Genomic DNA, 72,089 nt, shown 5'->3' on the forward strand with positions numbered 1-72,089 from the left:
ATATTAGCATTCTCTTAGCAGTCATGTAAGTTTCCTAAATACTTTTAGGAAAGTTTCCTAAATACGTTTAGGAAAGAAGAAAGAGCATACACCACAGAACAGTTAGCGAAGGAGTAAATTTTGGTGTTTAAACTAGCACAAAAGATGAGTATTTGAATCTGTTCCTACTTTCTCCTCGGTCTTTGGATGACCTTTCACCTGTTTGTTGGCTTAGAGTTCTGTGAAATAATTTCTTTGGATTGCATGAATGGAACACAGGAGCATTCACACAGAAGGGGGCGCAAATTGGAAAAGTCTGCAGTTGGTGGATCTCAGATGAAGTTGTTATCTTAGATTTTATCATGTTTTGAACATTCCATGGAAATTACTTACTTTGAAATTAAAATGAGAATTTTATAGAAGTAGACTATAACATTTTTGTTGGTACACATAACTATGAGAACTGTGTAAAATAGATTTTTTTCAGTGGCACTGGTGATTTTTGGAGACTTGGCCTTAAATAAGCAGTTATTCTCTTTCTCTTTAATAATACTTTACTTGACACTACGATCCTCTTTCAAAATTTCATTAAGAATAGGAAACAAAATTTAAAGAATTTGAAGCTTTTAACCCAGCAATACAGCTTAAAAGTAGAATGCTGAAGAAATTGGTTTGAGAAGAATAAATAAGCAAATCAACAGTTCAAATAGATATTAATCTTTAAAAATATTTTGGATTCTCACACAAGAAACAAGGATGAAATATGAACTATAACATGCAAAATTTGAAGGAGAAAAGAATCAGCATGGAAAAAATTTGCTATTGGATGAGCAGACAAGAGGGTTTGGTGCTAATTGCTTTATTGAAATACTCTCATTATTTATACAAGGATGCTGGAGTAACTGAAGAAATAATGTAAGAAATGCATAGTTAACATTTTTATCGTGATCATAATCACTTAGTAAGCTTTTAAAATCTCTTCAGTTAAGTCATATGATCAAGGCACTTAAATATAAGCAGAATGCGTTACATGCTTTGTTTTTCCACCTAAAATATCCTTTCTGATTACTAATAACTTTCATTTCTCCACACTTCAGTGATTTCCTTTATTCATAAATGACTTTTCCTGAAGTCATAAAATGTATTTCATTGTTTGGAATGGTTGCTTCTTCAGAAAACATGTTGTTTTTGCCAGTGACCACAAGAGGACACAATTTCCTAGAGAACTTTGTTTAAAAAGAAACTTATAAATGAGGAAAGCTAACACAATAGCAAAAATTCTGTATATCATCAGTGGGTATCATTTTGGAAATTTTTTTAAAAAATTTTATTCTCTTATTAATTTAAGAAAACATAAACATGAGTTAACATTCAAGCGTTAGATTTGGGAGAAGATTTTTTACCTTTTTCTTGGGAACATTTAAAAAAAGCTCATATTTATGAAAATACAGTAAAACACTACCACTGTAAGAAAAACTGGATATTTTAGACTAGCAGAATTTTGCACAAAATTATTGATGATCTGGAATTTTAATTTCCTAAATTTAGAGTCAGTTTCAAAGTGAATAGCACAGCGGTAGGGCGTTTGCCTTGCACGCAGCCAACATGGCTGATCCGAGTTCGATTCCTCCGCCCCTCTCGGAGAGCCCGGCAAGCTACTGAGAGTATCTCGCCCTCACGGCAGAGCCTGGCAAGCTCCCCGTGACATGTTCGATAAGCCAGACACAGTAACAACAAAGTCTCCAATGGAGACGTTACTGGGCCCGCTCGAGCAAATCGATGATCAACGGGAGGGCCTTTACTTACTTTACTTCAAAGTGAAAAACAGGTTATTATTCCAGCAAGTTTATTCCAAAACATTTGGGAAATTTTGAATTTTTATTTGATGTTAAGAATCTTTAGACCCTTGCTTTGCACCTTGATCCAGGTTTGATCCCTGGCACCTCATAGGATATTTGGAGCACTGGTGAGGAGTGATCTCTGACCACAAAGCCAAGAATATGCCGTGAACACTAGCGGGCATGATCCTAAAGCAACATGATATTACATGAAAATTATTTGTATATATTTTTTCAATTATATCTAAGTGCAAATGGAGGTTAAAGACCAAAATTACTTTTCAAAGATAGAAGTTAAAGTTAGGTGTTGGAGGGCTAGAGTGATAGCACAGTGGTAGGGCGTTTGCCTTACAAGCGGCCAACATGGCCGACCCGAGTTCGATTCCTCCACCCCTCTCGGAGAGCCCGGCAAGCTACCGAGAGTATTCGATATGCCAGACACAGTAACAACAAAGTCTCCAATGGAGACGTTACTGGGCCCACTCGAGCAAATCGACGATCAACGGGAGGGCCTTTCCCTTTATTCATGTACAGCCCTTGATTTTAGATTGCCTTCCTCATTTTTCTACTACTTTCTCTCTCAAAAACTGTTTCAGAGCATTTGCTTACTTTATAAATTAAAATAACTTAAAAGGAATCATGTTTTAGTGTTTTTCTGGAAAAAATGTTATAATTCTGGAGGAGTGCCATGGCAAACAGGTTGGGGGAGCCTTGCTTCAGCTGAACTTGGTGCTTTGCTTTGCATTTGTGTGTATTTGCAGATACAGTCTTGTAGCACATTATCTGAGACCCTACTGAAGGGACTGAGCAATGGTGTAATAATAGACCTGCAAGTATAAAACAATAAAAATCAAGTGGAGAGCACGAGATACAAAGCAGAATGTTGAGAGGTTTGATCTCCAGAGAGATCTGGAGCAAATGAGCAAAACTGAAAAAGAAAAGAGGTTTGCTATGTAGAGGAATAAGAGGAAAATGACAAAAACATTAATACTTAGTGGTGCATACTAAAAGTACAAGGATTATCTGCTCCCTTTTTTTTTTTTGCAAAGACATTGTTGCAAAAAGATGCCTTTCCCTGAGATTGTGATATTTTTTAAAATTTTTTTAAATCAACTTCATTTTCTCCCAAGTCATAATTGAAAGTAGGAACACGGTAGAGGTGCATGAAATGTTTAATTAAAGTTGATATTCATTGGATAAGCATGCTCTTTACAGAATTAGAGTAAACAATGTGTCATTACTCAAAATGATGGAGGGAAAGACATCTGGGAACATACTGTTGTCACTGTTCCATGAAGAATGCTACTAACCATGACAGAATGTCAAAAATCTTGAAATCTTATATGATTCCTAACTCCTAGTTCATCAGTGACTTTCCGTTTGAACTTTACAATGGAGAGATCAAATTGAGTGTTCTTCTATTTGGTTGGCCAAGATCAGTGTTTTTGTCATTTTCCCCTTCTACCTCACTTCATACTGTAGAAAATAGGGAAAGATGGAGCTATAAATGTCTTATTTTTACTTAGCCCCACTCAAAACTTCAGAGGTTGTACCGCTCTGCTGCTGATAATGCTGCATGTAAAAGGCCTGAATTCTAGTTTCAACCAGCACCAATGAATGATATCAGGTATATTGATATCTTTTGCAATTTAACAAAAATTGGGCAACGTATCTATGTGAGATACTCCAAATAAAAAAATTCGGTCGACTATCAAAGAGATGAAATTTAGTAGAAAATCAAGTATAAAAAGAGTTTGGTGAAAGGAGGGGGTGCAGAAAGCTGGGAGCTGTTTTTAAGGCGTGCTAAGGATGGGCCCAGAGCACCAGACCCCAAGTGATCTAAAGTCTTTGCAAACTGGGAAACTACTGCAGAGAAACCTGTCAGAGAAACAGAAAGGCTCATAGCCCAAATGAAGATTCACATGTTACAAATTGATTGAGTCTATTTGAAGCATGCAGCACTAAAGGGAAACATTAGAGTAGATTACAATAGTAGATTAAATTTGCAAAGAGGCCAGCAGGATGGCAGTATGCAAATCCTGGATATACACAGCCTTAATATGTTCTTTCTCACACTCACTCCATTAGCCTTCCCTCCTGATGGTGGGTTCATATGTTAAAAGGTAAGCAATAGTAGAGGTTACTGGGAAGAAGGAAATGCACAGGCCCTGCTTTTGTCCATATCTGGGGCTTTATGCTTAGCCTGCTGAGCGGGGTTGGATTTTACTTTCAGTCTTGGCCAGAAGACAAAATGATCAGCTTGGATATCACCAATAGGGAGCTACTTAATATCTTGTAGATTTGGGAGTTCCTAAGAGCCTTGAGTATTGGATAATATTTCTGTCCCTTCCTACTTTACTGATATGAAGAATGTTTTTCAAGTTACTTCCATAATCAGTGTTATCTGTCCCATTTTTTAAATTCTCTGGATAACATCCAGTGCAGTTTTTTCAATTTAGTCTTGAATGAAATGAAGTGAATTAAGTGAGATGTAGAAAAGGATGAAAGCAAAGAAAGGCACTGAGAGTGGCATGAAGACCAGAGAATGCTTGGCCATTTCCAGAGACTCTTCCCCAGGGGTTTGGCATGACTGGAAATGCAGTGAGTATGGGAATAATCAGGTAAGATGCAAAGTTCAGCTCTCAGTAACTTGCGTGCTATGCCAAGGCCCAGAGGTTTTGTTCTATATGCAGCTGGGCTCTCAGAGAGCCCCGGCAAGCTACAGAGAGTATCTCACCCGCACAGCAAAGCCTCGCAAGCTACCCGTGATGTATTCGATATGCCAAACACAGTAACAAGTATCACCATGGAGACGTTACTGGGCCCGCTCGAGCAAATCGATGAACAGTGGGAGAACAGTGCTACAGTGCAACTGGGAAAATGGGAAAACAATAAGCAGGAAAGGGGATGAGTAGAGTTATATTTTAGAAATACCATTCTTGGACAGATAGTGCAGGGAACAGATTTTTATGAGATTTGGTTTAGGAAATTCTTCTTTAGCCCACAATGAGCATAATTTAAGTACATTAATTTATCTAAGAACAGTGGCAGTAGTAGACAGTAGACAAGACAGTAGACAAGACAGTGCAAAGATGAGAGGAAATGACTATGTTGGGGAAAGTAGGGAAGCATCAATTTCTTTATCAATGAAAAATGTTAAAAAGTCAAAATATGTGTGAGATTGAGAGAATCTTATACATTTTCTAGTCAGGTTAGACAGTTTTATAGATGAAAAGTTCTCTCTAAAACTACTTATACTTATAAAACTGCAAGATTCAGCAATATCTGGACCCTGAAAGCTTTTTCCTAAGTGATGAGAGTGAGTTTCCTTCTAGTCCTGGAAACTGCTAGTGACCAACTGTGTGCCTAAACTTTGGTGCCAAAACACGAGTAAAGCAGGCAACGGAGTAGTTTAAAGTGGAGCAGAAGACAAACCCTAGGGAAATCATCTTATACTCCTGACAACAATGCCCTAAATCCTCCACTAGTAAATTATAAGTTGAGGCCTGGCATTGTTCTTTCTAGGCTATTCATTTAAATGGCAAAGAACCCAAGATGACATAACGTATTAGGTCACTAAGGCCTTTGAGTGAATTATATCGTGTGATGTTTTTCTCAAGGCAGGAGGAGCACAGGAGAGCCAAAGGATGCTGGGACATGTTAGAGAAGCCAGAATGAAAGACAGGGAAAATTGTGAAGAAAGGAAAGTATGCTGTATGATTTTTCCAAGTATGGACTTTGGTCTGAGAACATGAGTTTTTCCTGGTCTGGCATGACTGTTATTGTGTGTGCATGAAACTGTCCCCAGCCTTTGGTTCTAAAACATAGGTATTAATATAGTTAGGAAACAAGAGTGCACTAGTTTTCGCTCATCATCACAATTCCTTAGAGCATTATTCTTGTTAATTAATTTTTTATTTTAGTCTAGGTAACATGGCTACAATAGTGTTTATAGTTATGGCATTGATGTACAAAGTTGCTGTGCTATCATCACTGACCTAGTGCCCAAGAGCTTCCGCCACTGTATCACCTCTAATCCACCTCTACATTCCTCCTACTCTTCCCCTTCAATGCTTGGTAATATGAGTTTTGTAATCCAAGACCAAACATTTGTCATTGTTCCATGTTGTTTATTGTCTTATTTTGTCTCTTTCCCTATATATCTTTTAAGGATTTAGAACATGAAAGTATGCCTATCAAAGGCTACTACTTCACTATCAGATGTGTTCCTGAGAACAACTGATCATCAATTCTTCATTTAAATTAACTTAGGAGAGTTTAGATGTCAGTCTATCTATAAATAGAAATTTATCCTCAGGAAATATGAAGTGTATATAAAGACCAAGAAAAAATACCACTGATGGTCATAACCATCTTAGTAGCAATTTTTTAACTAATTATTTTATTTTAATGAATCACCATGAGATACAGTTACAGACTTACAAACTTTCATGTTTACGTTTCAGTCATATAATGATCCAGTATCCATCCCTTCACCAATGCCTGTTCTCCACGACCAATGTTACCAGTATCCCCCCCATCACCCCCCGCACCACCCCGCATTGTGGCAGGCAGATTCACTATTTACTCTCTCTCTTCTTTACGGAGTTGTGCTCTGCAATGCAGGTATTAAGTGGCTATCGTGTTCATTCTATAGACTACTCTCAGTATGCATCTCCCATCCCTAGTGGTCTTCCAAGCATCCTTTACTTGGTGGTTAGTTCTCTATCTGAACTACCTTTCTACCTTTTCCCCCTTGCATGTGAGGCTGGTTTCCAGGCTGTGGAGCAATCCTGTTCCTTGTCTCTCCTATCTTTGGATGTTTTTTTTTTACTTTATATTCCACAAATGAGTGCAATCTTCCTATGTCTTTCCCTCGCTCCCTAATTCATTTCACTTAGTGTGATACAATCCATGTTAGTCCACTTTTATGCAAATTTCATGAATTCATCTTTTCTAATGGCTGCATAGTATTCCATTGTGTAGATGTACTAAAGTTTCTTTAGCCAGTCATTTATTCTCAGGCATTTGGGGTTTTTCCAGATTCTGGCTTTTGTAAACAGTGCTGCAATGAACATATGAGTGCAGATGTCATTTATACTATATTAGTAGCAATTTTAATTCCATAGCAAAGTGGGCTGGAGCGATAGCATGGCGGTAGGGCATTTGCCTTGCGCGCAGCCAGTCCGACTGAGCCGGGTTCGATTCCTCCACCCCTCTCGGAGAGCCCAGCAAGCTACAGAAAGTATCTTACCCGCATGGCAAAGCCTGGCAAGCTACCCGTGATGTATTCAATATGCCAAACACAGTAACAACAAGTCTCAAAATGGAGACATTACTGGGCCTGCTCAAGCAAATTGATGAACAACAGGAGGTCAGCTAAGTTTTAGAACTATACAGAAATAATTATTAAAGATATCCCACAAATAGAGGCAAAAATGATAGCTTCTGAAGCATCAGCAAGCCAGGAGTAACTTAAGAGTAGATGGTGTAATAAAATATATTTAATATATGTTGGCTGTTCCCTTGCTTTTGTTAATGTTGTCACAATGAATGATTAGAAGTCACACTACAATTGTGGGGGTTTGCACTCCATAAGTTTGGTGCTTGTCCCAAGTCACACACTATTAAACTATGGTGCTCAACCAGATGCTGGTTGGAATGTTTATCCGGGGTCACTGAGATGGTCACAAACATGGTTTTTGAGATCACATTCCTGGCCAAGTGCTTTCTGAACTTCTTTAAGTTGTGGTGCTCTTTGGGGGTCATATGCTTTATGTGTGGTGCCTACATACTTGGTTGAAAAGCACTTGTGGCATCAGGGATCACAGAAGGCAGAGCTACCAGACACCACCAGCATAGCTGCCAGGATCATTCTCAGAACAGGCGGTGGTGTTGGGGATCAAACTCATCATCTCATACTGGCAAGGCTGACACTTGAGCCACTGAACCATCTCCTGGACTCTTAATTTTTTTTAATTAATTTTTAGATATATGTACCATAAAAATGTTAAGTGAAAATCAGTTCTGGACATGAGCAAAAACTTTGCTTTTATTTTTTACTTATTTTTTAAAAATTGAATCACAGTGATATACAAGTTACAAGTTTGCTCATGATCTGGTTTAAGTCATACAGAGTTCCAACACCCATCCTTCACCAGTGTACATTTCCCATCACCAATGTCCCCATGTTTTCCTCTTGCCACACAACTGACCCTGCTTCCCCCCCCCGCCCACCCCAGCCTACCTATGGCAGGCACTTGTCTCTCTCTCTCTCTCTCTCTCTCTCTCTCTCTCTCTCTCTCTCTCTCTCTCTCTCTCTCTCTCTCTCTCTCTCTCTCTCTTTCCTCTGTGCATTATGGTTTGCAATATACTGAGAGGTTATCATGTATATCCTTTTATTTTTAACACTCAGTTCTTGTCCAGAGTGATCATTTCCAACTATCATTTCCTTAATGGTCCCTTCCCTATCCTAACTTAATTGTAGGATAACATTGGTTTGTTCTCTCTGCCTTGCTATAGGGATCTTAGATTTATTGGGTTACACCCATCACAGTGCTCCCAAGGCACGCCCATTCCTCTGTGTTTATCTGTAAACTCTTTCTTTGTGTTCTGCTTCCCCACCAGTCAGTCTGATTATCTTCTAATTAGACTCTATTAACTTGTAAATGTTGCTTTTCTCTTCTTCTTTTGTCCTTTGCATAGTTAATTCAGAGCAATTTCCTTTTTGTATAGATGCAGGAAGACAGTTAATGCTGTGCTTTTGTAACTTAGGAAGTTGACTCTGAATAATATTCATTCCTGGGCATCTGTTCTCTAGACTTAAGCCTCAGTTGCCCTTAGTTCCTAGCACTCCAAAAGTTGGGTCCCGACAAGGGTCTGGATGGACCCCGGGCAAGCTGTGAGCTACTCTGACATTAAAATGGCCCATGCCAAAGTGTCATAATACTTAACTATAAGTTAAGGGCATGGTCATGGACAAATTATGTCATGATTCAAAAGTAACAACTGCATTAGTACTCTGCTAGGGTTAGAAAAGTCTAATCTAGTTTGAGCACTGTAGTCTGAAATCTATAGTCAGATGCCTTTAGGAGAACCATCCTATAAACTTAATGTATCTCTTACTGTGTCCATACAAAATGACTAATATTAAGAAATAGAATTAAGATGAATGTTTAAGTGGTTATTGGACTAAGGGAAGGAGAAAACCCCCTAGGTGGTATTTCACCCTTTAGCAGATTTTCTGCATCAGGAATGTCTTCCATATGTTGATTATGCTACCCTACCAGATCTGGCTGTGGTTGACAAGGTTTAGGGAGTTGGGAGAGACTAGAGAGACCAGGACTGTGAGTCTGGAGCACAGAGAGGCTAGCAAGAGGGGCAGGGTGAGATTGGAATGGGAGGCTTAATGAGACTGGAACAAGCCTGTGGAGAGAATGGAATAAATAGCAACTGATCACCAACCAGCCTGACTCTCATTTCCTCATTTGTCTGCCCTTGGCATTGGCCGTCCCAGGCTAGGCAGTGGCCCTAGACCAATGAACACAGGAGGGGAGAGAGAGAGAGAGAGAGAGAGAGAGAGAGAGAGAGAGAGAGAGAGAGAGCGACAGGCTTTCATTTTATGAATACACAATTATTTTTTACCGTGGTCATTCAGTAAAATAGACCCTTTGGCATCAATGAGATCGATAGAACAGAGATTTGGTCCATATCTTGCATATTACTGACTCCCATTTAAATCCCAGTTGTGACATATTGTTCCCTGAGCACTGCCAAGGGTCACTAGTGAACACAGAACCCAGAACAGCCTCTCAGCTCCTCATGTTGTACCCCCATAGAAACCAAAAATACATTCATTTTATATTACTTATGGGTTTCACGATGTTCACAATGGGTCTTTCATAAATCCTTGTTAATTGAGTCTCTTCTGAAAAGTACTAACATTCCAATACTCTCATAAATCAAGAATTCATTTTACCTGTTACCCTAAACTTGCATTTTGGTTAAGATACTACACTTGTAACAGACTATTCCCTATTACTCAAAAAATCAGAATTACAAAAAAATATTTTAAAAATACAATTTGGACAAGTTTCTTCCTACAAATACTTGATCAAATATTGTCACTGACAATCAAATGCTTTTCCTTGTTTTATTTTTGTTTTTATTTTTTATTGATTGAGGTTCTGTAATTTACAATACTGTCATTGATGGTTTCCCCTGTATATAATTCCAACACCAAACCCACCTCCAGTGTGCCCATCTACCTCCCCTGAGGACCTCAATGCCCCTCCCTTTCAAAAAACTGAATATTTTGAAAGTATTCGATAACCATACCTGACCTTGATTACCCAATGATATATATTTAATAATTAGAATAGTATCCTGCCCGCACAGCAGAGTCTGGCAAACTTCTCGTGTCATACTCAATATGACAAATACCAGTAACAATGATGGGTCTCATTCTCCGAACCCTGAAAAAGCATTGAATATGGCTCTTTTAAAATCTCAGGGCTAGGAAAACATTACTGGTGCCTGCTCGAGGCAGTCAATGAACAACAGGATGATCGTGATCGTGAATTAGAATAATTTTTAAGAGAGACAGGGCATAACAAAAATATTGGTAAAGATAAAACTAAAGATTGGTAAAAATAAAACTACTATGAAGTATAAATTTATGTGTAAGTTCATTTTATTTACTTTTCAAGGAAATAAAGCTCTTTTTTTTTGACTTTGAGAGGAAGGTCTGTGTCATTTCAAAGAACAGGCTATTTGTATAATAAACCCATCTGTTAAAAATATAAAGGGAAGACTCCAATCTGCAGCTGTGACAATTTGAATAGAAAAGGCAGTTACTTTTTAGACAGCTAAAATGTTAACTCTGTTATTTTCTGGCTCCTTATGCCACAAAGAATTTTCTATTATACTTATATAAAGATGTAACTCCACCACAAGTGTAAGAACTTAAGAGTGTCCACCTGACAATCTTGTGCAACCAACCCAGTCATATGCCACATTCTCAGCATCTATTGGCATTTTTAGGTGGAACAGAGAGACTAATCATGCAATCACTGCAACAATTTAGAGGAGATTGTGACCTGAACTGGGTGGGAGCTGTAGAGTTGGAATCTGAAAGAAGTGTTCAGATTTTAGATTAATTTTGAGAGTAGAGCCACAAAATTCACCACAGATAAGATATGAGTTGCATGAGAAAGAAATAAAGACGCTAAGTCCTTATAATTGAGGGAATAAAAGAGGAGTGGAGTTGACAATCACTAAGTTGGAGGAGGCTATGGGTAGAACATATTTCAAGAGAGATAAAGAGCTGACATATGTTATGTTTGAGTTGTCTGTTAGAAAGTCAAGTGGAATTATTGGGCATGCATAGTATACAGAACCCTAGAATTTGTGGAGAACTGGGTTGGTGATATAGTTTGTAATATATCAGCATATAGATAGCCTTTTAAAATATATAACTGGAGCATATTATTATGGGAGTAAGTCCATGTGAGGAAGAAATGAGTACTGAAACAAAAATATGTGATTACTGCTATGTTGAAAAGTAATTCAGAGAAGGGATTTAAGGATATAATAAGGAATATACAATTTTTGGTAAGATAGTACCTAAAAAATTATATGTAATTAATTTTTGTTTTATTTTTACTTTTGTTTTGAGGCCACGCCCATGATGGTGCTCATGTCTTACTCCTGGCTCTGTGCACAGGAATCACTTCTGGAAGGGCTCAGGAGACCAAATGGGATATCAGGGATGGAACCCGGGTCAGTGGAAATTAGGCTACTAGGTATTCTTTTACTAACATATGCCAAAAGAATGTTGTAATCTAAGAAGTTTTTATATGCAGCAAAGTTAATTTTACAAAGTTAATTTTACAAAGTTAATTTTAAAGTTAATATGAATAAGTATAGAAATACCCAGAAAATACCATTATATATACATATATATATATATATATATCTGATTATCTGATTTATAGTGTATACATAGGACTTGGGATTCTAGAAATCGATTGTCTTTTCTTAGGTATTTTTATTGGTGGATCAACACTTAGTTCGAAGAGTGTATACAAAGTGAAGAGCTATCACAATCAGTTTGTAGATCCCTTTGCTCTGTGAGGAAACCCACTTCCCCCCTACAACACATAGAATCCGTAAATCCAACTATTCCTATTTCTATGACAAAAAATAAGTTTTATTCACTTATGTTTATTACAGAAAAAAATGTGAATTACAGAGAGGACAGTATCTTTGACAACATCTGTATATTAATTTACTTGAGTGTCATAGAGATGTTATTTTTAAAAAATGTCACTTAGTGGCTGGAGAGATAGTACAACAGTTAAGGTGCTTGCCTTGCACATGAATCTAACTTAGGTTGGATTTAAACACAACACAGAATCTCTTAACCCTGCCAGGAGTAAGCCCTGAGCACAACTGGGTGTGGCTGAAAGACATAAAAACCCTCCCTACCAGGAGTGATCCATCAGCACAGAGCCAAGAGTATGGCCACAGAAGCAAACTAAGTAAATATAATGAAGATACCTTGAAGTTTGTGTATTGTCATCGTAGTAAAAATTCCATAATAGGATAGAAATAATTTAAAAATATTTGAAAATTTGTTAGTAAATCACTTTTTCTACCACAATATTATAAATCTGGGCCCGCTCGAGACGGGAGGGCCAATAAACCGAAACAAATTAACAGCACTGCTGGAGCGATAGCACAGTGGTAGGGCGTTCGCCTTACAAGCGGCCAAGATGGCCGACCTGAGTTCTATTCCTCCGCCCCTCTCGGAGAGCTGATGGATCACTCCTGGTAGTGTTCTTTGTAGTACTTTGTGCATTGTCTGTCATTGAACCTGGGTTGGCTGCCTACAAGGATGGTGACTTACCTGCTGTAGCATCTCTCTAGCCGCTTTCATTTTATGTAGACTGTTTTTCCCTTATAAAATATCATAATGGTACCATGTGAGATGAGCCTATTTATGAGGAGTTGAGGTGTATTATAAATTGGAGTAAGGAATAGGTGTGGTACATAGAACCCCTTCTTTCTTCTTAACAGTAAAACTTGTTAAGAACAATTTTAGCTTAGCCATTACCTGTTTGTACACTGGCATAAAAACTTTAGGTGTAATCTGAGGATGCTTTTCCCCTCTGTGGCCCACAATATTAATAAGACCTTAAATGTTGCACCACCTAATGGCACCTGGGAGAAATAGCTCTATTAGATAGCTTATGGCACTATATCAAATAGACCCAAACATATAATTTATCTAATTGAAGCAATTTGTTTATCTTATGAAGATTTTTTTGTTATATTAATGGATTGATTCAGTGATTCAGTCATAGTGGATATTAGTGGATATTTACTATCCTAAAAGTATCATCTTCATTTAATGGACCAATTTTTCCATTTCAGATTCGATTTTAATATCTCATTTCAACAAGGAGAAAAGCAAAAGGAAAAATGTTTCTCTTTTGAGGAAATACCTAGATATAATGCATATGTAATATGCAGCATATTGTTTATAAACTTTTTATTTAATTTCACCAGTCACAACCTACTATAATTAAATCTATAAATATAGCCTTTATAGGGTTGAGTCTAGTGTCAAATTAATGGGTTCTATTGCCGTAAGTAATAGTGAAAAAAGTGCATACTGTTAGGTAACTGGAAAACTCTTTGACGTGATAAAACATGAATCAAACAGCCATGATCCTTGATTTCACTTCGCTGCTTTAGACTTGGTCCTGGTTTCCTAGGGACATGACAAGTTTACTCTGACTGTTCTTTTCTCAGTAGCTTTAACTTCAAGGGTACTTAAATATTTAGAACTTAACAAAATACTAGCTGTACTTTCATTCCATTCTAATAGCTACTGTTTATCATATTCCTGCATGTGCCATACAGTATCTGCATGAGATGGTTGTGTGCATTTCTTCCACTCTATTACATGGTCCTTTTTAATACAAATTCTTAACCAAACTGTAAAATTGTGTTGAGATCATAGCCAAGTCTATAGTAAGCATCCAATAAATATCTGATAGATTTTTGTTAAATTGGTAATGAAAGTTAGCACAAAAACTGGATGCTGAATAGAGCAAGAAAACTCAATCTGATCCAGCCCAATTTAAATGTAAATTGATCCTACATTATTGCTACTTTTCACTCTCTCCTCACTATGACATTTATGTGCTTGTTTAGTTTAGGACTGAACGTAAGAATGACCCGTGAACATTTGACTTGGGAAAGGGGAACCAGGAAATTGTTCACCTTCTTGATCATTTTGTCAACTCCTCTTTCCCAAGAGAGACATTTATGTAGCTCAGTAACTTCAACAAACCATAATCAAATGTATCTCCATGCTTTCCTTTTTTATAATTTCTGTAGGAAATAATATGCTTGCAATTTTTTACGTAAGGGAAGAATATTAGTAAATCAAACTTCTTTTTATATGCTAGCATATATAATGCCACAAATGGAGCCAACAGTGACAGTGTAAGAGGATAAAAAATTGTGAAGAAAGAGAGAATGAAAAGATGAATCAAGATGAATTATTATATCAAAATAATTTCTTGATTTCATTTTGTCAGGCACAGTCACTTCACTTGTGACATAAATGATAAAGGTACAACTAGTAAAAATACAATACAGAATAATACATTGAAAGCCAATTACTAACAATATAGGAATATTAAAAAGCACTACAACTAAATTATAGCAAATCAGTCAAAGTCTGAAGAAAAACATGAGATTTATGAGAGCATGAAGTATTGTAAAGAACATCCACAAAAATCACAGACATAATAATGGCATTATACTATAAGCTGATGAAGAAAATGTTATAAATCATATCTCCTGACTTGGAAATTCTCCCACTGCCTGGAATTTTATTTCAAGAGAACCTTTATTTCTGAATTAAATGTCATAAATCTGAGTATTTCATTCACTTTGTCACCTGATCCGTTCAGTAATAAATTCATGGTAAGCCTCCATGAAAAGTTTCCAGCTGCATTCAGGCTCCTGGTTAAGGTGAAACTGAGTACTACCCTTTACTCTTAAAGAGGTTTCCTTAAGGTTTGTCCACACAAACCTGTCAATGCTGGGGCTTTTAGAATCTCTGATCTCAGTTCTGTTCTCAACATTCGTTTAGATTCATAAACTGTGATAATTTAGCAAATTACTTATATCTAGCATTGCAGATGGAGAAGGATATAACCTAGGATTGGTTCTCAGCCCAGGAATGTTGTTGTGGAGATGAAATATACTATTCATCTTTACAACCAAATGCTCTGTGTTGATGTTAATTTTTGCATTAAAATTTATTTTAATGTCATTGCGTTAAGCAGGAAAACAAAGGGAAAAATAAAGAAAGAGTAAAGATCTGGAGACTGACCTCTTCAGACAAGGATGGTGATAATCAGTTTGATTGTACTGTGGTGTACCTGGATGAAGCACGGGACAGATTTCTATAATTGTCATATATTGCTCACCTTTTATCTGCTCTAGGCATCATTAGTATGAAAAATACCATATTTAGACAATAGGTATTATGACTATGCATCAGGACATTTCTTACAGGAGTATCCTCTTGTCTTGAGTTGGCAGTTCGTCTCCTATAGGTAGTAAAAAGCTACATATGTATGCCACTCTCATTAAAAAATTAACATTTGCATATCTCTGAAGCATTTATGAAACTAGTACAATTTATTTACATTTTAGGGGTATCCCAAGCAGTCACACAATGCTCAGAAGCTCTGTGAGGGCGGGGAGGAAACTGGGGACATTGGTGGTGGGAAATGTACACTGGTGAAGGGATAATTATTGGAGTATTGTTTGACTGAAACCCAATCATGAACAGCTTTATAACTGTGTACCTCATGGTGATTAATTTAAAAAAAAGAAAGAAAGAAAAAGAAAAAAGGAAAAGAAGGTCTTGGATTCTCACTTGGCAATTCTCCCTCACTGGCCAGGTTTTCAAATACAAGATTACGGCAGTGCTGGAGTTTAACTGGATCATAAAATCTTTGCTCACCCTCTCTAGGCCTGCCTGCACCCTGTTATGCTCAAGGAACCATGAGGTTCTGAAGATCAGACTCCCATCAGCAGGATTCAAGATATGTGTCTTAGCACCTGCACTGTCTCTCCAGCCCAACAACACAATTTAGACTCTGGAAACAATTTCTTTCCTATTTTCTGAACATAATAGAATAATATAGATGTTTAAAGTGGGAGGGGGCATAATACAAATTACATAAAATGGAAATAATTTCAATGGCAATAGATATGCTACTTGAAAGATAACAGAAACTGAAATCCTAGGAACTCACTGCATCTATTAAAGAAGTTCTTTATGCTTATAAAAGTGCTTTACTAATCTGGACCCCTGGAGCAGTGGTTCATCATCTATTCATGGTCTATATGTGAGTCTACAGCTATCTGGCATGGGCATAGAGCTATACTATGACAACGTTTATCACTGCTATCTTTAAAGAAGGAGGCAAGTGTATCAAACTCTGGCTCCAATACCTTCTAAGCACAGGCATTGCCATTTTAATTTGAACTGTTTCCTTAATAAGTGGAGTTATTAAATTAATTGTAGTAGATGTAAAGACTAGAGGACTTAACTTATGTACACAACTAGTGCATTGCACAGCAGTTGAACAATATACATGAAGTGCTGTTCTACTAGTATTTTTTTGTAGTTTATTTATGGGTTTTTTTTGGGGGGGGGATAAGAGCTTACTCAGTGGTATTCAGGGCTTTATTCTTGTTCTGCTCTGGTATCAAACCAGGAGGTCCTCGGCCAATCATATGGAGTACTGGGGATCCAACTCAGGTTAGCTACAAGTCTGTTGTATACTGTCGTTTCCAGCTCCCAATTTCTTTTTTTTTCCTAATTTTTATTAATGAGACACCATGAGGTACAGTTGCAGACTTACAAATTCTTGTGCTTGGGTTTCAGTTATACAATAATCAAATACCCATCCCTCCACCAGTGCCCATTTCCTACCACCAGGGATCCCAACATCCCTCCCAGCCCCCCATCCCCTCCCCCCACCCTGCCTCTGTGGCAGGGCATTCCCTTTTGTTCTCTCTCTCCTTTTGGGTGTTGTGGTTTGCAAAAGAGGCAATGGGTGGCAATCATGTTTGGTCTATAGTCTACTTTTAGCATGCTTCTCCCATCCTGGGAGGATCCTCCAAACACCCTTTATTTGGTGCTCCCTTCTCTATCTGAGCTCCCTTTCCCCTACCATGTGTGGCTGGCCTCCTAGCCATGGAGTAAAATTCCTGATACTAATCTCAGCCATTCTTGGGTGTTAGTCTCCTGTTTTGTTAATTTATGTTCCCCAGATGAATGCAATCTTTCTATGTCTATCCCTTTTCTTTCTGAGTCATTTCGCTTAACATGATACTTTCTATGTAGTACCACTTGTATATAAATTTCATGACTTTGTCTTTTCTAACAGCTACATAGTACTCCATTGTGTAAATGTAACAAAGTTTCTTTAACCAGTCATCTATTCTGGGGCACTCAGGTTTTTTCCAGATTCTGGCTATTGTAAAGAGTTCCAGCTCCTAATTTCTTACACCGCACTGGCAGCCCTGGAGGAACAAAGGACAATAACTTAAGAGAGCAGTATATAGGAGAAAAGGTATATGTGGAAACAGAGAGGGAGAGAGAAGGGCTGGTGAGAAAGAGAATGAGAGAACACAACAGAGACACAAAGACAGAGAGGCAAAGAGAAGTGAGAAGTTTGCATTGCTTAAACAAATAGACTGGATTTCATTCATTATTTCAACATTTTAAATATTTTCCCCTTTGTTTCCCTTTTAATCTATAGTGGAGAGAATGGAGTTGGGGATAATAAACACTAGTTTGGGGGGATCCTTATTGCTTTATAAGTCATTAATTTGTAAAAGTCTCCTTGACTTATTATTAGCTTTTAACAATTAAGAGAGAACACAGAATTGTACAAACTCTGTAACAAGCTCAAGTCAATGCTCAGGTTTTAGTTTTATTCAGATTAGTGCCCCAGAGATTAATAGGACCATATTCTATGTATTGATTTGCTTAAATGTTTCTCACTGAAACTACTTTGCTTTCTATAGACTTTTGCTCTGTATTACTGATATACAACTGTTTCCTCACCTTTTCATTTCCTGAAATAGCACCAAGTACAGTATCTAAATTTTGACTGATATAAATCAAAGCACAAGCTTTCCTTCCAGTAAAGCCCTCCATTTCAACACGTGTGTAGGATTTTCTTTTTTAATGCATTAGACATCTGTTATTGCTAATGGGGATAAAATGTCACATGTTAAAAACAATAAAAACTATTAAAAGCAGTGTAGGTTTTAAGTTTTTTGAAACTATGTTAGGAATTATGTTTTCTTTTGGCAGTTTTCTAATTATTAGTATGATAGTATGTAAAATTAATACGAATAGAATATGTTAATTTATCTTCAAAAGTGTCTGGGATTTTATGTATCAGGATATCATGTATCCTTTGAGAAGATAAAGTAGATGTTAAAAATGTTACGTAATCTCTATGCACTTTACCCATATGCACAGACACCTACAGAATCACGGAGAGACATATTGTAATTCCCATGGGGTTAAATAGGTGCAACACAATTGAGCTGATTTTTTAAGAAACATAAAATTCATAAGAAAAACAGTATTCCTAATCACTAAATATATTAGCATTATCAATGTATTGTAGGTACATTTCATGAACATGTGCTAATGTGTGTCCATAACATATGTAAATTAGGCAAAGTCACTTGTGTTAAAGATGGATATCTCAACATCTGAACTCTAGATTCCATTTCAGTGGCAAGGAAATTAAGATGTGTATTTGGTTGATACTTTTTCTCTTAAATTTTAACTATATTTGATGGTAGATTTCATTTTTATACTTCTTTATTCCCCCCTCAGGAATGTTTGTTGAGACACTGTGATTTACAATGATGTGTTCATCATAGGGCTAGAGCGATAGCACAGCGGGTAGGGCGATTGCCTTGCACGCAGCCAACATGGCCGACCCAAGTTCGATTCCTCCGTCCCTCTTGGAGAGCCTGGCAAGCTACCGAGAGTATCTCGCCTGAACGCACGGCATAGCCTTGCAAGCTACCCGGGATATATTCGATATGCCAAACACAGTAACAGCAAAGTCTCACAATGGAGACATTACTGGGCCCACTGGAGAAAATCGATGAACAACATCGATTGTTGGGAGGACAGTGACAGTGTTCATGATAGACTTGTTTCAGGCATACAACATTCCAACACCATCCACCACCATTATCTCCACATTCATTCCCTCCCCTCAGCCTACCTTCTTGGCAGGCATATAACAAATTTATTTCAAATTATTTGGTCAAATAACATTTAAAGAAAAGCCAAGTAGAATTATCAGAAAAAATAAAACTAATGTAAGTTAACTTGTGATGATTCATTGCTATGTTTTTTAAACTTTCTTAGTCTGGTAAAAGACAACCATGTGCACTATTAGTGAGTGCCATATTCAATGTCATTTGACTAGAAGTGTCTCCTGTTCTTTAAAGAAGCTCTTTTAATGCTTCCTGCAAAACTGGTTTCAAGACTCTAAATTCCTTAAACTGTTGCCTGTCCATGAAGTTCTGTATAGTTCCTTCAAATGTAAGTGATAACTTAGCTGGATAGAGTGCTCTCAATGAGGTGTTCATTTTATTGAGTTATACAATATTCTCCTGGCTTGTAGAGTCTCGTTTGATAGGTCTGTGGTACATCTAATGGGCTTTTCTTTGTTATATGTTCCTTTTTTTGATATTGCTGCATTAAATATTCTGTCCTAGTTTTAGATTTTACAATTTGGAGTATAATGTATCTGGGAATTTTCCTAATTGGCTATATTTTCACTGAAACACTTTGGGCCTCTTGGATCTCAGTGTCTATAATTGTCAACTCTGGGAAGTTCTTTTGGATGATTTCTTTAATTAATATTTTTCCTCACATTTTTTTTCCTGTTTTCAGAGACTCCAATGATTCTTATATTGTTCCTCTTGAATTCATCCCTTAGTTCTCTTGTTCATTTATTTTGGGGCTATTTTCCATCTTCTGCTATTTCTTAGCAGTTTCCTCCTTCTTGTCTTGGAGTTCATTGATCTTTTGTTCAACTTCTGTTATTCTGCTCTTCAGAGCTTCTATTGACTTTTAAATATTACATACCATGTTCTTCTTTTCTATCACTTCTAACTGTAGATTTTCATTTTGACTCTCATACTTCTGCTTTGCTGACTACCTGTGATACTATTTCTTGGATCTCATTGAATAGTCTCATCATAGTGTAATGAAAGTCACTGTCTGAGTATATAGTTTATGCCTTGTTTTTTTTCTTTGAAATGTACATCTTTGAGTTCTTAAGTTTATTTTATAATAGAATCAATTAATTATGGTCATGGCACAGTACAATGTTTATGTCTTTGGTGGTATTGTTTTCACTCATTGAGATTTCACTCAAGGTGAGCTTCTGTTTTCCCCACTGGTTTTCTACTGTTCTTATTGTGCTGGAGGTGAGTCTTGGTAGTTACTCCCCCTAGAAGATTCTGGAGATTATATTGGAGATCGCTTTCTGTCTTCTCTGCCATCGTCACAGAATGACAGGAAGAGTAACTGAGCAGTGTGTAATTTGTTGAGTACATTTTCTGGAGCTGTGATGTGGCCCTTAATATGGTGCAGGTTCAGTGTGAAGCTGCTGGGACTCATCTAGTAGTGAGGGGCTCTGCATGTTGTTTTGGAATGGGCCTAATGATATAAGCTGGAGGCAAGCTTCACCTGAGATGGTAGAGCAGCAGCTAATCTTTATATTTCTAATTTAATTTAACTTTTATTTCTGAAGAGGCTGTTAGAAGGGTTGTTTCAATAAGATTTTTTTTACTGAAGTCAGATTTATAACCAAATCTACCCGAAACTTAGTAATTTTCTTTATATAACAAAATTGGAAAGCTAATAGAAGCTGTTAGAAATTGGAACTGTAGGGCTGGAGCAATGGTACAGTAGGTAGGACAATTGCCGTGCACACAGCTGAGCCACAGTTGATCCCCAGCATCCCATACGGTCCCCTGAGCACTGCCAGGAGTAGTTTCTGAGTGTAGATCTATTAATAACCCGTAAGCATCTCCAGGTGTGACTCAAAAGCAAAAAATGAAAGAAAGAAAGAAAGAAAGAAAGAAAGAAAGAAAGAAAGAAAGAAAGGAAGGAAAGAAAGAAAGAATTAAGGAAGAAAAGAAAAATTTGAATTACTGTATATATTTGCAGGAAGAGGGAGAAAAAGAAATAACTGGAGTGGGGGATGGCATTTCTAATATAAAAGTAATGTTCAATTCTCTGGAATCCAAAAAAAGATATTATTGAATATTGTTTCTGATCATGTTTAAGAATTCTAGGAAGACTAGAATTCTTGCTGAATAATGACCTCCTGCCTATTTTTCATCTAAGAGTGCAGTTCATAAAATTATAGTTATTTGGTGGGGAGGAGAGTATGGTGGGATGTGGGATTTGGGGCTATATCTAGCAGTGCTGGCTACTCTGTTTGGGGGTCACTCCCAGCAGTGCTGGGTGAATATGTGGTACTGGGATAGAACTTGAGTTGTTGGCATGCAAAGCAATTACTAAATGACTGTATTATCTTTCCGGCTCTTATATTGTTATTTTCTAATTAAAATGTTTATTACTTTTCTTGTAGTGACAACATTTAAGATATCCTCGTAGCAACTTTGAATTGCATATTATAGTATCATTAGTTACCACACTTCCAGTTAGATACTCAGAATTTAGTCATGTTATACCTGGAAATTTGAAATCTAACCAATGTCTGATCCATTTCCTCTATCCTACACCCTTTGGTACTCACCATTCTATTACTCTTTCCAGAAGTAAGACAGTTTTAAACTCACATTTATATTAGAATATGCAGTAATGGTTTTCCTCTACTTTATTCAAGTTAACACAATGACTTCAAATTTCATTTTGTTGCTGCAAAGATGTCTAAATTGTTTAGTTTTGTTTTGTTTAGGGACACACCCCACAGTGCTTAGGGATTACTCTTGGTTCTGCACTCAGGGTTCACTTCTGACAAGCTCAGGAGACCGTATGAGATGCTGGGAATTGAATCTGAATCAGTGACATACCCGTTCTTCTATTGCTCTGGCTCCAGATATCCTAATTTTGATGGCTGAATGATATTTCTTTATATATGTATATATATAAAATATTTCCTTGTCTATTCATCTGCCAATGGAAACCACATTGTTTCTATGGTCTTGGCCATCTGAATAAAGCTGTCATTAACAAGGGGATGAAAATATGCCATCAAGATAATAATTTCATTTCCTTCAGATGCATATCCAGAGGCAGGATTTCTGCATTTTATCATAGTTTTAATTTTTTGGCATATTGTTTTCCATTAAAGTTGTACCAGTGTACATTTCTACCAATAAAGCACAGAAATTCCTATTTACTTCACATCTTTGCCAGAATTTTTCTATTGTTTGTTTTACAACAAGAGAAATAAATCTTGTTTATTCTTTCTTATTGGAAAGAAATGACTCCCTGTGTTCTTATTCTAATTTCCTTGATAATTCATTATGTCAAACATCTTACTATGTACTTGTTTGTCATTTGTATGACTTCTTGGGAGGAGGAGCTGGTGGAGGGATTATTCCTTTCTTTGTCCATTTTTATTTGGTGGTATGTGGGAGTTGAGCCATTACTCGAGATGCTCAGGATTTATTCCTCTCTTTATGACCTCTTTCTGTGAAGTCATCAGTGCTTCTGGTGGTGCTCATGGAATCCTATTTAGTGCTCAAATTGGGGTTGGCAGAAGTGGGGCAAGAAACTTACCTCCTGTACTAACTTTCTGATTCAAATTTATTTACAATTATTTTTTGGTTTTGGGATCATGGCTGGTGGTGCTAGGGTCTACTTTGAGTATAAAGCTCAAGGATATTTCCTGGTAGTGCTTCGGGCTGAATTGGATTAGGGACTCCTACATACAAGGCTGCACTGCAATTCTTTGGGACCTCTTCCCTGTCCCCGTTGATCTTTTCTTTTTTTTTTTAAATTTTATTGAATCATCATGAGATAGTTATAAGCCTTCATGTTTGGGTTACAATCACAAAATGATGAAACACCGATCCCTCCACCAGTGCACATTCTCCACCACCAATATCCCTGATATACCACCCCACCTCCCCTTTCCCACCCTCCCTCTGCCTCCATGGCAGACATGATTCCCCATAATCTCTCTCTACTTTTGGTCATGATGGCTTGCAATACAGACCCTGAGAAGTTACCATGTTTCGTCCTTTATCTACTTTCTGCACACATCTCCCATCCCAACTGATTCCTCCAGCCATCTTTTTCTTAGCGATCCCTTCTCTATTCGAGCTGCATTCTCCCCTTTGCTCATGAGGCAGGCTTCCAGCTATGGAGCAATCTATCTGTCCCATGTATCTACTGTCCTTAGGAGTCAGCCTAATGTTATGTTGTTTTGTACTCCACAAATGAGTGCAGTCCTTCTATGTCTATCCCTCTCTTTTTGACTCATTTCACTTAGCATGATACTCTCCATGTCTATCCATTTATAAGCAAAGTTCTTGACTTCATCTCTCCTAACAACTGCATAGTATTCCATTGTGTAGATGTACCAAAGTTTCTTTAACCAGTCATCTGTTCTAGGGCACTTGGGTTGTTTCCAGATTTGGGCTATTGTGAACGGTGCTGCAATGAACATATAGATACAGATGTCATTTCTACTGTGCTTTTTTGCATCCTCAGCATATATTCCCAGAAGTGGTATTGCAGGGTCATATGGAAGCTCAATTTCTAGTTTTTGAAAGACTGTCCATATTGTTTTCCAGAAAGGCTGGACTAGTGGGCATTCCCACCAATAGTGAAAGAGTGTCCCTTTTTCCCCAGATCCACGCCAGCACTGGTTGCTTTTGTTCTTTTGAATGTGTGCCAGTCTCTGTGGTGTGAGATGATATCTCATTGTTGTTTTGATTTGCATCTCCCTGATGGCTAGTGATGTGGAGCATTTTTTCATATGCCTTTTGGCCATTTGTACTTTTTTTTTTTTTGAGGAAACTTCTGTTCATATCTTCTCCTCATTTTTGATGGGGTTGGAGGTTTTTTTCTTGTACAATTCTACTAGTGTCTTGTATATCCTGGATATTAATCCCTTGTCAGATGGGTGATCTTTTATTTCATTGTGTGTTTTGGGAACACATCCTGAAATGCTCAGAGCATACCCACTGGCTCAAAGATTACACCTCGAAGGGAGTGCCAGGGATCAAACCTGTTAGACCTGGTGCAAGGCAAGTACCCTATCTGCTGTACTATTGCTCCAGCAACCCCTTCTGTCACTTTAAATAGAATTATTTGGTTTTTGCTGTCGAATTGTATGAGCTCCTTTTATGGTTTTGATATTAATCCATGATCAGCAAAATTATTTGAAAATATTTTCTCCCAATCTGTAGTTTTTCTTTTTTCTTTTGAATGCCTCTTTTGCAGAGTAAAAGGTTTTTAGTGTTTTTTTTTCCTGTGCTTGTTTTTGTTTATTTGGGGGAGGGGTGCCATATCCGGTGATGCTCAGGCCTTTTATTCTGAGTGTACTCAGGAATTACTCCTGCCAGTGCTTGGAAGAACCATGTTGCATACCAGTAATTGAACCTAGGTCAGCCATGTGTAAGGTAAGTGCACTATTTGCTATACCACCACTCTGACCCAAAGTTTTTTTTATTTTGATGCAATTTTCTATTTGCTTTAAAATAATTTGGGGGTAACCTCACTCAGAAGTGCTTGGTGGCCACCCCCAGGGCTGTTTAGAGCTGATGTAGTGCCAGAGATTCAACCCAGGGGTCTGGCATACAAAGCATGTGCTCCAGTCCTTTGAATTCTTTCCCTAGAACTTTAAAGTAATTTCATTATTTTGTGACTACAAAAGTATGGTAGAAAAGTTGGAAAATATAAATGAGTAGAATGACCAGATCTGCTAAAGTGTATATGGAATATTTGTTTTTACGTATATGTTTATACATACATACATATTTATAATGCACTTCCATTCAAAATGCAAATGAAATCTCACATATTCTTATATCAACTCTTTCAAAATTACTGTTTATTGAAATATTTGTCCATAGCACAAACTATTTGATACATCACCATTTTAAATAATGCAGTAAATTTAAAATACAATTTTTAGATATCTAGGTTATTTTCTGTATTTTGATATAAATAATTCTGAGAAACATTGTAATACTATTCTATGTGTACAGTCCTGATTATTGCTTTGGGTTACATTCCTATCTTTGAAATTGTCTTGAAATTCAATAAAATATCCTGCTGTAAAATGTGGTTTATACCTTTCTTATCAAAACCGAGATTCAGAAAGGTTCTTTAAACCAGTTAACTCCTTTTTTGATATGGTGGATTACCTGAACTTCACATACTCTTGAATCTCTCCAAGAGGAAGTAACTCTGATTCCAGGGAAAATTCTGTTTTTCTCATTGAGTCAATGACCCTCATCTAATCAATGAACGTTCCATAGGGTTTGAATGGCAATTCCAGACACTTTCAACAATTCACTGACTACAGCTCTTAGTAATTATATTCAGATTTATATGCTTAACTGGGTCCAATGCTCAGTCAAGCACTAGAATGGAATTTCTTGGCTTATTTTCAATGTACATAAAGAAACTGATGCTCTCTTAAAAACCAATTTCACTGACAGATATTGGAAACATTTAATAATTATTACTATTGGCATGTGAAATAATCAATAAAGATACAACTATCAGTAAATGAACAAAACTACATTTGTAAATGTAGAAAATAAAATCTTTTCATATGTTTGAATTAGTAGTAAAAAATTCCACAGATTCCATCTACTCTAAAGTAAATGTGGAAATGTTCTGATGGAAATAGTTTTGCATGTATGTGAATCTTACAATGGAGGGAAGGGTTATAGAAAGGGTTATGTAGAAACTTTGAGAGTATACAGAACAAGTACCACAGGGTCTGGATTGAGCCATGGTACATATTTTCATGTGGATGTAATTTGGGAGAAATTTTGTGTGTTTGTTGTATAATACTTAGAATTCTAACTTTTATCAGTCTGTTTCATGTTAACTTGAAAAGAAATCCATTGAATGTTATGAAGTGAAATGCACTAATAGAGTTCTGAAGTTTAATTTGCAGTTGTGTCATTTTGAAACAAAACGGCATCCAAGATACTATTTTAATATATATTTTAACTGAGCTCATCTGCTCTAATTTTAGTGGGATTTGGTGAGATTAGGCAAATGAATAGTGATGAAAGAAATGGTGTGGCATGTTCAGTAAGAGCTAAAATTAAGAAAACCACTACTTGTCAAATACTTATTAACTATACTCACCACATTTTGGGGACAAAAATATGCATTTGTAATGAGAATATTTGAAATCGAGTATGATTCTCAAGTCAGAACTCTTTTTTAGTTTCAGAAGGAGCTTTGCCATCAACTTTCAAATAAATCATTTGAAGTGGAATTAAAGCTTTAAAAAAAGCTACAGAATATTCAATAATTATTCTTTTGCTTTCTATGCATGGAAGAAAATCTAATACATAAAAGGACAGATGAAAAAAGAACCTTTTAAAATCTTGAGAAATGATATCAAGTTAAAGCAAAGATAATTTTAAAAAAGTCTATGTAGATTGAAAAAAATTTAGAACAAAAAACAAAATCTTTCCAGAGATTTTATATAAATTCAAAATAGTGTGTATGGCTAAAAAAGTGTCAATGAAGAGGAGGCTAGGCGCCAAATACTGCAAGACTGTAAATAATGTAAATAGTACAGATGTCCACGAATGTACTTTTCTTTTTTTAGGGAAGAAAAATAGTTTTATTTAAGAAATTTGAGAGAGGAAAGAGTAAAAAAGAGAATCCCACAAAACAAAGGAAGAAATGACACATGGCAAGTGAGTTGTAGATGATTCTAGAGTGGCAAACCCAAAGATATACTTTGAACATGGCATCCTGCTCTCTGCTTCCCCAAAATGGGGTCAACCTTCTTTCCTCCCTATTATCCTCTCTGTCTGTGGGAAGCAGGAGGCAACCTCTTAACCTTCTTGGATAAGAAGACCCTGTTTCTCGCAAGGATCCTAGAACAAAGCATGAGAACACTCCCCCAAATAGCTGATGGGGTTGAGTGAATCCCAGATTTTCAGATTTCCAGTAAATCAGGCATATATAATTCTAAGTAACTGGGGCTTTCCTCCTGAGTTATAGTACACTTGAGAAGGTACCGGCCTTGCATGCTGCCAACCTGGATTTTAGCCAACCAGAACTGATTACTAAGTACAGAGCCAGGAGTAACCCTTGAGCACTGCTGAATGTGGCCCCAAACCAAAACAACAATGACAACAATAAAAGTTGATTTCATTTTGATGAAATGCTTGAAGAAAAATTATAGAACATGACATGAATCAAGCATATGTGAAAGTTTCATTAAAATTTGTTTGCCCTTTTATGTACTTAAAAAATGTTAGTAGTTGTCTGATACTCTTCACATTTTAATTTTGATGTAATTACAGATTCACATAGTGTAGCAAAGATCATACAGTGTTCTATGTACCCATCACTCAGTTTCTTCCATTAGCTACATGTTATCTAATGATTCCACCAAGGCAGGAAGTTAACATTGATATAAAATGCATAGGTCTATGTCATTTTACTTCATATGAAGATGAACACAACCAACATTTATATCGATATAGAATTATTCCATCAAAACTCATCTAATTTGAATAAATGTACACTTGTTTAGAAAGCACATACTTAAAATTCAGTGTTGAGGCTTTTCACTAAATAGAATTTTGAATGTGAATAAATTCACTTTTATAATATTTAAAGTCATTCCCTGACTTAAAATATATATTTGTGCTATTATAGTAACAGGTTAAAAAAGAAGGGGTTTAGTCTCCAGGTTTGTTTGTTTAGTGTATATTGTTCCATTTAGAATGATGCTTGGACCAAAACTAAGTTCTGGTTATGAAATATTCCAAGAATTAAAAACTATTTTTGGACAAGTAATTCTATCTGATATTTTAATTTATTCAAGTCATGTTTTTTAAGTTCTTTTGCTTTTCTGTATTGCTATTAGTTGTGAATATGATGTCTTATTTGTTGACATTTCATTCAACATAAAAGGATTGGAATAGAATTTTAAAAATTAGAATAAAAGAATTGGAAAGAATAATGATAATGATGTTTGTGTTTAGTTAGCACTTACTGAGTCACCACTTACTCAGTATCATATTTCAATCAATCCTATTTAGGCATTTATGAGAAAATGTTATATTATTGAATAATAATACCTTAAATTATTAATAATATTCCTCTTTTAAAACTAAAGAAATTGAGGGTCAACAAAATTAAGCAATATTGGATATCATGATATTTTTGTTATTGCAGTACAAATTCAACTTGATGAAATTCCAAAGCTTTTATTGGTAATCACCATGTTCATTAAAAGTTTGCTCTCTTCTGTTAAGACTCTACTGATTGCACACAATTGAGAAAATAATGCATACAGAATTATTTTTAAAAATACACATAGAAACACAGAGAACAACAACAAATTATTTCAAGGCCTCCAAAAAACTGCCACAAATAGTAGTTCACTTTCCTATTCATTCTGAGATTGTGCCTTTCTAATACATAATATATTCACGATAACAATTTTGCTGCTTTGTCAAAGCAAAGCAAAGTTGCTCATTTTTACTATATCATTTTTACCACTACTTAACTATTATGATCATATAAATTATTTACAAGTGACCAATACAGGGTTTTGTCTCTAAAACTCAGGACTGGGTATAAGCCATAGTTTTATTATTAGCTGATTGCCCCTTGGGAAGCTTACTTAACTCCACTATTTCACAATGTCTTAATTTCAATAGTCTAGTAACAACGATAATTTCTGATAGTGTTTATATTCTAAAACACTCAAAACTTTCAATGATTATGAAAATGACTCAATAGTGATTAAACTACGCCACGAGTTAGCAACACAGTGGTTATGTTAGTATAGATATTACTCCTTATTATAGAAGATTTTATGTCTTCCAACACTAATAATCCATTTATTTAGTTATTTTTATTATCAATATTTCTGATTTCTATGTCTCTTTATTAATCTAGAATTATTCAATTCTTGTCTAGAGTGGTTATTCCCAGCTATCATTGTTAAGCCATTGAGTGCTGAAAATAGGTAAAGGGGTATGCATGATAATCTGTCATGTTTTCAGATAATCTGAAAACCATAATGCCCAGAAGGAGAGAGAGAGGGGGACAGAGAGAGAGGGAGAGAAAAAGAGAGAGAGAGAGAGAAAAAAGAAAGAAAGAAAGAAAGAAAGAAAGAAAGAAAGAAAGAAAGAAAGAAAGAAAGAAAGAAAGAAATAGATAAAAGTGACTTCCACAGAGGAGGCAGTCTAGGATGGGTGTTAGGGGTGGAGGGTTACGGTAGAGGTAGGGAAACTGGGGACATTAGTGGTAGGAAATGTACACTGGAAAAGGGACAGGTGTTAGAATATTGTGTGACTGAAACTCAATCATGAAAAACTATGTAACCGTGTATCTCATGGTGATTAAAAAAAAATTAAAAAAAAAACTTCCCCAAGTTATACTATTAAAGAGAGACAATGTGCTCCAGATCTGACTGGCAACACTTATAGCTGATATTACAAATTTTTAAATAAGTTACAAAACTATCTAAAATAAAATAATTCTGTGTGCACATTCATATATTTATATTTAAACCTATTTATACAATATTTTCAATTACCAACATTTGATCCCTTTCATATTATCATTGATATTATCCACCCTTCTAAAGATTACAAATCATAAAATGCTGCCCATAACAGCTGCTTTGAGGTCATCTATGTTTGCTGGCTGCAGGTGGAAATCTCCTTCACAGGGCCCTAAACAGAAGGTTGTAAAATTTGGCCTTTGAGGGAGCCAGACGGTACCAGTCTTTTGTATAATTTATCATCCACTAAGTGTGTAAAGGTGCTTTTGATCTTTGAAGGCAATATCTTTCAAAGTAATGTTCTGCTTACATGTGACCACTGGTCCTTTTAAGGAATCTCAGTATCATGCTGATTTCAATGAAGAGTGAATGGATTTTTAAGACGGTACATTGATCACTCAATTTGATTGAGAGACTCAAGATCCTGTTGAAGTCCAGTTGGGAGAATGGAATGAATAAATGCATGTGAATAGCGCTTTGAAAACAATAATGTGCTAAGCAACCAGAGGATGTTTTATTATGATTATTTCCATCAGATTTGTCAAACTCTTGTTATCACTGAATATTTAAAGTTGTTTGCCATCTACAAAATTAGCAGGGGAAATTCTACCAGATGAAAGTCATAAAGAGTGTTTTAAAATACATTCACACTATTCTTTGCATTTCCTTATACCCCTTAGTGAAGTGTATTTTGGGCACAGAACTAAAAAAATTGGTGTTACAGAGAAAGCTGTGGGAATTTATAGGTTTTGGTTTTTGGAGATGTGAATTTTTTCCATCTTTCTGGTTGTTAATTCCTGTCAGTTTGCATTGCTTCTTTCTTTTCCTTCTCCTCCTCTGCCAGGGTTGGTTTTGAGCTGTGGATTCAAAGAAACCCCAAAGTCAAACAAAATGGTCAGAACTGCTGACTTTTGTTTTGTAACCATTTTTAGTCCCAGCATTCACAGGAAGAAAGGGCTCTAACCAGACTCTGAGCCTAACTTCATCCAAAATTTTGGCAAATTTCACAAACCTTTGAATGAACTTGAGCCAGGATATGGCTCTATACCAAAGTTTCAACACTTTGGTAAAACATTTAGATTATAACTTAATGGAATGTAATATTATTATCCTATAAAATGCAGATTTAGTACTTAAAATTCAATCAATCTGACAGCTATTTTTGATAGAAGTAGCATAAGAATCCAAATTATATTTTGTATTAGGTACAATCTTGGTTTTTAAAATTAAAGGCACATTTTGGAATCTTGTGATGTAAAACATATTTAAATATCTTCATTATCTTTAAAATTTTCTTTTGAGATTTAGAATTCCCCAAGATGTTATGTAAAAATGCTACTTATTAAGTTTCATCTCAGAAATGATGTTGCTTTTGTAAATATCCTACAACTGTGTTTTAATGATGGAGATGCTGACAGATGCAATTATAAACACAAACCCAAAAGTTTTAATTGTATGTTTATATAGAAATTTGCCTATAAATGCTTTGAGTATTTGGTTCAGTTTCCAGTACTAATTTTGTCAAAATCTGCTTTCATATTGGACAACTACAAGAGACAATCAGTTAGTTTAAAAGGGAGCTACTGATGGCATAAATTTTTGAGTCTCTTTTACTTTCCTGAGAAAGCCTAGTTATGCCTTTTAAATACGATATTATTTAGATCCCTTTTTGGTTTATATGTTTGAATACTCATATTAACCTAATAGAGAGAACTTAATTTGAGACCCAAAGACAGATTTTGTTAGAAACTGTTGTACAAATAAATTGTTCTAAGTAACGTCTAGATTCCAACTGTCCAAATAACTTCAAGATTTTTAAAAAAATAATTATAACATTCCAAAAACTGTTGATACAGTCACATTTTATTTTATTTTTTACTGGTAGAAATTATGAAAAACAACATCTACTGTTGTTTCTATTAATGTTGCTTTAGAAAATAAAGAATATAGTAGTTTCAAAATGTTATTTACCAAAAGCATTTGTACTAATGTATGTTGAATTTAAGGCTCAAAACTAAGAAAAATTATTGCATTGCTTATAAAACTTGGTGGTCAAGATAAGAACTACTATAGAGTCAGGCTTGAGATTAGGATCACATAAGTCTTTGCTAAGAAAGATCAAGCTCACTTTATTTTTCTGATTCTAATAGACTCTTGGCTTCAGTTTTTTTATGAGTATAATTAAAACATGCATTATGAAACTTTTTATATTAGAGCAACTTCTAGACATGCAAAAAAACAGAAGACAAAGTGTTCACAAGCTCTAAGAGTTTTATACATGGTGGTTTTTTTTCTAGTACTAAGAATGAATCTTTTTTCTTACCCCCTGTACTATCTCTCAGGCCCTGGCAGAGTTCAGGACACCATATTGGGTGCCAGGTATAATACTAGGTCAGTTATGTGCAAAGCAAGTTCCTTATCAGTGACATTATCTCTCCAGCTCCCAAAATGTTAATGATTCTTAATGATAAACTTTAAAAGACCCTTCATTTAAAAATAGTAGATGTCTTAAAATATTATATATATTTTATAAATGAGTATATATGTGTGTATATAGATATATACAAATTTTAGAGACTTTGAAGTGGGAAAAGAAAAATATGTCAACAATTCTGTGTGTGTGTGTGTGTGTGTGTGTGTGTGTGCATGTTATCAGGATTGAACCCAGGGACCCAGACATTGAAGGTGTATACTCTGCCACTGAACTATAGTCCTAATTCTCAACACTTAAAAGAACTGAATAAGTAAGTAACTGGATAAACAAGAGCAACTGGTGGAGCATCTATAAGATGTTGAGGAACAGAATATTGTTTGATGGTAAATTAAGAAAATAACTTTTTCATAACATATAGAAATGAGTTATTTTGAATTTATCTTTTAAAATATAGATGTACTGGTCATGACCAGGTTGTTTAGAAAAGGAATAAAAATAATTTTACTTTATAAAGTGAATATAGTTTTATTTCCCCAAGTTTAATTTAATAAAGGTGCTAGATAATTTTTAAAAACTATACTTCCTAGAAGTGTTGTTTGGCCCTAATTGATACTGGGGTCTGTGTGTGTGTGTGTGTGTGTGTGTGTGTGTGTGTGTGTGTGTGTGTGAAGGGAGATAGAGTATATTGAGAAAACAGTCAAAGTGAGAAACCATTTTTGGAACTGAGGTCATTTCAGAATAAATATAATTCTCCCAGTAGGGAAAACTAAAAAGTTTTAAATTAGGTCAGTTGTGAGAGAGACTTGCACTGCTTATGGAAGGCTTGTGAACTACAGAAGCATCTAGAAAGCAGTGCAGTCATTTGTGGGCCCAAATGTAAATTTTCATTTGCTACAGAAATTTTACTTTTCCAGATTTAACTTTTAGAGAATTATCACAGGCAGAGAAGACATTTATAAGGTTGCAGCATTGTTTAATTTTTTAAAGAGGAAGAAATTATCTTAGCTCTCCATTTGTAAAGCACTGAAGTTAAGTTGTTCTATCTGCTATGATAGAACAAATTTCAGTCATCAAAGTTATATTTGAATAGTAATTAAAATCAAGTGCTCATTTCATAATATTGAGTGGGAAAAGATGCAAAAGTATCCCAAAACATCCCCAAACACCCAAAGGTATACAAACGTTGTTAAAGATTAAATTTATATCTACATCTGAAAAAAGAAAGACCAGAAGAAAATAGATTTTTTTAATAAAGGATACTGTATGGTAGTGGGGAGTGACCAAAATTATTTAAACTTTTCATTTCCCATACTTCTTGGGACGAGTTTAGGTTTCTTTCTCAATGAAATGAACCTATTTGTTTATGTGTGACAGAATTGAGTGCGTGTGCGCGCAGTCGCCCAAGCAGGGGTCCAAACAAGCTGCTGGAAGAACTAATTTTCCAATTAGGAGGACTTAGTCTCTCGGTTCCAACTAGGAGACCAGAGAACAGTGCCGCAGCCCCTAACCCAGAGCCAATGTCGATATCATCCCCTAAGCAGGCATTTTAGGCTAGACCTGGGAAAGTCTCCTCTCATTGAACTCCTGCCTCTTGCCTTCCTCCAGTTCGAGAATGAGGTGGAATGAACCTACTTTTTTTTTCCCCAACCCCCTGCTAGAACTAGAAAGTGCACGCTAGGGGAGACGCTGAGCCTAGGGAGACCTTTGGGAAGCCCCCTGCCCACCCGTCCTCAGGCTGCTGATGGCCAGGCCACAATTCCTGTAGTGGGCCTGGGAGCCCCGGGTAGCCTCACGCCCCCACCCCACCAGCACTCAAGTTTAAGCCATTGCGCTCAGCCCTGCACACTGAAAGAACGACAAAGTGGTTTCGATCTGTCCTCATGCAGACTCAGAATTCTGGGTCAGAGACCTTCCTATTTCTCAAGAGAAAGAACCAGTGGAAACCACCCTAGAGAGAGAAAGAGGGAGAGAAGAGGAGGAAAGAAATGGAGGGAGAGAAGAAGGTGGGAGAGGGAAAAGGGAGGGAAGAAGAACAGGGAAAGAGAGGGTGAGGAGAAGGAGAGGGAGAGAAGGAGAGGGAGAAGGAGGGGGGAAAGGAGAGGGAGGAATAGGGGGAGGAATAGGAATAGGGGGAGAAGAAGAGGGAGAGGGAGAGAAGGAAAAAGTAGAGGGAGAAGGAGGGGGAGAAGGAGAGGGAGAGGAGGGAGAGAGGGAGAGACTGGATGAAAGAGGGACTGGAGACGAAGGGAGAGAGAGGAGGGGGCATAGGGAGAGGGAGGGGATAAAGGAAGGGGTAAAAGCGAGGGAGAGAGGGAGAAAGGGAGTGGAGAGAGACAGGCGCAGGTGCAGGAGGTTGGCCCCTTTGAGGGTCGCTCTTTCTCAGTCCCCTGGATGGTTCCCACCTCTCCTGAGCACTCTCTCCAAGAGTTCAGAGGCGTTGACCTCCGCAGCCTGCCCGACACTCGCACCTTTCACCCTCCACTGGCGCCTGCTCTGGATCGGTGTCAGTATAAGGAGGGCAGCGAGGGCCCGAACTCTCAGAGACTCGGCTCCCTCCCCATTCCACCCCTTCCTATTGGTCCTCTGGGGTAAGGTCCGCGCGGCCACTCCCCCTTGTCCCCGCGCTCTCGATCGATCGCGTGGATTTCAGGGACATCAGTTCCACGGCCACCACCGCAGCTCTCGGGAGTTTGCAAACCTGAGACTAGATCCAGGAGGTCACCCTCTGTCCCCCGCCTCGTCCCGCAGCTGCAGCCCCTTGCGGGGGGTGGGGGGTCCCCAAGTGCCGAAGTTCTGGACAGGCTCTGCAGGTCAGGAGGTGCCGACCCCCTGGACCCCCACCCCTTGCATCGCCCCACCCAGCCTCTCTCTCAGCCGCTCTCCTGCTTCTGGCAACTGTCCAGGAGCTCGGTCATGAAGGAGATGTAGACGATGGCCAGGCGCAGGGTCTCGATCCGCGACAGCCTCTTCTCATAGGCGAACGTGGGCACCTTCCTGCGCAGCTCGTCAAAGGCCTCGTTGAGGTTGAACATGCGTTTCCTCTCGCGGATGTTGGCGGCCTGGCGCTGCGCCGAGGTGATCACCCGCTTCCTCTTGGGGCGGCCGAGCAGACACGCGCCTCTCGCCGGCTCCTCTTCATCCCCCTCTTCCTCCCCTTCCTCCTCCCCGTCGTCTACTCCGCCCTCCTCCTCTTCCTCCTCTTCCTCCTCCTCTTCCTCGGGGTGTCCCTCCGGTAGACCTGCCCGCCTCCCGGCTCTTCCTTCTCCCCGGGCCAGGTCTCGGTCCCCAAAGCAGACGCCAGGCTCGAAATCCCCCAGGAGAGGGTGGCCCGAGGAGGCCAAGTCTGCGACAAAGTCCAGCACGGTGGCGTCCACGCAGCTCTTGGGGTAGAGCGCCATCGGGTCTCCCGGGTCCTGCGGCTCATCGGGGTCTCGGTTGGGTGGGGCGAGGCGGTAGGGGGCTGGTCAGCAGCCTCGGGTGGGAAGGAGCGTCATAAGTGAAGGCGCTGGGGTAGTTAATTTGCACAAGCAAGCTGGGAACGGGTTTGGTCCAGCCAGCAGGTGGGAACGGGTTTGGTCCAGCCAGCAAGGGCGAGTCGACTCGGCTGCATCCCTGTTCTCCAGGCTGATGGGAGAAGAACAGCTTCTGTAAGCAAAGGATACACACAGGGACCGGCGCCCGCTTCGGAATTCCTCTGGGCTCACCACCAGGGACAGTTCCTTTTCCCGCAACAATCCCACCCCACCCCACCCCCCTTCTCTTACCTGCCCTGTGTTTTGTGTCCCTCTTCAACCCCGCCGCCAATTAATAATGTTCCTCCAGCTCCTCATCTCACCTCGCCCTTTGGTTTTTAAGACGTTCAAAACGAGGATGCTTTCCAGAGCGCTGGCTTCTCCTTGGCTTCAGGCGAGGCGCCCCGGCTCTTGCCACCCGAAAGTTCTAATGGGGGTGAAACAAGTGCATGGCTTTTAATGATGTCTTGAAGAGGGGCCCGGCTTGCCAGGGGTCGGGGGAGCTGTTTGTCTGGTATCCGGGTGCCGCGGCCGCTGAAAAGCAAGCTCTTCCATTAGCTTAAGTAAGCACGGTAGGGGGGCCCAGAGCACATTCCCCAGAGTCGCTGTTGGAACCGGCTTTCTCCTGCCAGGGCACAGCAAACAGGTTTCCTGCACAGTACAAACCCGGACTTCTAAAAGCTCGTTTTGTTGTAATCAGTCTGACAACTGAGATACTTGACTTTGCTTTTCCTACCAGCTCTCTGATTTACAGGATTTTATTCGAGGGCCGAAGTTATGAGGGTGATGGTGGTAGGTGAAGGAATGGGATATAATATTTTCTCGAAGTGAGCTTTATTGTATAATGGTAAGGAGGGAGTATGCGTGGGTGGGGAAAGCGGAATAACGCCAATCTCCTTTAGAGAAGATTTGTTCTTTCATAAATCAGGGAGTCTGTCAGCTCAGCTTTTGTTGAAAACTCCGTAGGATTTTAAATTGCTGGTGACTTGTAAACAAAGACAGTTTCTGACACTTCAGCTGGCTCACTTTACTACTTGATTTGTTTTGCCAGCCCTAAAGACTCAGAAATGATATTTTAGTGAACTATAATTGTGTTTAAGGGAGATTTTTGGTCATGTTTCAGTCATATTGAGGAAAAAAGGATTCAAAATTTGATATAATGAAAATTATTTTTATATTGTGTCCAATACTTTCAAATAAAGCTATTAAAAAAAACCCTGGTTGTTAATAGTTTTATTTGATTATGCAGAGTAGGGTTTTTTAAGGCATTTAAGCACTAAAAAGCATGTTGAAAATAATTTTAAAGATGAATTGGAAGGAATAGACTAAAAAGATGAATGTAGGAAAGTTGAGTGAGGTACAGGGAAGAATCCCTAGGGTCATCAATTTTTCCTTAGGAAAATATGTTGTTCTATGAAGTTCATTTAGTACATTGGACAGCTCCCAGCACCCGCCTATTTCTAACAGGTAAGCAGGATTCTTTTTCTTCTTGTTTCTCAGTTTGCATGCTGATACTGTTTTGTTGAAATCTTTGATTAAAGCCGCATTACTTTGAATAATTATTTTTCCCTCTTTAACTCATTTGGGCTTCTCATTTGCTGATTGTTCTTCGATTTTCTTTTCTCTCATTAGCTCTGCACACTCCAATTTGTGTTGTGGATAAACCAGATAGAGAAGAATTGACATTTTCAGTCCTAAATATATTGGCATTAAAGTGAAGTCCTTGATTATGATTTCCTGTTTGGTTTGTAATTACATTCTCTTAACATTGAGACTGAAGCATTAAAGTGAAGTTAATTTTTGCTTTGAGAGTTAGTAGTATGTTTTCTTACTATCGTTTAATTCGATGTGTTGTTAAAGATTGGGAAAAGTTTTATAATTAACTTTTAGTTGACAAATTTGACTTTTTCCTGTTTAAAATTCACAACTTAAGTGGATGAAATATTTCATCAAATCAAACTATAGTTACATAAAATATATATTAGGACACAATGAAAGAAAACATAATTAGAATTAAATGTTAAATTTTAATAAAATAGAGGTCATAGATATAATGATACTAAAGCAATAATTTTCTTAGATTGAAATTTCTTTATAAATTTCTTCATCTGAAAGGAGTTAATATTTCAACAATCACAGCAGAAATGGAGGCAACATTAACATAATCGGTATTAAAGATTGATTTGAAATATTAAGTAACATGAAAAACATACCAATAGTCTCTCCTGTAGCAACAGATTAAATGACTCCCTTCAATTTCATGACAAAAATCACTGATTATCAGCAGTAATTTTAGTTTATCCTTGATGGTTCAAATAATATTGACATAATTAGTGCAAAAATGTCAAACTTTATATTCCTCTGTTTTGTTAATTATAAAAAGAAATAAGTGAAACTATCTCTGCTTAGTTTGAAACATCACTTAAAAAATATTTTTGAGGATATTTGGTTCCATAAAGAAGTAAGCATAGTAAGTGTATATTTATGTAGCAAGTTTTTAAAGTGGTCATTTAAAATCGTTCTTCCCTTTGGAAGGAGCCATTATTTTAGTTTATACATTCTAAATTCAGAGAATTTAGTAATTCCAAGTAATTCTAATTCTAAATTAGAAAATGACAACCTAGGATAAAGGAAGTTAAGTTTATCTTGACTTCTTTGCATTTTAGATTTATAGTTTAAATAATTATTCAGTGACCTACATGTGAACTTTGAAAAAGAGTTTGACAAACTTTCCACAAGCCTATATGTTGCAAGAAATAATTAGAAAGTTATTCTATGATTTATTTGATATTTATTGACTATCCTCATTGAAAATCAAATATTTTGTAGCTATTATGATTTTGCATTTAAAATAAAAACAGAAAAAATGAACAAATAAAAATAAACTGAACGATAATTTTCAAGGAAGCTGGAGAGTAATATTAAGAACTGTAAGGAGAGAAAGCTGATTAAAATGCATTCAGGGAATTATGTTTTCGTAATAAGATAAAATATCAAATTTTAAATAAGCTCTCATAAATGAAAATAAAGCAAGTACAAAGTTAACTCCATTTTTACCTCACTTCCCATACTCTTCTGAAATCATTAAGTGATTTTAGGGAAAGGATAAAATAGGAGAACCATGAAAATAGATGTTGGTCATCAATGTGGGGAGGAAGGTCTAAGAAATACTCCTTCAACTGAAATGAAAAATTCTTCTTAATTTCAAATGATGTATGGTTCAGGTTGTGACAGATTTTCGAGTTGAAAGAATAAATATATCTTCTATGTTTCTATTTTTCAGATAAAAACGTTGGGGAGAGAAGCCATACCCTATAGTACCCAGAGGCTGTTCCTGCCTTGGTGTTTGAGGACCAAGTGGTGCCGTAGATCTAAGCTAGGTCTCCTTTTTCTCCTTAACCCTGCAATGTGTTTTTAAAGTTTAATATAGTTGTTTAAAAACTCATAAAATGTATATGTAGGACTTAATGATTTCATATAAAGTAAACACACTTGTAGACCAGTAACCAAATCAGGAAATAGGATGCTTACTGACTTTGGAAATAATGTGAGAACAGAAAAATCTTAAGCTTATAGCCTGAGACTATTTCTATTTCCCCTAACAACCTGGCACTCATATTCTGTCACTAGTCATTGTTGAAAGCATTGTTTCAGATTTCTAAGATTGATTCAGCAAATTTTAAGTATCAAAAAACAATTCCTGTGTACTCTCTTGTGGTTTTCTTTAAAAGTTTTGTTTTACTTTGTGAGTTGGGGTGGAGACCCAGGAGTTATAGCTGACTGAGCTCAGGGATTATTAAGGGCTCTTTGCTCAGGGATCACACCTGTCATTGGGCAGGGTGAAACTGTACAAATCATGAGACTTATCCCTGTACTTTTTTTTAGTCCCTTCTCTCAGTGGTTTTAAATGACATACCGGAGTTTTATTTTCATTGAGGTTTTTTTTTTTTTTTAGCTGAGTGAGGTGTGGAATGTTGGGCCATTCAGGAATTCTGTGCTTGAAGTACTCTCCTATAGTTGCTCAGGGGACCACATTTGGTGCAAGGGGTTTCACGTACAGTCAATTGCATGCAAGGAAAGTACGTCACTATTTTTTCTATCCCTCCAACAACCCCATTTTAACTGTTGAATAGAATTTTATTATGAATAAATATTATTGATTTATTTATTCTATTATTGATGGCCATTTGGTAGTTTCTAGTGTTTAACAATTATCAATAGTGTTGTAATTGCTGTTTGGTATATATATGTATATACATATATACATATATAAAACATATGCATATATGTATGTATGTATTTTGTCCTCCCTCCTTATGTTGTATATATCATTAATAAGAATAATATATATTTTCTGTATTCCTGTTAGGTATTGACTTCTAAGTGATATAGTTTGATGCCAGAGTGATAGTACAGAGGATAGGGCATTTGTCTTGCACAAGGACAACTTAGGTTTGATCTTAAGGTACCACATATGGTCCTCCATGCCTCATCAAGAGTGATTTCTGAGGGCAGAGCCAGCAGTAAGCCCTGAGCACAGCTGAGTGTGGCACAAAGCCAGCCAAACAAACAAAAAAGAAAACATTATGTCAATTTTTATTTATAGTAGTTACTGATAGATTCTCTGACCCTAAGAATATATTTAGTTTCATTAGAAGCTGCTCAACTGTCTTCCAGTGTTTTGTACTCCTATCAGTAATGAATGAGAGTTTCTGTTGCTCCACATCCTTGCCAGCATTTGGTGGTGCCAGTGCTACAGATTTTTGTTAAAAGTTTATAGTTCTTAACATAGTCCAAATGATAACTTTCTTTCCATTTTTTGTCATATTTAAGAATCTTCCACCTTTTTCAAAGCCTTGAGGATTCTGTTTCACTTACAGACTAATGAAGGGGCCAAAGAGATCATTCAAAGGGAAGGAGTACATGCTTCACATGTGGGAGTCCTGGATTCAATCCCTGATTCCACATGGTCTCAAAATACTATAGGGAAATGCCCCTGAGCATGGTGGCAGGAGTATTCCCCAAGAAATGATGAGTGTAACTCAAAAACAAAATTTAAAAACCATCTAAAATATTATATTCCACCATTACATTTAGAATGCTAGGCAAGTTATATACAGACTTTGTATGGTGAGTAACAAAGGTAACTGAGTGTGTATCCTAGACTTTTTAAAGTTTTCCATGGGTTATCCAATTCTACAGTACCAATACTGTTTTATTACCAGAGACTATCCTTTATTCATTAAACTTGTGCATTTTATATTATAAAATATTTATAAACTAAGTGAATACCTTATATGACCTTGGACATTCTAGAAAAATATCTAAGCAATATAAAAGGAAAACAATTCTAGCATAGTTACTATTCAGAGTCAGGATAAAATAAATGATGGCAGACTTTCAATCAAGTTGTTTTCAAAATTATCATCCTAAATTAGAATAGAAATAAGGGTTTCTCATAACGCTGTTGTTCAGGGATTGGCAAATAGTAAAGAATTTGTGCTTTTAAGACAGTCACAGTTGCTTTGGTTATATATAACAAAACATACAAAAATGATAGAAAACATACAAATAACTAATAATGATCGTTTCTCTGACTATGTTTACAACCGTTGGCTGTGGACTATGTTTAGTCCCTGAGCTGCAGTTTGTTGACCTATGCCCTATGTAATAAACCCATTTTCATATTCCCTAGAAACCTAATATGGATACTTGCTAAGATAAGGCACTTAGAAATATAAAACTGTACATTGTTGAGCAATAAAATTGTTTGTTGTTGAGCATGTATCTTAAAGGTGTATATGAGTATGGTAGGGAAATAGACAGGGAAAGTGAAAATGCTGCTAAGCATTTGAATAAAAACTGTTGCTACAGTTTTTCAAATTATACTGAAGTATTCCAGTATATGATGATGATGATAATGATTCCAGGGTAATGAGAAGAGATTATACATGAGAGTCTCTATACCTGACTAATGTTACTGTTGCAGGGATAAAAACATTATTTCTAGTCACTATCACTATCACCCCATTGTTCACCTATTCGCTCGAGTGGGCCCAATAACGTCTTCATTCGTCCCTGTCACGTGCTAGTGTAGCCTGATGACATATTGGAATTCCTTCAGGATCAGGGGAATGAGGACCATTCATTGTTATTGTTTTTGACATATCGAGTATGCCACGGGTAGCTTGTCAGGCTCTGCCATGAGGGCAGGATACTCTCGGTAGCTTGCCAGGCTCTCCGAGAGGGATGGAAGCTTTTGGGGATCACCTCCAGTCACCTTTACAGGTGTTCCTAGTCGGGTATATAGACAGGTATGATACTCTCAGTAGCCTGCAGGGTTCTCTGAGAGTGAGAACTAGAGAATAAGAGGTCACACAGCTGCATTTGCCGCTTCCAGGAGCTTGGTTTTAGAGTCTCTGGATCCTGGCTGTTGATGGGGTTACATGGCAGTTGGTGGGTGTTACTGTCTAGCTACTGGAAGGTGGGGGAGCTGGGTGGAGGAGGCCCAGTCCCGAACAGAGCAGGCTTGAGGATCTCAGCCCCAGGTCCTGCACACTTGGGTTTCTCTGCCGTGGCTTTGGCTGGGTTCTGGAGGTCTTCAGCTGTCGGGGCTCTGCTCAGGGCGGAGAGGGAAACTCAATCTGCCCTCCTCCAAGGGGCCCTGGAGAGGATAGCCAGGCACGGGGGCAGGAGACTTTGCCTTGTTCTCTTCCGGGAGCTTGGTTTTAGAGTCTCTGGATATTGGTCATTGATGGGGTTACATGGCAGTTGGTGAGTGTAACTGTCTAGCTATGGGAAGGTGGGGGAGCTGGGTGGAGGAGGCTATTTCTAGTCATTGAAAACAAATTCCAAATTTGACATTATGCTCTTAAAGATACGAGTACTGTTTTTCACTGAGAGACACTTAAGAATCAGTAAAGGCAAAATTCCTAGACATGGAAACTTCCACTTTGGAAAGTACATCTGTCAAAACTTAGTCAATCAATAAGGCATCTGTTTCTAGGACACATTCATTTTCACCTTTATTTACATGAATGTCACTTTACTTAAAAATATTTTATTTTGCCCGCCCCCAAGGGCCTGGGTCCCTCTCTGGGCATGCGCAGCTAGAACCAGCCCCTAGAAAGCCGGTTTTCAACCCCTGATCTGCGTGGGACGGGCACAGAGGCCCAGCTCTGGGCAACAAAGCTGAACGGCTCCAATTCCAACAGGTACAGCCCGCCCCCAAGGGCCTGGGTCCCTCTCTGGGCACGCGCAGCTAGAACCAGCCCCTAGAAAGCCGGTTTTCAACCCCTGATCTGCGTGGGACGGGCACAGAGGCCCAGCTCTGGGCAACAAAGCTGAACGGCTCCAATTCCAACAGGTACAGCCTGCCCCCAAGGGCCTGGGTCCCTCTCTGGGCACTCGCAGCTAGAACCAGCCCCTAGAAAGCCGGTTTTCAACCCCTGATATGCGTGGGACGGGCACAGAGGCCCAGCTCTGGGCAACAAAGCTGAACGGCTCCAATTGCAAACTGGAGACATTCCCAACTCCTCGCCCAGTGCCAGGGATTCTTTCCGGAGCTGCGGCCGCTTATGCGGCCGCAAAATATTTTCCCACTACATATGCCATAGGAACCATAAGCTACCTTCTTAGATGGAAACTTCTCTATTTTAGCTCAGCCACTAGAAACACAGTAGCCAATAACTCATAAGCCTATCTTAACTCACACTGCATATCAAGCAGAATAGTAACAGTGAACGTGAAGGAGTAAACCACACCTCTCACAATGGTAAAGCAACGCAAAAGCCCACCAAACTTTCATATTGAAGAGTCTAGCCCAGATGACACCAACAGTATTGTAGTGTTAGACAACCTCTCTGACAAGGAATTCAGAAGGGAGCTACTTAGGATGCTTAGGGAATTAAAAGAAACAATGGAAAGCAATGCCAATAGAAGACAAGAGGATCTGAAGGCAGAAATGAGGAAAATGCAATCAGAAATGTCAGACCTGAAAAATCTCGTAGGCGAATTGAAAAGCTCAGTGGAAGGCCTCAGCAGCAGAGTAACAGCGGCTGAGAACAGAATCAGTGAGCTCGAAGATGAAGTTCAGAGACTCTCCAGAAAAGAGCAGAAAATGGAAAAGAGACTCACAATTCGGGAACAGATGGCAAGAGAAGATCGTGATGAAGCCAAGAGGGGTAACATAAGAATTATTGGAGTCCCAGAGGGACAGGAAGAAAACCTCGATGAAGAAGAAACTGTCAAAGACATCATTGCTACAACATTTCCAGAGCTGAAGAAAACTTGTGACCACATTCAGGAGGCCCGAAGGGTACCAGCTAGAAGAAATCCGAATAAAAAAAAGACACATTCTGATCAAAATGACCAAAACCTTAGACAGAGACAAAATTCTGAAAGCAGCAAGATCGAAGAAAGAAATCTCTTAAAAAGGAGCATCCTTAAAATTCACAGCTGATTTTTCTGATGAAACCCTCATGGCCCGAAAACAGTGGTGGGACATAGTAAAAAAACTCAATGAAATAAATGCCTCCCCAAAAATACTTTTCCCAGCAAGACTCTCATTCATAATAGAAGGAACAACACACAGTTTCACAGACAAACAACAGCTCAGGAACTTCATAGACTCAAAACCATGGTTACAAGAACAACTAAATGGGCTACTTTAAGGCAAGAAAGGCCCCTCAAATACACCAAATTTCAACAGAACAATGGGACAAAATCCCATAACAATAATCTCTCTCAATGTCAATGGGCTAAACGCACCAATTAAAAGACATAGAGTGGCAGGATGGATTAGAAAATTGAACCCAACATTCTGCTGCCTGCAAGAAACGCATCTCAATAGTCAAAGCAAACACAGACTCAGAGTCAAAGGCTGGAAAACAATCCTACAGGCAAACAGCTCCCATAAAAAAGCTGGGGTAGCCATCCTTATATCAGACCACATCGATTTCAGAGTGAGGAAGGTCATAAGAGACAGTGAAGGCCATTTCTTATTGATCAAAGGATCTGTACAACAGGAAGAACTTACAATAATAAATGTATATGCACCTAATGAGAGACCAGCAAAGTACTTAAAACAACTACTCATAGATTTGGAAAAAGACATCAATAGCAACACAATACTAGTGGGAGACTTCAACACTGCTTTGTCACCTCTTGATAGATCAACCAGACTCAAGCTTAGCAAGGACATACTTCATTTGAGGGAAACAATGGAAGAAAGGGACTTAGTAGATATATACAGGACACTTTATCCACAAAAAGCTGAATACACATTCTTCTCAAGCGTACATGGAACATTCTCCAAGATAGACCACATGCTGAGCCACAAAACATGCCTCCATAAAATTAAGAAGGTAGAGATTGTATCAACAATCTTCTCAGACCATAATGCGCTGAAATTAGAAGTAAATCACACACAAAAACAGAAAACTAAATCAAACACCTGGAAATTAAACAGTGCACTATTGAACAACGAGTGGATTAGACAGAAAATCAAAGAGGAAATCAAAAGATTCCTAGAAACGAATGAAAATGAGAACACGAGTTACCAAAACTTATGGGACACAGCAAAGGCTGTGTTAAGAGGAAAGTTTATAGCTCTACAAGCATTCCTCAGGAAGGAGGAGCGAGCACACATAAGTAACCTAACCTCACAGCTTAAGAGCTTGGAGAAGGACCAAAAAAAGGAGCACAACCCGAACAGGAGAAAGGAAATAATAAAACTCAGAGCAGAGATTAACGAGATGGAAACCCAAAAAACAATCCGAAAGATCAATGAAACCAAAAGCTGGTTCTTTGAGAAAATTAACAAGATCGATAAGACTCTAGCAAAACTCACAAAGAAAGGGAGAGAGAAAACCCTAATAAACTGAATCAGAAATGAAAAGGGGGTCATTACAACAGAAACCACAGAAATTCAGAGGATCCTCAGGGAGTACTTTGAGAAGCTTTATGCCACGGAACATCAAAACCTCTAGGAAATGGATAAATTCCTAGACTCCTATAGACTCCCAAGGCTGAACCAAGAAGACCTGGAATACCTGAACAGACCTATCACCATCAAGGAAATTGAAATGGTAATAAAAAGTCTCCCCAAGCACAAAAGTCCTGGCCCGGATGGATTCACTAGTGAATTCTTCCAAATCTTTAAAGAGGACTTACTCCCGATGCTCTTTAAGCTTTTCCACGAAATTGAAATATCAAAAACACTTCCGAACAGGTTCTACGAAGCATATATCACACTGATACCAAAAGCAGACAGAGATACCACAAAGAAAGAGAATTACAGGCCGATATCCCTGATGAACACAGATGCAAAGATCCTCAACAAACTACTAGCAAATAGAATCCAACTACTCATCAAAAAGATCATACACCATGACCAAGTAGGATTCATCCCAGGGATGCAAGGATGGTTTAACATTCGGAAATCAATCAACATAATGCACCATATCAACAAAAGAAAAGATAAAAAGCATATGATCATATCAATAGATGCAGAGAAAGCATTTGATAAGATCCAGCACCCCTTTATGATGAAAACCCTAGCCAAAATGGGTATAGAGGGGACCTTCCTCAACATAATTAAAGCCATCTACCACAAGCCTACAGCAAGCATCATCCTCAATGGGGAAAAACTGAGAGCCTTCCCTCTAAGATCAGGGAAGAGACAGGGATGCCCGCTTTCTCCACTGCTGTTCAATATAGTACTGGAAGTACTTGCAATAGCGATTAGGCAGGAAAAAGATATTAAGGGCATTCAGGTAGGAAAGGAAGAAATCAAGCTCTCACTATTCGCAGATGATATGATACTCTACTTAGAGAACCCAATAACTTCCACCAAAAAACTCCTAGAAACAATAGACTCGTATAGTAAAGTTGCAGGTTATAAAATCAATACCCAAAAGTCCATGGCTTTCCTATACGCAAACAGTGAGAGAGAAGAAAGCAACATGAAAAAAACAATCCCGTTCACAATTGTGCGCCAGAAAATCAAGTACCTAGGAATCAGCTTAACTAAGGAAGTAAAGGACCTGTACAAAGAAAACTACAAAACGCTACTTCAGGAAATAAAAGAGGACATGAGGAAATGGAAAGATATCTCCTGCTCATGGGTTGGGAGACTTAACATTGTCAAAATGGCAATACTACCGAAAGCATTGTATAAATTCAATGCAATCCCTATAAGGATACCCATGACATTCTTCAAAGAAGTGTAGCAAACACTCCTGAAATTTATATGGAACAATAAGCCCCCACGAATAGCTAAAGCAATTCTTGGGAAAAAGAAAATGGGAGGAATCAACCTCCCAAACTTCAAACTGTACTACAAAGCAGTAATAATTAAAACAGCATGGTACTGGAACAAAGGCAGAACTGCAGACCAATGGAACAGGGTTGAATACACTGCCATCTCCCCTCAATCATATGATCATCTAATCTTTGATAAAGGTGCAAGTAATGTGGAGTAGAGTAAGGAAAGCCTTTTTAATAAATTGTGTTGGCATCACTGGACGGCTACATGCAAAAAAATAGGCTCAGAACTCTGCCTAACACCATGTACAAAAGTAAGATCAAAATGGATTAAAGACCTCAACATCAGACCAGAAACCATAAGGTACATTGAGGATAAAGTTGGCAAAACCTTCCATGACATTGAAGCTAATGGTATCTTCAAAGATGCCACGCCACTGGCCGAGCAAGTGAAAACAGAGATAGATAAATGGGACTATCTTAAGCTAAGAAGCTTCTGCACCTCCAAAGAAACAGTGACCAAAATAGAAAGACAGTCTACAGAATGGGAAAGGATATTCACCAAATACACATCTGACAAGGGGTTGATATCCAGGATATACAAAATACTGGTTAAACTCCACAAGAAGAAAACATCCAACCCCATCCAAAAATGGGGCAATGAAACGAACAGAAACTTTCTCAAAAAAGAAATCCGAATGGCAAAAAAGCACATGAGAAAATGCTCTACATCATTAATCATCAGGGAGATGCAGATCAAAACCACAATGAGATACCATCTCACACCTCAGAGACTGGCCCACATTCAAAAGAACAAAAGCAACCGATGCTGGCGTGGATGTGGCGAGAAAGGGACACTCCTTCACTGTTGGTGGGAATGTCCACTGGTTCAGCCCTTCTGGAAAACAGTATGGACGATTCTCAAAAAATTAGAAATTGAGCTCCCATTTGACCCAGCAATACCACTCTTGGGAATATATCCCAGAAAGGCAAAAATGTATAGTCGAAGTGACATCTGCACTTGTTTGTTCATTGCAGCACTCTTTACAATAGCCAGAAACTGGAAGAAACCTGAATGCCCAAGAACAGATGACTGGTTAAAGAAACTTTGGTACATCTACACAATGGAGTACTATGTAGCTCTTAGAAAAGATGAAGTCATGAAATTTACATACAAGTGGTACAATATGGAAAGTATCATGCTAAGCGAAATGAGTCAGAAAGAGAGGGATAGACATAGAAAGATTGCATTCATCTGGGGGATATAAAGTAACAAAGTATGAGATTAATACCCAAGAATAGCTGAGATCAGCACCAGGAGGATTACTCCATAACTTAGAGGCCAGCCGGGTATCCTAGAGGAAAGGGCAGTTCAGATAGAGAAGGGAGCACCAAATAAAGGATGTTTGGAGGATCCTCCCAGGAGGGGAGATGCATGTCGAAAGTAGACTATGGACTGAACATGTTTGCCACTCAATGCCTCTTTTGCAGACCACAGCACCCAAACCGAGAGAGAGAACACAGGGGATTGCCCTGCCACAGAGACAGGGGGGATGGGGGGATGGGGGTGGGAGGGATATTATCCATGGTGGTGGAAAATGGGCACTGGTGGAGGGATGGGTATCTGATCATTGTATAATTGAAACCAAAGCACAAAAAATTGTAAATCTACAACTTTAAAAAAAATAAAATAAAATAAAGGGAAAAAAAAGAAAAAAAATTTTATTTTATTAAGGCACCATGATTTACAAAGGTATTCATAGATGAGTTTTAGGTTTACAATTTTCCAACACAAATTACATGACCAGAATCAACCTCAACAGTAGCCCCACCAATATCTCCGGTTTCCCTTCTACTCCCAAACTTGTGTTATTCACAGGCACATCTTTAAGTTTCGTTGTGTAGTTTTGATTTTGTGCTTTCAGTTTTGTTAGTTTCGAGGCTTAGATATGTAAATATACCACAATTCTAAACCACCAGTGTATGCCGGACCACCTTATTTATGCTGTAGATAATTGTGGAATAAACTGCTCAATGTTTTACATGTTGATCTGCTTCTTCATTTTAGTTATAGACCTGCCCATAAATATTTTAACTGGATATAATTTTCATCTCACTGAATTTTAAGCAGTGAATATAGGCAAGTTATATGTACAAAATCAAGTTGGTCTTTTGAAAAGAAATTATTTGCATTCCACTTGGTCTTTTGCTTCATTCCAACAGGCTGGAATGTTGGTGTTTAGATAGTTTGTGAGCATTGAATACTACCTTATTGAATGACTTGTAAAACATTTTCTACGAAGACCCATACAGTAAAAACTGAGGTCTCTATTATCTGTGTTACTACCAGTTCTATATAAGAAATGTGAAAATAGTCACTAACACCACATAAGCATATGAGTATAGAACTGAGTTCAAATAGTATTTTATGTACATAAATAGGTGGCAGGTGGAATTTGAGTTTAGGCTATACTTTGCTGACTCCTGCCCTGGTTGACTGAGAAACAGAACATTGGAACTTGAGATGAACTAGTGACGTGGAGTTGCATCTCTCAAATGCTGATTAATATGTGAGAAAGAATATGTTTTATTTTTTTTTATTTTTTTTTCTTATTTTTTTTCCCCTTTATTTTATTTTATTTTTTTTAAAGTTGTAGATTTACAATTTTTTGTGCTTTGGTTTCAATTATACAATGATCAGATACCCATCCCTCCACCAGTGCCCATTTTCCACCACCATGGATAATATCCCTCCCACCCCCATCCCCCCATCCCCCCGTCTCTGTGGCAGGGCAATCCCCTGTGTTCTCTCTCTCCTTTTGAGTGTTGTGGTCTGCAAAAGAGGCATTGAGTGGCAAACATGTTCAGTCCATAGTCTACTTTCGACATGCATCTCCCCTCCTGGGAGGATCCTCCAAACATCCTTTATTTGGTGCTCCCTTCTCTATCTGAATAGCCCTTTCCTCTAGGATACCCGGCTGGCCTCTAAGTTATGGAGTAATCCTCCTGGTGCTGATCTCAGCTATTCTTGGGTATTAATCTCATACTTTGTTACTTTATATCCCCCAGATGAATGCAATCTTTCTATGTCTATCCCTCTCTTTCTGACTCATTTCGCTTAGCATGATACTTTCCATATTGTACCACTTGTATGTAAATTTCATGACTTCATCTTTTCTAAGAGCTACATAGTACTCCATTGTGTAGATGTACCAAAGTTTCTTTAACCAGTCATCTGTTCTTGGGCATTCAGGTTTCTTCCAGTTTCTGGCTATTGTAAAGAGGGCTGCAATGAACAAACAAGTGCAGATGTCACTTCGACTATACATTTTTGCCTCTCTGGGATATATTCCCAGGAGTGGTATTGCTGGGTCAAATGGGAGCTCAATTTCTAATTTTTTGAGAATCGTCCATACTGTTTTCCAGAAGGGCTGAACCAGTGGACATTCCCACCAACAGTGAAGGAGTGTCCCTTTCTCGCCACATCCACGCCAGCATCGGTTGCTTTTTTTCTTTTGAATGTGGGCCAGTCTCTGAGGTGTGAGATGGTATCTCATTGTGGTTTTGATCTGCATCTCCCTGATGATTAATGATGTAGAGCATTTTCTCATGTGCTTTTTTGCCATTCGGATTTCTTCTTTGAGAAAGTTTCTGTTCATTTCATTGCCCCATTTTTGGATGGGGTTGGATGTTTTCTTCTTGTGGAGTTTAACCAGTATTTTGTATATCCTGGATATCAACCCCTTGTCAGATGTGTATTCGGTGAATATCCTTTCCCATTCTGTAGACTGTCTTTGTACTTTGGTCACTGTTTCTTTGGAGGTGCAGAAGCTTCTTAGTTTAAGATAGTCCCATTTATCTATCTCTGTTTTCACTTGCTCGGCCAGTGGCGTGGCATCTTTGAAGATACCATTAGCTTCAATGTCATGGAGGGTTTTGCCAACTTTATCTTCAATGTACCTTATGGTTTCTGGTCTGATGTTGAGGTCTTTAATCCATTTTGATCTTACTTTTGTACATGGTGTTAGGCAGAGTTCTGAGCCTATTTTTTTGCATGTAGCCGTCCAGTGATGAGAAAGAATATGTTTTAAGCATGTCTCAAATTTCTTTATTACAATGGAGTGCTTTAGGCTGGCACATAAAAAACTAGACATTGATTTGAAATATTACACATATGTATTAAAGGTACATTTTAAAAGATGAAATATGTATTTTGAATATTATGAAAACTTCTTAAATTCAATTATATATTTTGCCTCAGGTTTTTCTCTGCATATGACAGAGTTTCATTTCAGTTAGCCTTAGGATAAATCTTTTTTCCAAAATTTCAATTGTATTAGTTTTTACATCAGTTGTTTGAACCTTCTCCAAATTCTTCACTTCTTTTAGAAAAAACATGTGGAAAATAAAAGAGGTTGAAAGTGAAAAATCATCCCTTAGGATGCCATAAAATGCTATTACCAAATAATTTTCTTCCCCCTCTCATTTCCTATACTACATTTTTGCACATTATTGTTAATAGTGACTTTCTTTTGTAATAAATGTTATAGATTTGACAGTTATTCTTAAATCTGTAAATTTTTGAGTATCTGGAGATTAAACACTATATGCTTGATTTTTCAATTTAGTAATTTTCCAAAAGTGTTTTTCACTATATAATTTTTTTGTGATATGGTGAAATAGTATTAAGTTGAAACATATGAACTGCTAAAATTAAACCTTTTTTACCCTAAGAGATTAGGAAATTGAGTCAGCGTACTAAAACATACACCTAACTAAGAAATGGAACCAAATATAATAAGATGAATGTACTTCCTGCATTGAAACATTTGGAATTTTGCTGTTACACTATTGGATAATAATTTTATTTGTTTGTTCTGGGGCCGCACCCAGAAGTGTTCAGGTCTTACTCCTGGCTTTGTGCTCAGGGACCACTCTGGAGTACTTGGACCAGATGCAGTACTGGAGATTGAAACCAGGTTGGCTATGTTTAAGGCAACACTTTACCTGCTCTACTATCTCTCTAGCCCTGTATATAAAATTCAGGCACATTAAAATATATATTATGTATTAATCTTCAAAAAAAGTTGTTGAATGCCTATGGTGTATATATGTAGCATTGATATGTGTATGGTTTATATTTATGAACAAGTCAGAGAATACAGAAATATGCTTTTACTTTTCCATAGCATTTCAGGTGATGCTATGGAAAAACTGTCAAGTGTAAGTTATATTGACCATGCTCAAAGTTAAGGCAGGTTTTTAGTGTCTAAATGTCTAACTTAGACTCTTAGAAGGTGATATTTGTATAAGTACTTGTGTCTGAATACAGTACCCTTCCTTTAAATAATCACATAGCCCAGCACTTCCTTTAGATCTCTGGATGTTACCTTATCAGGGGAGTCCCTATCACCCTATATAAACTAGTACTCTTCCTCCTGTCTTCTAAGTAGTCATGGAAATATGTTGTTCATATTATTTCTTTCAGTGGAAAGAATTGCAGTGAGTTAACACGCCTCAATTTCAGGGCCTTAAGGATCTTCTGCAATGTTAGGTCATACTGTTTCTGGACAGCTGCAACACAAATGATGCCAGAGACTGAGAAAGGAACATTGGGCCTTGGCCATTTATACTCACTATGGAACTTCTCAAAAAGTACTGATTGAGGATAGATCATTATAGCAGTGGACGGGGTACTTGCCTTGCATGTGGCCATCCTATGCTTAATCCCTGTTACCGAGTATGGTTCCCTGAGCCTACCAGGAGTGAACCCTGAGGACAGAGCCAGGAGTAAGCCCTGGGCACCACAGGGTGTGGTCTATAAACAAACGCAAAGCAGTGCTTGTTCCAGAGTGTGCTGTTGTATTTGCTAATCTTTTTTAGTTATGCGTCATAGTTTGAAGTTTGTTTTTGTACAGTCCTCATTCTTCCTCCCTTTTTTTCTTTCATAGATGTCAGACAAATATTATGCTTTTTAACTCTTCCCAGTCAAACCTGCTTCCCCCTTTAGCTTTCATAGGCGTTTGTATCCCATCTCTTCAAACCTAAGAACAGCAGTAAAAGAACTCATCCTTACATACTATTAAAAACTGATCACAGTAGTTAATTTCTGAAGGATTTAAACTGATATTGTGCCTTTCTGGGGATGTTTTCAAGAAGTGGTCAATTAGATCAGAATTTGAGGAGTGGATTGTTTGCTATTCCGAGTGGTGTGTGGAACACCGATTATTTCTAATACAAAACTGTAGTCCAAAAATACAGTACAAAAATATTTTTGTAGTACAAAAGTATTTTTGTAGTACAAAAATATTCACTGTTGGTGATTTGGGAGGCTGTTCCAGTGGAAGGGATTATCCTGGATAGACCTTCATTCTTTTGAAAAAGGATAGATAATACAGAGTATTTAAGGACAATGAAATTGGCTAGCTGTTAATATGATTCCATGACTGTCATCATGAAGAATAATAGTACATTTTAAGAACTAACAGTAGAAAAAAAGCCCTCATTATAAAGAATAATGATGATTTTTAGAAGTTAAGTTTTAAGAGCTGAGTGCTTAAAAGAACTGACAGAGGAACCCAGGTGTGTGGGACCCAGGGCTGAGATCTCCAAGCCTGCACAGTTTGGGACTGGACCTGCCAGTAACTAGACAGTTACACCCACCAACTGCCGTGTAACTCCAACAACGGCCAGGATCCAGAGATCATCACACTCAGCTCCTGGGAGAGAACAAGACAGAGTCTCCTACCCTATGCCTGACTGTCTCCACCAGGGCCCAACAGCTGAAGACCACCGAGGCCCAGCCAAGGCCTTGCTGAGAGCACTCTCCACACACTTGGATGAGCCTCACGCATAAAAGAACTGACAGAGGAACCCAGGTGTGTGGGACCCGGGGCTGAGATCTCCAAGCCTGCACAGTTTGGGACTGGACCTGCCAGTAACTAGACAGTTACACCCACCAACTGCCGTGTAACTCCAACAACGGCCAGGATCCAGAGATCATCACACTCAGCTCCCGGAAGCGCGTGGCCGCATTCGCGGCCGCGTGACATCTTATCATCTCATTCCTAATTTGGTCAAACTGGCAGGCTACCAAATGTAACATGCCCACACGGCAGAGTCTGGCAAACTCCCCGTGGTATACCCAATATGCCAAATACCAGTAACAATGATGGGTCTCATTCTCCTAACCCTGAAAAAGCCTTGAATATGGCACTTTAAAAAAAAAAACTCTCAGGGCTAGGACGAAGAAGACGTTACTGGCACCTGCTCGAGGCAATTGACGAACAACAGGGTGGTTGTGATCGTGATCGTGAAGTTTTAAGAAGTTAATTTGATATGCCAAAACCAGTAACTACAACTGGTCTCATTCACCTGACCCTGAAGGCTTCACTGACATGGCAGCACTGAGAAGGATGAGAAAGGAGAGACTGACAAAATCTCAAGGCCGAACTACGCTGCCACAACGAAGGAAGACAAAAAATGATCATCTGTACTTTCAATGCACGTACGCTAGCATCAGATGCATCCATCGAGGACCTGATGGTACAAGCGAGAATGATCAAGTACAACATCATTGGTCTGACCGAGACAAGAAGGCATGAATCTCACCATGCCGTTTTCGACACTGGAGAAGAATTGTTCCTCAGAACATGCGATAAAAGAGGTGTCGGAGGCGTAGGTGTCCTTGTCAACACAAACTTGGCCATGAGCATTGATTCATTCGAACGCCTAACAACCCAAATCAGACGTTTACATTTGAATAGATGTGGCTCACTGCCAGCAGTTTCTATCTTCGTTGTCTACGCACCAACATCTCATTATGATGAAAGAGAAATAGAGAAGTTCTACATGGAGCTGGAGAAGTTCTATAAAGAAGACCACACCTTCTACAAGATCATTGTGGGTGATTTTAATGCCAAGATAGGACCTAGAAGATCAGCTGAAGAACTTCACATCGGGACCCATGGCCTAGAATGGAATGAACAGGATGAGAGACTGTCTGAGTTCATCATGTCGACCAGGACCATCCATGGTAACTCAGAGTTCCAGAAGGCAGAATCTAAACGTTGGACATGGGAGTCTCCTGGTGTGGACGATTCCACAACGAAATAGACCACATCATGTTCAATCAATGGTTTTGCCTGACCGATGTCGCTGTTGTCCCAAAATTTTGAATGGGATCGGACCACCGTCTCCTTCGTGCAAAATTCTACTTCACAGAGCGGGGAGAAAGGGCTGCAAAGTTCAAAAAGAGAACTCCCAGAAAGACCAACAACTGGGAACTCTTTGGCACTATTGCGGCAACATGGGAAGATGTCATTGTTGACATTGACGAAGAATACGATGGACTGGTTCAGCACCTCCATAAATGCGCGAGGAACGCCAAGAGAGAGATAGCCACAAAAAAAAGCCTGTCTTCGAAAACTCTTGAGCTAATTCGCCAGCATGGTTTGGTGCATGCCTCAGGCAACCACAAGCTAACGTCCGAGCTCACAAAGCAGTGCAGAGATGCGATCAAGGAAGACCTCAAAGAGAGAAGAGCAGAAGTACTGGTAGATGTGGCAGAAGCTGTGAAAAGTATTCGTAACGCCCGCCTGTCCTTCGCCAACTACAAGACCAAGATGACTGCCCTCCGATGTCCTGATGGATCCATCACATCCTCCAGAATGGCAATGGAGAAGATTATCCATGACTTCTACTCAAATCTCTTCGATAGCCATGTCCACTTGCTGACATACCAAATTCCACAGGATGGATATGTCGTTCCCAATGTTCTCCCTTCCGAAATCCGACACGCCATTTTGTCGGTAAAGAAACAAACAGCACCTGGCCCAGACAAGGTCAGACCTGAACACCTGAAGAACCTGCCGTCAGTACTCACCAATACACTGGCTCGGCTCTTCATTCGCTACCTGTCTGAATGCAAGGTTCCGTCCCAATGGAAAACCAGCAGGATCGTACTACTGTTCAAGAAGGGAGACATCCATGACATTGGCAACTATTGCCCAATCTGCCTATTGTCTGTGATCTACAAGTTGTTCACTCGAGTCATCCTAAATAGGATTGGCAGAACACTAGATGAAGGACAACCATGCGAGCAAGCCGGGTTCCGCAAAGGATTCAGCACCATCGACCATATCCACATGATAACCAAGCTCATTGAGGTTTCTTGGGAGTTCAAGATGCCGCTCTGTTTAATGTTCATTGATTTAAAGAAGGGCTTTGATTCTGTTGAGACGGAAGTGGTCATTGAAGCCCTAGCCAATCAGGACATTCAAGCCCAATACATCAAGATCCTCCGTGAACTGTATTGCGGATTCACTACCAGGATCTCACCATTCTACAAAGAAGTGATCGTTGATGTCAAGAGAGGGGTTCAGCAGGGTGATACCATTTCACCGAAACTCTTCAGTGCCACCTTTGAGAAAATCATGCAACAACTGGAATGGGAAGGAATGGGAGTGAAGATAGATGGTCGGCAACTACACCACCTCCGCTTTGCTGATGACATTGTTTTAATAACACCAAACATCAGCCAAGCGGCACAAATGCTGGCCGACTTTGACCGTGAGTGTGGAAAGGTAGGACTACAGCTGAATATTACGAAGACAATGTTTATGAGAAACAGCCTCGTTCCTGATGCCCCATTCGCTCTCAACGGAACCACCATCTCCGAATGCAACAGCTATGTGTACCTAGGTCGAGAAGTCAACATGACAAATGACCTGGCACCCGAGCTGCACAGGAGGAAGAGAGTGGCTTGGAACGCCTTCAAGAACGTCGAAGAAATAGCTAAGAGGATGAAGAACCTCCGGCTCCGGGCACATCTCTTTGATTCCACTGTTCTTCCTGCATTAATATATGCCTCAGAGACCTGGGCCCTACGCAAACAGGATGAGAACACTATTCAGGTCTCCCAAAGAAGAATTGAAAAAGCTATGCTTGGAATATCACATTTCACTCAAATGAGAGAAAGAATCTGGAGTTCTGACATCCGTCGATGATCAAGAATCAGGGACGCTGTCTCATTTGCCAAGGTGTCAAATATCAGATGGGCTGGTCACATAATGAGTTTTAAAGATGACCGCTGGTCTAGAGCTCTTACTGACTGGATTCCACGGGATGTCAAAAGACCGCGTGGCCGCCCACCTACCAGATGGTCAGACTTCTTCGTCAAGATCATGAATGATCTGTTTGAGGCTCTTCATGTTCCCAGAGTGAACAGATGCCATTGGACTACACTAGCACGTGACAGGGACAAATGGAGACGTTACTCGCGCCCGTTCGAGCAAATCCACGACTAACGGGAAGTTAAGTGATTAAGTGAAGTGAAGAAGTTAACAGAAGACTGAAAACAAAGTAAGAGGACAATAAGCTTTTTATTCCTCAATGGGAGCACAGAAAAAAAAAAAGAAAACAGCTAGGATTCAGTACAAGTTGAGTGGAGTCTCAAGAGCCAGAGACCCTGAAATCAGTTACAGATCCACATAGACTTTCTAAAGTTTTCTGGGATCAGCAGGTAGAAAGAGGAATCCTTATACCCTAATGAGAGGAGGAAAATTGATGCAAATCAAGTGATCCACTTTGAAAGTACTTGGAACTTCTTTGTCTGCAACTTAGAGTTACCAGACTCAGATTACTGCAGAGACGGTTTGAATTATGTCATTATTAGATAAACTTCCAAGACTAATACATGTAATAACAGGGTGAGAGAACTTTAGAATAGAAGGGAAAACAAACAAACAAACAAACAAACAAAACTTAACCTGAACAAGATGTGCAATGATGGCTTTCTACTTGGTTTCATTAATTTCTCTTCTTTCCACTCAACAAGAGACTAAAGCAACTCATCCTGGATGAGTCACAACTTAATGTATATGGAGAGGTAATAAACCCATGTGGTACAATGAATGGACTGTGTTAGCAATGGTGGTTCACCTATCAGATCTCTATTTGAAGAAAGACATACTCAGATCTGAGAAGTGCAGTTTATTGAGAATGCCTTCCTTCTTAACTCTTATGGTACTGACTGAGAAGTTGCTTACACATCATGGTCTGATACTTCTCCTACCCCATAATTCTTCTTCTTCATATCTTGCCTTTTCACATATGTAATATATATATATACCACAGTCTGAAATCTTTTTTTTTCTCAGCTCTGCTTATTCTGTCTTTAACTTTTATGGACATTTTGCACCCTTCCCATCTTACATAGCACATATTATCTTCTAATGAAATTTCAGAATTTATTTTCCTCAAGACTCAAACCAAGATACTTTATGAGGGTAAGAGTTTATCTATTTGACATTTATCTAACTTACCAGCACCTTAAACAGTATTTTCCAAGCTTTAACACTAAATATATACATTTTAAAGTTATAATCTGAATTACTCATGTTAATTAATCTACCTTCTGATTAAACTGTTATTCAAGACCAGTATAATAATGATGTTACCACTTGGTATGTATTAAGTGATATAGATGGATTATTTTATTGGATTCCACAATATCATGCAGAAAATTCTTATTCTCATCTTTAAATACTTGTGTATTCACAAGTGTAAATACTCAAATCAGAAATCAAACACAGGCTTCAACCGATGGGTGTGATGACCAAGTTATGATACTTTCCACTAGCATATGTCTTAATATTTTTTGATACTAAATTATGGCAGAGTCTAAATACAGTATTTATCCAATATCTTTGAAAGTTTTCCTCTAAAATTCATATTTGTTTTATTTGCACTTTTGTTTGGAAACTCTTCATTACTTCTCTATCTTCAATGAAGAAAAGTTTTGTTTAGGTTTGTTTCTATCCTACTATATCTTTTAAATTTAAGTAATTTTTACTTAAGCTTAAAAATGCTAGTTGTATCAAAACTAAAAACACTGAAATGCAAAGCTCCCTAACCATTTTTATGTTTTTTGAATCACCAACCTTCTATAGTAAAGATTTTCTGGTTATGTTGCCACTGGTTTTAGCCTCTTTGTGGCTTCTTATAGCTATCATTTGAGGATTACAGACTCTCCATATTGGTTAGTATAGATACAGAAAACCATCATCATCATGGTAGAAGTCATTACTGTCTTTAGCTACATGAATCATGCATGATGAAACTCTCACAAGTTTTGCTCTATATCTAGAGAAAATTGAAATTATGAAACAAATAGCCTCTTTGACTATCCAAGAGGGATTAATGTCATCTATATGACAAAGTGGCTTATTACACAAGTTTTACTTTTTTTTTTTTTGCTTTTTGGGTCACACCTGGCAATGCACAGGGGTTACTCCTGGCTCTGCAACTCAGGAATTACCCCTGGTGGTGCTCAGGGGACCATTTGGGACGCTGGGAACTGAACTCAGGTTGGCCGCGTGCAAGGCAAACGCCCTACCCATTGTGCTTTTGCTCCAGCCCCACAACTTTTACTTTTAAATATTAATTAATTCATTTTGCAATTGTGGATATTATTCCTGGCAGAACACTCATCACAAGGGCAGGTGTTCAGAGAGTGGTGAGAAGCCTAAAGATCTAATCCAGGGTCTAAATTTTATGATCTACCACATTCCCAGCTCCTGATAAACACTTTTACCGCCTCTTCTTACACCCATTTAATATGCATTCCCTTGGGATTTTATCTAGTTCTTAGATTTTAATGTAATTCTGTTCTGCTTCTATCTTTGTGAATTATACTGACTTACCCATAAACAAACTGACGGTCTTCTGAAAGCAGTCACTGATAGTCAGATCAACAGAACTATCATTAAGATTCTTTACTTTTGGGGCTGGAGCCATAGTACAGTAGGTAGGGCATCTGCCTTGCAAGCAGCAGGCCCGGGTTCAATCACTGATATCCCATATGGTCCCCTGAGCACCGCCAGGAGTAATTCCTGAGTGAAAGAGCCAGGAGTAACTCCTGAGCATCTCTGGGTGTGACCCAAAAGGCAAAAAAAAAAAAAAAAAGTAAAAGAAAAAAAGACTCTCTACTTTTTTTTTTCTTTTTTTTTTCCCTTTATTGTATTTTATTTTTTTTAAAGTTGTAGATTTACAATTTTTTGTGCTTTGGTTTCAATTATACAATGATCAGATACCCATCCCTCCACCAGTGCCCATTTTCCACCACCATGGATAATATCCCTCCCACCCCCATCCCCCCATCCCCCCTGTCTCTGTGGCAGGGCAATCCCCTGTGTTCTCTCTCTCCTTTTGGGTGTTGTGGTCTGCAAAAGAGGCATTGAGTGGCAAACATGTTCAGTCCATAGTCTACTTTCGACATGCATCTCCCCTCCTGGGAGGATCCTCCAAACATCCTTTATTTGGTGCTCCCTTCTCTATCTGAACTGCCCTTTCCTCTAGGATACCCGGCTGGCCTCTAAGTTATGGAGTAATCCTCCTGGTGCTGATCTCAGCTATTCTTGGGTATTAATCTCTTACTTTGTTACTTTATATCCCCCAGATGAATGCAATCTTTCTATGTCTATCCCTCTCTTTCTGACTCATTTTGCTTAGCATGATACTTTCCATATTGTACCACTTGTATGTAAATTTCATGACTTCATCTTTTCTAAGAGCTACATAGTACTCCATTGTGCAGATGTACCAAAGTTTCTTTAACCAGTCATCTGTTCTTGGGCATTCAGGTTTCTTCCAGTTTCTGGCTATTGTAAAGAGTGCTGCAATGAACAAACAAGTGCAGATGTCACTTCGACTATACATTTTTGCCTCTCTGGGATATATTCCCAGGAGTGGTATTGCTGGGTCAAATGGGAGCTCAATTTCTAATTTTTTGAGAATCGTCCATACTGTTTTCCAGAAGGGCTGAACCAGTGGACATTCCCACCAACAGTGAAGGAGTGTCCCTTTCTCGCCACATCCACGCCAGCATCGGTTGCTTTTGTTCTTTTGAATGTGGGCCAGTCTCTGAGGTGTGAGATGGTATCTCATTGTGGTTTTGATCTGCATCTCCCTGATGATTAATGATGTAGAGCATCTTCTCATGTGCTTTTTTGCCATTCGGATTTCTTCTTTGAGAAAGTTTCTGTTCATTTCATTGCCCCATTTTTGGATGGGGTTGGATGTTTTCTTCTTGTGGAGTTTAACCAGTATTTTGTATATCCTGGATATCAACCCCTTGTCAGATGTGTATTCGGCGAATATCCTTTCCCATTCTGTAGACTGTCTTTCTATTTTGGTCACTGTTTCTTTGGAGGTGCAGAAGCTTCTTAGTTTAAGATAGTCCCATTTATCTATCTCTGTTTTCACTTGCTCGGCCAGTGGCGTGGCATCTTTGAAGATACCATTAGCTTCAATGTCATGGAGGGTTTTGCCAACTTTATCTTCAATGTACCTTATGGTTTCTGGTCTGATGTTGAGGTCTTCAATCCATTTTGATCTTACTTTTGTACATGGTGTTAGGCAGAGTTCTGAGCCTATTTTTTTGCATGTAGCCGTCCAGTGATGCCAACACAATTTATTAAAGAGGCTTTCCTTACTCCACTTCACATTACTTGCACCTTTATCAAAGATTAGATGAGCATATGATTGAGGGGAGATGTCAGTGTATTCAACCCTGTTCCATTGGTCTGCAGTTCTGCCTTTGTTCCAGTACCATGCTGTTTTAATTATTACTGCTTTGTAGTACAGTTTGAAGTTCGGGAGGTTGATTCCTCCCATTTTCTTTTTCCCAAGAATTGCTTTAGCTATTCGTGGGGGCTTATTGTTCCATATAAATTTCAGGAGTGTTTGCTCCATTTCTTTGAAGAATGTCATGGGTATCCTTATAGGGATTGCATTGAATTTATACAATGCTTTTGGTAGTATTGCCATTTTGACAATGTTAAGTCTCCCGACCCATGAGCAGGGGATATCTTTCCATTTCCTCATGTCCTCTTTTATTTCCTGAAGTAGCGTTTTGTAGTTTTCTTTGTACAGGTCCTTTACTTCCTTAGTTAAGCTGATTCCTAGGTACTTGATTTTCTGGCGCACAATTGTGAACGGGATTGTTTTTTTCATGTTGCTTTCTTCTCTCTCACTGTTTGCGTATAGGAAAGCCATGGACTTTTGGGTATTGATTTTATAACCTGCAACTTTACTATACGAGTCTATTGTTTCTAGGAGTTTTTTGGTGGAAGTTATTGGGTTCTCTAAGTAGAGTATCATATCATCTGCGAATAGTGAGAGCTTGATTTCTTCCTTTCCTACCTGAATGCCCTTAATATCTTTTTCCTGCCTAATCGCTATTGCAAGTACTTCCAGTACTATATTGAACAGCAGTGGAGAGAGTGGGCATCCCTGTCTCGTCCCTGATCTTAGAGGGAAGGCTCTCAGTTTTTCCCCATTGAGGATGATGCTTGCTGTAGGCTTGTGGTAGATGGCTTTAATTATGTTGAGGAAGGTCCCCTCTATACCCATTTTGGCTAGGGTTTTCATCATAAAGGGGTGCTGGATCTTATCAAATGCTTTCTCTGCATCTATTGATATGATCATATGCTTTTTATCTTTTCTTTTGTTGATATGGTGGATTATGTTGATTGATTTCCGAATGTTAAACCATCCTTGCATCCCTGGGATGAATCCTACTTGGTCATGGTGTATGATCTTTTTGATGAGTAGTTGGATTCTATTTGCTAGTAGTTTGTTGAGGATCTTTGCATCTGTGTTCATCAGGGATATCGGCCTGTAATTCTCTTTCTTTGTGGTATCTCTGTCTGCTTTTGGTATCAGTGTGATATTTGCTTCGTAGAAACTGTTCGGAAGTGTTTTTGATATTTCAATTTCGTGGAAAAGCTTAAAGAGCATCGGGAGTAAGTCCTCTTTAAAGATTTGGAAGAATTCACTAGTGAATCCATCCGGGCCAGGACTTTTGTGCTTGGGGAGACTTTTTATTACCATTTCAATTTCCTTGATGGTGATAGGTCTGTTCAGGTATTCCAGGTCTTCTTGGTTCAGCCTTGGGAGTCTGTAGGAGTCTAGGAATTTATCCATTTCCTCGAGGTTTTGATGTTCCGTGGCATAAAGCTTTTCAAAGTACTCCCTGAGGATCCTCTGAATTTCTGTGGTTTCTGTTGTAATGACCCCCTTTTCATTTCTGATTCGGTTTATTAGGGTTTTCTCTCTCCCTTTCTTTGTGAGTTTTGCTAGAGGCTTATCGATCTTGTTAATTTTCTCGAAGAACCAGCTTTTGGTTTCATTGATCTTTCGGATTGTTTTTTGGGTTTCCATCTCGTTAATCTCTGCTCTGAGTTTTATTATTTCCTTTCTCCTGTTCGGGTTGTGCTCCTTTTTTTGGTCCTTCTCCAAGCTCTTAAGCTGTGAGGTTAGGTTACTTATGTGTGCTCGCTCCTCCTTCCTGAGGAATGCTTGTAGAGCTATAAACTTTCCTCTTAACACAGCCTTTGCTGTGTCCCATAAGTTTTGGTAACTCGTGTTCTCATTTTCATTCGTTTCTAGGAATCTTTTGATTTCCTCTTTGATTTTCGGTCTAATCCACTCGTTGTTCAATAGTGCACTGTTTAATTTCCAGGTGTTTGATTTAGTTTTCTGTGTTTGTGTGTGATTTACTTCTAATTTCAGCGCATTATGGTCTGAGAAGATTGTTGATACAATCTCTACCTTCTTAATTTTATGGAGGCATGTTTTGTGGCTCAGCATGTGGTCTATCTTGGGGAATGTTCCATGTACGCTTGAGAAGAATGTGTATTCAGCTTTTTGTGGATGAAGTGTCCTGTATATATCTACTAAGTCCCTTTCTTCCATTGTTTCCCTCAAATGAAGTATGTCCTTGCTAAGCTTGAGTCTGGTTGATCTATCAAGAGGTGACAAAGCAGTGTTGAAGTCTCCCACTAGTATTGTGTTGCTATCGATGTCTTTTTCCAAATCTATGAGTAGTTGTTTTAAGTACTTTGCTGGTCTCTCATTAGGTGCATATACATTTATTATTGTAAGTTCTTCCTGTTGTACAGATCCTCTGATCAATAAGAAATGGCCTTCACTGTCTCTTATGACCTTCTTCACTCTGAAATCGATGTGGTCTGATATAAGGATGGCTACCCCAGCTTTTTTATGGGAGCTGTTTGCCTGTAGGATTGTTTTCCAGCCTTTGACTCTGAGTCTGTGTTTGCTTTGACTATTGAGATGCGTTTCTTGCAGGCAACAGAATGTTGGGTTCAATTTTCTAATCCATCCTGCCACTCTATGTCTTTTAATTGGTGTGTTTAGCCCATTGACATTGAGAGAGATTATTGTTATGGGATTTTGTCCCATTGTTCTGTTAAAATTTGGTGTATTTGAGGGGCCTTTCTTGCCTTAAAGTAGCCCATTTAGTTGTTCTTGTAACCATGGTTTTGAGTCTATGAAGTTCCTGAGCTGTTGTTTGTCTGTGAAACTGTGTGTTGTTCCTTCTATTATGAATGAGAGTCTTGCTGGGAAAAGTATTTTGGGGGAGGCATTTATTTCATTGAGTTTTTTTACTATGTCCCACCACTGTTTTCGGGCCATGAGGGTTTCATCAGAAAAATCAGCTGTGAATTTTAAGGATGCTCCTTTGTAAGAGATTTCTTTCTTCGATCTTGCTGCTTTCAGAATTTTGTCTCTGTCTAAGGTTTTGGTCATTTTGATCAGAATGTGTCTTGGGGTATTTTTATTCGGATTTCTTCTAGCTGGTACCCTTCGGGCCTCCTGAATGTGGTCACAAGTTTTCTTCAGCTCTGGAAATGTTGTAGCAATGATGTCTTTGACAGTTTCTTCTTCATCGAGGTTTTCTTCCTGTCCCTCTGGGACTCCAATAATTCTTATGTTACCCCTCTTGGCTTCATCACGATCTTCTCTTGCCATCTGTTCCCGAATTGTGAGTCTCTTTTCCATTTTCTGCTCTTTTCTGGAGAGTCTCTGAACTTCATCTTCGAGCTCACTGATTCTGTTCTCAGCCGCTGTTACTCTGCTGCTGAGGCCTTCCACTGAGCTTTTCAATTCGCCTACGAGATTTTTCAGGTCTGACATTTCTGATTGCATTTTCCTCATTTCTGCCTTCAGATCCTCTTGTCTTCTATTGGCATTGCTTTCCATTGTTTCTTTTAATTCCCTAAGCATCCTAAGTAGCTCCCTTCTGAATTCCTTGTCAGAGAGGTTGTCTAACACTACAGTACTGTTGGTGTCATCTGGGCTAGACTCTTCAATATGAATGTTTGGTGGGCTTTTGCGTTGCTTTACCATTGTGAGAGGTGTGGTTTACTCCTTCACGTTCAGTGTTACTATTCTGCTTGATATGCAGTGTGAGTTAAGATAGGCTTATGAGTTATTGGCTACTGTGTTTCTAGTGGCTGAGCTAAAATAGAGAAGTTTCCATCTAAGAAGTTAGCTTATGGTTCCTATGGCATATGTAGTGGGAAAATATTTCGCGGCCGCGTCAGCGGCCGCGGCTCCGGAAAGAGTCCCTGGCACTGGGCGAGGAGTTGGGAATGTCTCCTGTTTGGAATTGGAGCCGTTCAGCTTTGTTGCCCAGAGCTGGGCCTCTGTGCCCGTCCCACGCGGCTCAGGGGTTGAAAACCGGCTGTCTCGGGGCTGTTTCTAGCTGTGCGTGCCCAGAGAGGAACCCAGGCCCTTGGGGGCGGGCTGTACCTGTTGGAATTGGAGCCGTTCAGCTTTGTTGCCCAGAGCTGGGCCTCTGTGCCCGTCCCACGCGGCTCAGGGGTTGAAAACCGGCTGTCTAGGGGCTGTTTCTAGCTGCGCTTGCCCAGAGAGGGACCCGAGCCCTTGGGGGCTGGCTGTACCTGTTGGAATTGGAGCCGTTCAGCTTTGTTGCCCAGAGCTGGGCCTCTGTGCCCGTCCCACGCAGCGACTCTCTACTTTTTATCTTCCATATATGTTCACTAATAGTGTATCTCTCTGTAACCTCAGGCTTCAAAATTTAATCTTTGATACAGCTAACTAGAATTATGCTTTTGTACTATTAATTTTCTCTATTATTCTTTTCCATAATTAATTGAGTTTTTAGTAGCTTTCAGGACTCTGAATTGGTGATCCTCCTTTGGTAACTATTTGAAAGTATGTGATAATGGACTGGAGAGATAGTACAATGGGTCAGGCACTTGCTTTGCACGTGGCCAATCAGAGCTTGACCTCTGGATCCACATATGGTCTCTTGAGCACTACCAGGAGTGATTACTGAACACAGAACCAGAATCCTGAGCATAGCCTATCATGGACACAAAACAAATAAAGTGTATGACAATATTTTTCTGTTCATTATAAGGTATAATTGTAATATTGTAACACACTGAAGGAAACAGAGATGATTACACAGGATTTACTCTGGTCTCTGCACTCAGAAATAACTCCTGGTGGTACTCAGGAGACTACCTGGTGCTAGGTATTGAACCCAGGTTGGCCATCTGCAAGGCTAGTGCCCTGCCTGTCATACTATTGCTCCGGCCTCCACACATAATTTTTTTTTTGTTTTGGAGTCATGCCTAGTAGAATTCAGTGCCCACTCTTGACTTGGTGCTCAGGTTCACTTCCTGTAGCTCTTGGAGTGGGTAGGGGGCATTATAGTGCCCAGAGATGGAAGCAGGGTCTCCCTCATGCTGAGTATGAATTTCAGTCAGACAAATGGTTTCAACATCCCTATGATTATGTCTAATCTCAGAGCAAAAATGGTACAACTGTTTTTTTTAACGTTTCTGACAATTTATCTATCCTTTAAAGGTAAACAAGACTCTCAAGACTCATTCTTCTAAGTGTAGCTCGCAGTATCTTATAACTTCAGCCTTGTTTGGGTATTGGGTTTAAACTTGGCATGCTACTGAAACCAAAGATCTAGATATGCAAAGTGTGAGCTGACCCAGAGTTTCTCCTAGAATTGATAAACACTGAAAAATAATACCATAATATTGTTAACCATTATATCTCTCATATGAGATGCATCCCAAACACATATAATAATGGATTAGGTCTTCCCCGGAGCTTTAGACTTTTCCAGAGCTTCCTGCTTTCTGTTTTCCTCTTTACCCATCTTGCTTTCCTCTTCCTGTATTTCTTATTCATGAGTTTCAAATCTTATAAGAACCCCCATTTCATCTAGGTCATGAGCGCTATCAAAGCACTGTAGCACTGTCATCCCATTGTTCATTGATTTGCTGGAGCGGGCACCAGTAACGTCTTCATTGTGAGACTTGTTATTGCTGTTTTTGGCATATCAAATACATCACGGGTAGCTTACCAAGCTTTGCCGTGGAGTTGGATACTCTTGGTAGCTTGTGAGCTCTCTGAGAGGGGCAGAAGAATTGAACCCAGGTTGTCCATGTGCAAAGCAGATGCCTTACCCACTGTGTTATTGCTCCAGCCCCACCTCTATTATACCTGGTATAATATTAAAATAAAAAAGACAACTGTCACTGTCCATATCAAGAGCTTACCTAGGCCTATATCCTCTTCCTCATGTTGCTCTTCTTGGCAGCTGAGGACTGGCAGTGCTGCTCATCCATCAGACAGGTAATACTCCCAGGGAAGGCAGACCAGGGTCCAGGTAACTTGCGAGTGGGCACGTCCCCTACCCATCTTGCTGGTTGCCAACTGAACAGTTGGTAAGTCTTGGGAATGAAGACTTTCTGGACAGGTGCAAAAGACTTTCCTAGTCATTAGGCTCTCTGTGGGTGTTTAGTGGCTCAATCAAAATGTGTGGCTACTTGATTTTTCCAGTGGTCAGAGGAGTATCTTTGGAGGCCACAGAACAAGGACTGGCAGAGCTTTCCAGCTCAAACAGAAGCCCTTAATCCTCCAGACTGCTTCAGAATTGGAGAAGGGGGGCAGCATCTCACAGTTCATCATGCAGACACTGAGTAGGTGGGCAGCAGATGTGGTAGAGGAACAAGGAGACCACAAGGTGATGGTGGTTGGGGAGGTTCTTACACTGGGTTGCAAAAAGAGACTCTGAATCCTTCTATGTCCTTGTTGCAGAAGTGGTGGCAGTGGTGGCAGGTATGGGGAGTGAGTTATGGGAGCGACTCAATGTGGGATGTAGGTGGCCTTCTCTCTGCCCCAAGAGCACCTGCTCCCTCCTGAGACCACCTGGCTGTTCTTGGGCCTGTCAGAGGTAATCTACACCTTGAGTACAGGCTTATGGTCCTCAGAATTTCCAGGATCAAGTCCACATGGGCAAGGAGACCCAGCGTACCCCCAGGGGCCTGCACCACCAGTTTCAGTCTGGCTTCCTGGATTGATGACTGCAGTGGCTAAAGTGCTTCTCTGAAGAAAGGTATGGGGGTTTGGTGACTTTATGGGATAGTGGATCACTAATTTAGAGCATAGTAAAGGCATAGTACCTGTAGGAGAGACATTTGCTATGTTTGAGCATGTGCTGTTTTTTGACCACTTTCCAGACCCACATCGGTGAGATGTACCCAGGCCAGATCAAGTAGTTCCCTGTCTCATTCTAGACCAACATATAAATATTTTTGATTTTCATTCTTAGTGGGTTGGAGTGATAGCACAGCGGATAGGGCGTTTGCCTTGCACGCGGCCGACCTGGCAGACACAGTTTCAATTCCTCTGCCCCTCTTGGAGAGCCCAGCAAGCTACTGAGAGTATCTCGTCCACATGGCAAAGCCTGGCAAGCTCCCCGTGACGTATTTGATATGCCAAACACAGTAACAAGTGTCACAATGAGGACATTACTGGGCCCTCTCAAGCAAATTGATGAACAACGGGAGGACAGTGACAGTTCATTCTTCGCATCTATAGAGAATAACATCGTTATGGCTAATAGCTGAGAAAAGGAATAGATTAGCCATTACTCTATAGTAAACATAATAAACTGTTAGTCTGGAATGTTCCATTTCAAGATTTGTTTGGTTTTTGAAGAAAAGCATATTAATTTTGATGAACACTGGGTTCCTTAAGGTTCATCATTTTGTATTGAGAGCCTAAAATACTGTCTTTAAGATTTTAATGCTAGAAAGAATTAAATTTACTGTATACTACTATAGTTCTGAGGAAATAAATTAAATGAGAGTTTCTGTAGTAGCAGTAATAAAAAAAAGAAAACACTGACCATCAGTAAAATCATGCATTTTTCTTTAGTTCTCTAATTTAATTTCTAAGATTGAAAGATAATTTCTGGTGCAGCTGCTAGACTTTTGATTGGACATTTAGTGTAGGTCTAAATGGATAAAGCTTACATAGAACTAATGCTCACCTGGCTAGATTCTTCTCTTTAAGTCTGTAGGTGTCATATTAGCTTCTTACTACACTCTCCTTTCAGAATATTTTGGTCTTACGGCAGCCTGCCCTCCCCACCAACTTAGAGAACTGATTTTGGAAAAAATGTAAAGTTTAGCTTTCAGTTAAGGCAAGAATGCTCATTTGATTTGAGGACAACATATTTCTTTACTAAAACAATACTATTTTTTTATTTGGAACCCATACTAGCAGTTCAGGGTATACTCCTGGCTCTGCACTCAGGGATCACTTCTGGCAAAAATTGAACCCTGGGTCCACTACAAATGAAGAAAACACCCTGTCTGATGTACTTCAGGTGTCACTATCACTCCAACCCCAATGACAATTTATTTCAAAAACACCAGCTGAAAGATAGGCTTCTAGAGTTATGGAATCAGAATGTCTTATGGTAGACAGAGATTGTATTATCCAGTTTAATGTTATATGTATTGCTACTTTGGTATTCAGGGCTCATATGAGGTTCTGGGAATGGAACTGAGAGTGGCAGTATGCAAGACAAATGTTTTTTATTCTTTCTTTGATCATTGTATAGACATGAACTACTCCTTAGGCGAACTTGCAGACTTTCTCTGATAACATATTTGAAAATAAATATGTAGAGTCATACTTTAATGCCTTTTTGAAGTACTAATTTAATATCTTTGGAGTGATAGCACAGCGGGTAGGGTATTTGCCTTATACACAGCCAACATGCCCGTCCTGAGTTAGATTCTTCAGCCCCTCTAGGAGAGCCTGGCAAGCTACCAAGAGTATCTCGCCCGCATGGCAAAGCCTGGCAAGCTACCCATGGCGTATCCGATATGCCAAACACAGTAACAAGTCTCAAAATGGAGATGTTACTGGGCCTGCTCGAGAAAATCGATGAACAACAGGAGGACAGTGACAGTGACAGTGACAGTCTCTTATAAAAAAACTTTAAATTATTTTCTGTGGAAAGTTGTCCACAGAATCATGATCCCAAGGTCAGGATAGTTCCCTCAGTAAAACAGGTCTAGTTTAGTTAAAAAGGAGGGCAGTGAACTGAGCCCAGGCAAGAGTAGAATAGAACAGGAAATTAGAATGTCTTTAATGGTGGCTATTGTATATCACCCTATGGCCACAGCTTTGTAAATAACCCAGCCTTTGCTCTTAATGTACATGCTAACTGTTCTTAAAGTACCTGTTAATGGAAAGAATAGCTCACAAGTCTGGAGGGAATTCACCAAAGAAGCCTGGGTGGTGGAGCTGGAACCATGTTCAATGAGTGGTCAGTTGTGGGGTATCTGTCTGCTGAGGCTAGCTTGCAATCTGGAAACACTACTGTATCTGTCATTCTTTGCAAATGACCCTGCTGGACTAAGTAAGTAAAAGGTACTTATCTGATTTATTTTGTTGTAGTAAGTCACCACAACTTTAAATTCTTAATTTTATTTAAATATAATATAAAAGTTTTATAGTTTCCAAGATTTTCTACTACTTCCTCTTTCTCCTTGCCTTTTTTGGGTATATGTATTGGAACAACACTGTCTGCATATAATGTAAAGCCCATATATAGTTTGGGATTTTTTTGTAACAGTATTTATAGTAGTTTGAGTTCCATCAGGAGAGAGGTATCATGGAGTATTTTTTCTTTTCTTTTTGGGCTACACCCGACGATGCACAGGGATCACTCTTTGCTCATGAACTCAAGAATTACTCCTGGCAGTGCTTAGGGGATCATATGGGATGCTGGGAATAGAACTCGGGTCAACCGTGTGCAAGGCAAATGCCCTACCCACTGTGCTATCACTCCAGTCCCTATCATGGAGTAATTTAAACAATGGAAGTCTGGTAGAAAGGATTACTGGGCAAAGAAAAAAGACTAATCATATAGATAAAAGAAATATTTGGGAATTCTAGAAGTAGGGAGAAATTATTCAAGGAATAATTAGGCTGAAAGGAGGGGAGCAGTCTTTATGACTAAAATTCACACTTCCTTGGAGAAGGTGAAGTGTTTAGTCCCCTGGGTACTGGGAAAGTTTGCTGAATTGCTTGGACCAAGTAGTTCCTGAGTAGCAAGAAACAACTTTGGGGAGTATAACTCAACCATGACTAATAGACAGGCAACCTGAGGATTTGGGGCATGACTGTATGTGACAACTCAATATGGAAGTGGTAGGGAGGGTGGTAGATGGACTTGAGGTGGGGCTGAGAGACTTCTGAGGGATTGTGTATTTGGTTAGGGCAGAGCACCAGCAGATGTTTTTAAATACCCATACATTGCAGAAAGCATGAGATTAAGCCCAAAATATCAACACGAATTAGGAAGACAGCCTTCTTTTCCCTGCAGTATTCCTCTAATGCCATCAACTGATAAAGTTTAAAGTCATGTAAATTACAACAGCAAAGTGTTTAAAGAATCCAGTCTGTTATCTCAGAGCATATAATGAAAAGTGGGTTTGAAGTGCAGAGGTGGTACACTAATAACTGATACATAGCCAGATACAAAAGAAAGCAGATGAAATTAATTTATTAATATATTATAAATATTTAATGCAACTTAATCACTTAAGTGATTAAGTGATTTAATGCAACATCAAAATATTTTCAAGATTTAATAAATAGGAAATAAGTGAACAATTTAACATTATTTTAAAGCTAAGTATTTAAAATCTAGTGTTTATTTTGTAGCAGTAATTCCGAATGCATATATTTACACGAGAGCACAACTTGACATTAACTTTGTTTTTTGTTTTGGATTTGGGGGCCACACCTGGTGGTACTCAGGATTTACTCTTGGCTCTTCTCCCAGAGATCATTACGGTGGGGCTCTGGAACCATATGGGATACCAGGGTTTGAACCTGAGTTAGCTGCATGCAAAGCAAGTACCCTACCAGCTGTGCTATCTCTCAAATTCCTTTTTCTTTCCTTTATTTTCATTTTTTCCCTTCCTTTTTAACTTACGCACCATGTTTTACAGAGGTGCTAATATTCATGCTTTGTAAC

The 72,089-nt window shown here is 38.8% G+C and overlaps 1 protein-coding gene across 1 annotated transcript; it reads right to left on the reverse strand.

Annotated features, from left to right (window-relative positions):
• Positions 1-34,981: 34,981 nt before the first annotated feature.
• Positions 34,982-35,509, reverse strand: FERD3L (Fer3 like bHLH transcription factor). Its single transcript, XM_056118653.1, has one exon. The coding sequence runs from the start codon at positions 35,507-35,509 to the stop codon at positions 34,982-34,984; it is 528 nt and encodes a 175-aa protein (XP_055974628.1).
• Positions 35,510-72,089: the final 36,580 nt, after the last annotated feature.

The sequence above is a fragment of the Sorex fumeus genome, unplaced genomic scaffold (assembly GCF_029834395.1).
Source record: "Sorex fumeus unplaced genomic scaffold, SorFum_2.1 ptg000037l, whole genome shotgun sequence".
NCBI classification, from domain to species: Eukaryota; Metazoa; Chordata; class Mammalia; order Eulipotyphla; family Soricidae; genus Sorex; species Sorex fumeus.

Coding starts and splice junctions, on each gene's coding strand:
- FERD3L (XM_056118653.1), bottom strand. CDS start 35,509: ATGGCGCTCTACCCCAAGAGCTGCGTGGACGCCACCGTGCTGGACTTT.